The sequence below is a fragment of the Amphiura filiformis genome, unplaced genomic scaffold (assembly GCF_039555335.1).
Source record: "Amphiura filiformis unplaced genomic scaffold, Afil_fr2py scaffold_105, whole genome shotgun sequence".
NCBI lineage: Eukaryota > Metazoa > Echinodermata > Ophiuroidea > Amphilepidida > Amphiuridae > Amphiura > Amphiura filiformis.
The window spans coordinates 115,973-188,061 of NW_027305569.1; the positions used below are offsets into that span (position 1 = coordinate 115,973).

General features: G+C 36.7%; 2 protein-coding genes and 2 long non-coding RNA genes across 4 annotated transcripts; all 4 read right to left on the reverse strand.

Annotated features, from left to right (window-relative positions):
* Window positions 1-16,492: 16,492 nt before the first annotated feature.
* Window positions 16,493-23,426, reverse strand: LOC140144965 (adhesion G protein-coupled receptor L3-like). The gene is made up of 5 exons (XM_072166759.1): window positions 23,403-23,426; window positions 21,407-21,519; window positions 20,453-20,709; window positions 20,279-20,342; window positions 16,493-19,360 (listed from the first exon to the last, which is right to left on the reverse strand). Exons 1-5 carry the CDS (start codon window positions 23,424-23,426, stop codon window positions 18,697-18,699), a joined length of 1,122 nt encoding a protein of 373 aa, XP_072022860.1. The 3' UTR covers window positions 16,493-18,696.
* An 11,920-nt stretch (window positions 23,427-35,346) lies between these two features.
* LOC140144960 (uncharacterized) lies at window positions 35,347-39,286 on the reverse strand. Its single transcript, XR_011857965.1, has 4 exons — window positions 39,202-39,286; window positions 37,924-37,995; window positions 37,576-37,653; window positions 35,347-35,424 (listed from the first exon to the last, which is right to left on the reverse strand). It is a non-coding gene; the product is annotated as an uncharacterized lncRNA (long non-coding RNA).
* A 3,094-nt stretch (window positions 39,287-42,380) lies between these two features.
* On the reverse strand, window positions 42,381-46,322 carry LOC140144961 (uncharacterized). The gene is made up of 4 exons (XR_011857966.1): window positions 46,238-46,322; window positions 44,962-45,033; window positions 44,615-44,692; window positions 42,381-42,458 (listed from the first exon to the last, which is right to left on the reverse strand). It is a non-coding gene; the product is annotated as an uncharacterized lncRNA (long non-coding RNA).
* A 3,440-nt stretch (window positions 46,323-49,762) lies between these two features.
* Window positions 49,763-59,606, reverse strand: LOC140144967 (uncharacterized). The gene is made up of 2 exons (XM_072166760.1): window positions 59,473-59,606; window positions 49,763-51,057 (listed from the first exon to the last, which is right to left on the reverse strand). Exons 1-2 carry the CDS (start codon window positions 59,531-59,533, stop codon window positions 49,763-49,765), a joined length of 1,356 nt encoding a protein of 451 aa, XP_072022861.1. The 5' UTR covers window positions 59,534-59,606.
* Window positions 59,607-72,089: the final 12,483 nt, after the last annotated feature.

Below are 72,089 nucleotides of genomic sequence, written 5' to 3' on the forward strand. Positions count from 1 at the left end.
TACTTGTTTATCAATCCAATTTAACCGCACGCACAAGCATGGTACAAGACGCGCTCATGCACCTACTGGGAGTTTAATGTTCCCGCCAACACAAAGGCCGCATAGTTGTGTACCATGTAGGTAATTAATGGTAATGACAGGTGCACGGAGGATTTAAACCATAACGAGATCTGGGCGACCAATCACAAGCCAGATCCATTTAAAGATGCATTACATCATGGCCAATTTTAGTAGGCCAGAAATCCGACAATCTCATCCATACAGCCGTGTTAAGCATGCAAACTGCAATCCAAAGTCAGTAGTCCACTTGGGAAGCTAACAAACACAGGGAGTACGGTGACTGAAAAGATCAGTTGTGAAAATCTATCAATTGTGCACAAATTAAGGGATCTAAAATGAGCGTTTATTGGGTTTCGACAGTATTTTTGTGGGACATGAGAGCACCTCAGACCTATCGAATTGCATTCTGAATACGAAGCATGTCTTTCTGATATCAAATAATTTTCATTTTTTGAAAATCACAATATAATACAAATTTTATGACAAATTATAAAAATTTGATATTTTCACATTTTGATATATGTGAGTGTACGCGGCGAATCAGCCGTAAACTCGGCAAATTGTATTCTGAGTTAAAGTGTAAAATATATGTGAAGGTCGTATTCATAGGTGTATTAATTCGTTGCGACAAGTATCTTATCAGTCCCAGAACAACGCCAAATATGGATTAAAAGACCTTTGACCTTGGATGTACAACAGCATGTTATGATCTAATGGGAAACTGTGCACATCAACAAACACCATTTCTATCAAAAAGGCAACACCCGATATAATTTGAAACCACATAAATTACTAGAGTTGGTTCTTCTCTTGGATTTGGACCAAGCTTTAGAATATCGAATGTTGCGTTTTGAAATAAAACAAACCAGAAATTTATCACCCATTGTAAAAGATATGGCACATGTACCGAATACATGTACATACATTGGCTGACCTTGTGGATTTCCTGGCCCAGCCATGCTAACCACATAAGGAGATTATACGATTAACCTAGTGCAGTTATTGTCATAACAGGGTATTATTATGTAATACTCCTGATCCATATTTGGCATTCTCTTGGACTGCTTATCAAACGATGTTTAAATCGATCAATAATACTACTGCTGAAGAGGATAATAAGCTTCTACCTATTTCTATAGAGTAGTTCTTGTCTTTGTTTGCTTAGGCTAAATCCTGTTCAAGTGGTAGATAACAAAGCATTGTATTTTGTCTAGGTATGTATAATCAACAATGAACAATGAGAGAATATTTCTGAACCTCGTTGACTTGGGGATGATTTGAAATGACCGCCAATTATGACTGTTGGATATTTATTACCAGAAATGTAGAAAAAGAGACCCATGTAGAACCGATAAAAAATACAATTTTGTCGACGGAACAGAGTTCAACAAATCATAACCCCGCTTTTGGATATCGTTTGAAGTCAAATGATATAAATAAATAAATAAATAAATAAAGTAATTTATATAGCGCATTATGCCAGGCCTCAATGCGCTGAACAGAGAACTAAACTTACAAATACATTATGCAAAAACTACAAAAGTACATATTCAATTAGGCATAATACAACCAATACAAATTAATTATAGTAAACACATTTAAAAACATTATAAAGCAATATTACACTTGAAAGAGAAACAGAATAGCATATCATATAATGAACAAAAGCATGATAATTATAAACAACACACTAAAACCCAAATCACTACTCGAATCCCCAGGAAATTTGAAGCCCACAGAAATCACCCCGACAGACCATGGTCGACCACCGTCGACCAGCACATGACAAACAATCGTCCACCCGAGCCAGCCAAAAATTTGTCCCCGAGCAAAACACGCCAGAGACTCAAAATAGTGATCCAGGTCCCAATGTGAAGACATAATAATTCAAAAACAGCAATTTCACAATATACAAATTAAATAACATTATCAAATTTACATCGATACATATATATAAAATTGAAACATTTGATTTAAAAGCGTGGATTTGGCCCGCAGAATCAAAACGCGAAAATAACAAACCCGACCGGCGGGGACCCTGCTGGAGAGGAGAGGTTGCCAGCACTTCACTCTCAGCGGCTTCATCAGCAAGTCGCTCAGTCAAATGCAGCAGGGCCATAAACAAAGCAGAAATAACACACAGAAATGATAACCCTGGAGAGGAGAGGTTACCAGCACATCACTCTCAGCGAGATGGTCAGCATCTCGCTCCTGTGAGATGGAAAAACAGGCAGGGTTGAAAACAAATATTAATTAAATATTAAAAAGATGTGTCTTCAGACGACACTTGAAGGACGACACCGTAATAGAAGAGCGAACTTGAAGCGGTAGATTGTTCCAGAGTGAAGGAGCTGCATACACAAATGCACGCTCACCATAGAATTTGGTTGATGGTCGACTTGTGACAGTCAGAGATAACTTGTTTGATGAACGAAGATTGCGAACTGGTTTGTAGTAAGTGACGATATCGGAGATGTATTGAGGGGCGAGTTGATTGAGAGCCTTGTATGTCATGAGCAAGATCTTGTAAGCTGCACGTTTCTTGATGGGAAGCCAATGAAGCGATTGTAAGACTGGGGTAATGTGCTGAGATCGAGGAATGCGAGCGACTAACCGGGCTGCTGTGTTCTGGATCAGCTGAAGTTTTGTGATGTAGGAATCAGGAAGACCATAGACTAAGGCGTTGCAGGAGTCCAGCCGAGAGGTGACAAAAGCGTGAACTAATTTGGCAGCAGTTTCGTCGTCGATGAAATGACGTATTTGCCCTATTTTCCGTATGGCCGCCATAGCAGACCTGCAGATACTGTCAATATGATCCTTCATGCAGAGGTTGGAGTCGAATATGGCGCCAAGATTCCGTGCACAAGATGAAGGGGAGATGACGGAATCGCCTATGACTAAAAACGGTGAAGGCATGTTGACGGTAGTGAACCGAGAACAGATATAAAGAAGCTCGGTTTTGGCGTCGTTTAACACCAGCCTATTCTCAACGGCCCACCGCCTCACTTCAGCGATACATTTCTCAAGAACACGGATAGCATGTTCACGATCTTCTGGTTTAAATGTAATGTAAAGTTGAGTATCATCAGCGTATGCTACTGTTGAAATGCCATAGGAAGTAATGATATCTTGGAGAGGAGCACTGTAAAGGATAAACATTAAAGGACCGGCAACTGATCCTTGGGGAACTCCACAATCTAAGGTAACTTTCTTTGAGATGCAGCCATTCACTGCAACAGATTGGGTTCTACACTCAAGATAAGACTTTATCCACGTCAGTGCGGTGCCATTGATGCCATATCTTGTTGCAAAACGCTGAAGTAGAAGCTGATGATCAATAGTATCAAATGCGCAGGAGAAATCTAGCAACACCAAGAATGCTTCCTTACCCTTATCGAGTGCACACAGGATGTCATTTTGTACACGCACCAATGCAGTTTCCGTGCCATGATTTTGACGATAGGCCGATTGCATGGTGGCAATGAGATTGTGTTCACGGAGATAAACCTGTAATTGGCTGATGACGATGCGTTCGATCAGTTTACCGAGGAACTTCAAATTAGAGATCGGACGATAGTTGCTAAGATCATCACGATCCAATTTAGCCTTCTTAAGAAGAGGAGACACAACAGCGTGCTTAAGGGTAGCTGGAAAATAACCAGATGCCAGCGAATGATTGACAACTTTAGTCACCATCGGTAGAAGTTCAGGGATGCTTTCCTTGAAAATACAAGAAGGTAATGGATCAAGTAGACATGATGTAATGTGAGACTGCTTGATCACGTCTAACACTTCATCTTCAGAAACAGGTTGGAAAGTCTCAAATGAAGTGCAACAAGTAGCATCTGGTGTAGGAGCAGACGGAGTCGTATGCGAGCAATTCAGACGATGGCGAAGAGTGCTGATCTTAGTGTGGAAGTAATCAGCGAACTGATCAGCAAGTTCATTCGAGGAATCATGAGTTGGCAACACGGTATCAACCTTCGGCTTCACGAGCTTGTCAACAACCCGAAACAAATCACGTTGATCAGCATCAGCAAGTTCTTTGCGATGATAAGATGTTTTAGCATCATCGAGGAGTTGTTTATACGATGAACACTGATCAGCATAGAGTTCTTTATGAACAGATAGTCCAGATTTCTTGAACTGCCTCTCACGTTTGCGTCTCTCCTGCTTTGCTGCTCGAAGAGCGTCACTGTAATATACCATTTTAAAGCTTATGGTATATATTTTCTAAACACGAAATAAAACAAAATTGACCGGGGCCGACGTTACGGCTGATTCGCCGCGTCCAGTCACATATAACAGTCCTCGAAGTAAATTATATAAATCTAATGATATATTCTTAAAGTGTATGTAGCAGGGAGGAAAAGCCGACGGTCGATTGAAAATTTTGACCTTTCATATTGATGATATGGATTTTTTCCCAAAAGACCTAATTTTTTTTTGGTGTTTTGGGAAAAAAATCCATATCTTCAATACGAAAGGTCAAAATTTTCAATTGATCGTCGGCTTTTCATCCCACCTACATACACTTTAAGTATAAATCATCCGATTTATAAAGTTTACTTCAAGTACTGTTAAATATCAAAAATATCAATTTCTAATGATTTGCCATAAAATGTGTATTAAATTGCGAATTTCAAAAATCAAAATTATTTGATATCAGAATGACATTCTTCGTATTCAGAATGCAATTCGATATGTCTGATGTGCTCTAATGTCCCAAAATAAATACTGTCCAAACGTTCATACCCCAGCCCTTAATTAAATCAGAGTTTTAAGCTTAAATGCAATATCCAGAGTATACACAATGGGCAAGTGGACTACGGAGAATTAAGTCTATGTATTCATGTGAATTGTACATGTAGTGTGAAGAAAATATTTTATACACCCATGTACAGGGTATCCCAGAAAAAAATTACAGGGCGAATGCATTTGGACGTAAATCGAGAAATAGACATCGAAATCCAAAAATCTAAACATCAGCGTGCAGCCCATCTTATTCTGCATCTTATACGCTAATTTACTGGAATCGGTTGACTGATGCCACAATGGTTGATAATGCGCACTATTTAATAACTGTCAATGGGCTTCATATTTCGTTCGGTGAAATCCTTTTCGTTCTTTATAAACAATCTGTTTCTTGCAAAACATTTAATTAGGTTTTGTTCAAATTTGAAAGCCTGCACGATATTGAAAATGAAAGCTTGCATGTAAGATGATGCTCGGTACTTGTAAATATCGTTTTCGTTAAGGGGGTACTACACCCCTGGCCAATTTTGTGCCTATTTTTGCATTTTTCTCAAAAATTATAGCGCATTGGTGACAAGTAAGATATGTATATTATAGGGGCAAGGTCTACAACTACTGCACTGAAAATTCAGCAACTCAAGGCAAGCAGTTATTGATTTATTGATCAAATATTGGTTTCCCTCATTTTTTACTGTAACTCCACAACTGTTGTCTGTGCTGAAATAAAATTTCCAGTGCAGTAGTTGTAGTCTTTGCCCCTATAATAAACATATCTCACTTGTTACCAATGCGCTATAATTTTTGAGAAAAATGCAAAAATAGGCACAAAATTGGGCAGGGGTGTAGTACCCCCTTAATGTTGATATAAATGTTGTATAAAGAATAATTGCATACTGAATTCCAGCTGGCTTAAAAAAATTCTCGCACACGTTAATGTTTTCGGAATATTTCCAAGAAATTGTTATACAAAGTTTAAATCGTTTAAAACTTCAATATTAATGTTGCCCAGACATGGGGCAAAAGGGTGTGGGTCGGTAGGTTTACATTTTGTACTTGTGTCAAACTTTAAATGTATTTCAAACTTACTATTTATTTGGCAACAAAATCTAGATACAGATTCACTATATAATTTCAGTATAAAAATGCATGCTTGTTGCAAGGGTGATGGGCTGGAAGCCTGTAGTTGTCATGCTAGATTCTCTATATTGATGTTGATTGATGCTAAAATATTATTGGGGAGGCTAAATGGGAAACCTAAAAGCTGTGATTGCCAGGAATATTAACTTTCATAGTGTCATTTGGCATTTTTATAGGAAAAAGCATCCTTTTTTGTTCTTATATCATTGTTAAAAAAAAGTGTTTGATGTTTTTTGATTTTTTGAGTCGGTCGTGTCTGGGCAAACAAACACTTTTTGGGCCTGATGTTTTTTGTTGATACTGGCTGACGGGCTGTCTCTAACTTTGCCCAGTATCAACAAAAACCAACAAGGCCGCAGTAATGTAATTGTAACTGGCAAATTGTAATACTAATCCTGGCACTTGCCAGATGTGTTGGTGCAAGAAAATGTGGAGCTATGAGGTATTCCAATGCATGATGGTGGTAGATCCTGGTGGTAGTTGAAAAACGTACTTCATAGGCACAACTATTTCACACTTTTCTTGGTGTTAAATGGAATTACTTAACTATTAATGTGAAACAATATGAGGAATAGAGACTTAATTACTTTTAGAGTCAAAAGTAACTTTCACTATAATGTTCACTTAATGAGGGACCTTGATTATAGAGCATATGCTTCAGTATAGAACTACAAGACACCCTAAAATAAATCCCCTTTAAGAAGAACTAAGTTCCTTATAATTATTTGCAACATGGTATTGCCAAAAATTGCTTTCATTAATTTTTGAATGTCACCAGCAGGAAAAAGAGACACACGTAGAACCGAAAAAGGGTGCCATTTTGTTGAAGGAGCAGAGGTCAACAAACCATAACCCCGCTTCTGGGTATTGTTTGAAGTCAAATGATAACCATTTTAAAGCTTATGATATATATTTCCTAAACATGAAATAAAACAAAACTGACCGGGCCGACTTTACGGCTGATTCAGCACCTATTCCATTTATGGGGGCAATTTCTACTCTTTTAGGGCGATGTTTTCTGTAAAAAAAAGTCCCTCATTTTTGCCATTGTCATTCGAAAATCTAAGGATTTTCTGTGAAACCTCCCCACATGTGTACGGATTTGTTTTGAATTAAACAGACCCATTTGGGCGGCACGTCTCCGTATACCTCAACGCCCCTTCTGCCCATAATGTGTAAGTTGAGGTTATTATAAATATTTTGTGTACCATATATTTATTTACTTCATTTACCAGGTTTCTTTTTTCTTATTAATATCTTTTTATAGGGACTGCCTTAAAATGTGCATACTTGACGAACAGAAAATCAAAGTATTTATACATTTTCCCATTCATTGCTTTTTTTTATTGCATAGATAACATCACAAAAAACAAATGTAATTAGAGTCCGGGATGCAATATTTTTCCGTTAACATTTGCATCATATAAACTCTTCAAAATATGTTTGGAAACTTGCCAAAACGGCTTTATATCAGAAATATTTGAAATCTATTTCCATAGTGTTTCATATCAATACAAAGATTGTTCTTTCTTGTCAAAAATGACACCATGTGACCATAACTTACTCCATCGTTGAATAACTGTCTTTGAAACACATGGAGGTCTCAAACAAAATGCGCCAAATCTGCCATTGTCTGCGCCATTTGCATCAGTAAACATGAATACGGAATATCACACTGTTTCATTAGAAACAATTTCAAAGTGCTGTCAGTATGATGTACCGACCTTCTGCAGCCGTTGTTTTTCTTGGGCGGCTACTTCTGGGACATTCTTTGCCATCTCCGGTCTGACGAAACTTGGCTTTTAGCTTGGAGATCATACTGCGGGAAACTCCATAAGTTGCCGCACTTTGATATTGGGGTATGCCAGCCTTAAGCTGGCCAATAGCTCGAGCCTTATCCGGATCTGATAATCGAACCATGGTTGATACGAACTTTCTTTCAAATGACCACTATCAGGGGGGGGCACTAAATTCACGGTTTTTGTTTTAGCCACGCAAACCTATGGCAAATTTGGTTGGCTTTCTGTCAACAAATTGAGGCAAGTTATCGATCGGTTATGAATAATTCACACCAACTCTTATTCAGCCCATATGATTGAGGTCACCACACAAAGGTGTCGTAAGTTTAGCGAATCGTACTTGTTGAAGAGAGTAAAAGCGCCCTCTTTCGCGGTCACAATGAACGGAAATGGGGTCAACTACTATGATCCCATCAGGCAGCAGTGAATTGTTTTTCCAAGAAAGTCTTCTAATTTGATAAGGGAATGACTTTTTCTTATAATAATGTCGAAATTAGGATTTAATATCAACAATACGAAGGAAATAAGTGACATGCATGACATGTAAGCAAATACAAGTTTATTTGGGAATAAAAAAACCTTGTCACCTGACCTGACGTTGTATCGTGGCGCCATTTTGTGTGGTTGTTCGTACATGTGTTCTCGAGTGTAAATGATTATCAATCTACACTAATACAGACTTATTGGCGATAGCCTGTCAGCATGATTATTGTTTTTTAAAGTTTATATATAAAAGCACCATATACTACTTAAATTTCATTTCTATAGAGCCACAATGATCTAAAAATATGATCTTTATTCATCACGTCCATTGGTTCATTTTCTTACGTAGGAACAATAGAGGCCTTGCATGTGACGTATCATCCCGTAAATATGGCGGACTACTCAAATGCATTCAACAAAAGCATGATTGCAATCTACCGTGACAGTTCACTCACACACATAACCCTGCACTACCATGACTACGATCAAATAGGTTGATGACAACATTTGATTGAATGGACTGCACTCCGCCATAACTACGGTGAAGGACACCGGCTCAAATCCTTTGTTTGGAGCCAATCGATAATTTCATGCAGGGCCTCTATAGGAATTTCATGACATCGATGATGTGAAACCAGCCTATTCAACCATAGACCTCAGAAAGGGATTACGATGATAGGCTCACTCGACTAACCCGCCTACGTGTGTGCGCTCTCAGTAATCAATTGGCTCCAAACAAAGGATTTGAACCGATGTCCTTCGCCGTAATCATGGCGTAGTGCAATCCATTCAATCAAATGTTGTCATCAACCTATTTGATAGTAGTGCGTTTTTGTTATGTGTGTGAGACGAACTGCCGCGGTAGATTGCAATCATTTATTGAATGCATTTGAGAAGTCCGCCATATTTACGGTATGATACGTCATATGCACAACCTCTATTTTAACACCCTTGATTTTATACTATTTTAGACTGTGTACGAATCTCTAATGAACATTAATAAATAATAATAAATAAATTTCGGATTCCGTGTAACCTATGCAGTTTCAAAAATACTTCGATGGGGATGGTCAAAACATTTTTTGGTTATATACTAAAGGAGGGAGGAGGTCAACAAAGTTTGGCCAAATTAATACACAGTATAACGAAAATCATGTTAAAATCATGTTTTTTAGGCTTATGTAGGTGGACATGAAGAATTGCATATAATAGGCCTATTACACAACAAAGTTAAATCATGACAATTCCGTGATAGATCTTTTTATTACATGTAGGCCTAACTGACTGATGATGGTCACAAAATGTATGGCTTTAACGATACTGTATAATTTTATGCAGAAATAATTTAAAGTGTACGTTCGGCACGTTAGCTCACTTTCCCGCTCACTTTACACATGGCCTACCCTGTCTGGTGACATGGAATGCCGAAACCACTGTGTCCCTGAATCAAACGTCAATTATCAACACGTGTTCGTGAAATTGCGTGAAATTACGTTTTTCAACATTATAACATTCACAGCTCGTTTTACAGAGTTGAGTGTAATCATGGGCGTTGGGTATACTCGATTATTAAATTTTATTAATTAAAATATGTTTTCAATGCGGATAAACCATGTTTGCGACCGCCCTATCTGTATTAATTCAAAAATATTTGACAAGAATTCTCTCACGCAGTCAGGGTGTTCCGTCGTTTAGCTTTCACTTCAGCTATGTACTTTCTAGATGCTATAAAGTCATGTAAGCTTCAAAGATTATATGCAATAAATTGGGAAAAATACATTTATTTTATAAAGACATGATATACACTACAAAAAGTTGATTATTCAACTTATTTAACCCAACATAGATTATATTTGAAAGATACGAGACGTCATCATACTCCCGAGTCAAGCTCTGCCTCTCCGAAATATTAACGCCCCCAAGCAAGGTCACAAAGTCATTTTAATAACAATACGCTATTAACATAAGAATAGGGACACATGCAAATGATCAAGTGCCACATCCTGATTTATTAATCCATGCCACTATGCAGAAGTGACCAGCATGAGAGATTGACTTCATTTGATCCAATTGAATCCACACGTAGAACTGTTAGTGTTAATCCCGTCCTAGCACTTTTCATTCAACATGATGTACTGCAAACAACTTTTCATTCATTCTTTTATTCATGAATTAAACAACTCGTTTATTAATAATTGTAAATTTAAACTTATGATCTCAACACAAAATTAAGACGTACCACTGATCCCAAACTTGGGTTGCCAGTCTCCAGATGAGGTCAAAGTTGTGACCGAAAATTTGAGGTACGTCTTAATTTTGTGTTGAGATCATAAGTTTAAATTTACAATTATGAAGTCTACCAACACAGATGAACTTTCATGTTAACTCGTTTATTCATTCAAAGCAATAAGATGAGCGCAGACAATGGTCAATTTGGCACATTTTCTTTGAGACCTCTCTGTCTTTCAAAGAAAGTTACTCAGCCGTATAATAAGTTATCATCACAAATGAGGTGTCATTGTTGACGGGAAAGAACAATGGTTTCACTGATATGAAACAATATGGAGATAGATTTCAAAAATTTCTGATATACAGCCGTTTTTTAAAGTTTCCAAACTTTTTTGAGGAGTTTATATAATGTACATTTGTATTATGAGGCTAGATTCCTCATAATGCCATCATAATTCCCTCTTATATATATTAGATTTACAATTCTACAAAGGTTCGAGCGGGGTTCGAACCAACAACCTATGGATCCATAGTCCAGACGCTATACGCTGGCGAAGTTACGTAATAATCGGATTAACTACCATAGCAATAGGTACAAACAATTTTTGATTATATCGCGCTGCACTACTACGTTCATGCGGTACCTCTGCATTGAACCATAGATGTCAAAGAAATGCTAATCACTTGCACCTGTAAGATTAGTCTCTTTGAAAAGAGCGGTATTGTATTCAATCTATTATATGATTGACGACAGGTGATGAGTGCAACCTGCTTGTAGTGCAGCGCGGTATATTCAAAATTGTTTGTACCTATTGCTATGGTAGTTAATCCGATTAATTACGTAACTTCGCCAGCGTATACCACTGTGCTACGAGTCGTTATGCCAGAAAGGCGTCTGTTTATGAATATTGATTACTATTAGTATATGTGACTGGACGCGGCGAATCAGCCGTAAAGTCGGCCCGGCCAATTTTGTTTTATTTCGTGTTTAGAAAATATATACCATGAAGCTTTAAAATGGTATATCATTTGACTTCAAACGATATCCAAAAGCGGGGTTATCATTTGTTGAACTCTGTTCCTTCGACAAAATTGTATTTTTTATCGGTTCTACATGTGTCTCTTTTTCTACATTTCTGGTAATAAATATCCAACAGTCATAAGTGGCGGTCATTTCAAATCATCCCCAAGTCAACGAGATTCAGAAATATCCTCTCATTGATAATTGTTGATTATACATACCTAGACAAAATACAATGCTTTGTTATCTACCACTTGAACAGGATTTAGCCAAAGCAAACAAAGACAAGAACTATTCTATAGAAATAGGTAGAAGCTTATTATCCTCTTCAGCAGTAGTATTATTGATTGATTTAAACAACGTTTCATAAGATACTTGTCGCAACGAATTGATACACCTATGAATACGACCTTCACATGCATTTTACACTTTAACTCAGAATACAATTTGCCGAGTTTACGGCTGATTCGCCGCGTCCACTCACATATATTCCCAATAAATACGTATATAATTTCCGATCAATAATGAACCCTAACCCTAAGACCCTAACACTAACAATACCTCTAACAACAGGAAAGACATGTTTGTGTGTAAAACTTTTGGCAGCAAGAATTGCATTTAATTTTCCAATAAATATTTTACTAAAAATGTAGTATGTTAAACTACTTATGTCCAAAAGTGTTTATAATTATGGTATCACATATAGTGTAAAATAAAATAAGTTATTTAGTAATATGAACATCTTCAAACTAACATGTGATTGTGAAACTCAGTGCAATATAGTAGAGTTGTAAATTAGTTTGCCACAAAAAATAAATAAAAACATTCCTGTCATCACTCACAGCAGAAATTTTTATCTAAATCAACCATAAAGATGATTTATATACTGGCCCATAAGGCTAGTGAACATGTATTATTTTTGAAAATAATTATAGTTCTATGGGTTGATAGGGTAAACAATTTATTATCCAGAGCAGCAAGCTATGGCAAGTATATTGCACAATAGAACAGAAAAACCTGGTTTTCGTCGATAAACCTGGTTTTCGTCGATAAACTTGGTTTTTCGGCTGATAAACCAGGTTTATCAAAAACTATGACAATCGAATCGATAAACTTGGTTTTTCAATAAACCTGGTTTTTCAATCGAAAAACCAGGTTTTTCGAATTTGATTGTTATAGTTTTTGATAAACCAGGTTTATCGACCGAGAAACCTGATTTTTCGCCGATAAACTTGGTTTTTCAATTCGATTGTCATAGTTTTTTGATAAACCTGGTTTTCAATCGAAAAAAACAGGTTTTTCGAATTCGATTGTCACAGTTTTGAAAACCAGGTTTATCGACCGAGAAACCTGGTTTTTGTCGTAGTTTTTTTTTTTTTTTTGATAAACCTGGTTTTTCGAATTTGATTGCATGTCATAGTTTTTAATAAACCAGGTTTCTCGACCGAGAAACCCGGTTTTTCCAAAAACTATGACAATCGACAATCGATTGAAAAACCAGGTTTATCAGTGACAAACCAAGTTTATCTGTAAAAACCGGGTTTCTCGGCCGATAAACCTGGTTTTACTTCGATAAACCTGGTTTTTCGACGAAAAACTAGGTTTTTCTGTTCTATTGTGCAATATACTTGCCATAGCCAGCGCACCTTGCATATGTGCGCTGGCTGGGTAACGATTAAAATTTATTTATCCTGTTAACCAAGAGAACTAAGTACAGTATAATTATTTTCATCCCTGTGTCACTTTATGTATTTCTTATAAAAATATACGCAATTCTGAAGCCTTCCGATAGGAATGCGATGAATATAATGTGAACCTAATCAGTACGACGGCAACTTCGTGACCTCTTTTGTTCGACAGAAAATTTATACGGGTTGGTGAACACGAGTTACGTAACGCAATGTTGAAATTTTAGCCGGCAAATACGTTTTATCAAAATAGCTCAAGAAATGGAAGACACGGGTCGTATATTGCTCCATTTATGTACCCTAACCACAGATAAGATATTAAACATTGTGTAAAGCAACAAATAACTTGTAAAAGTTGAATTAAATGGACAATAAAGAAGCTTGAACATGTCCAAAGTAGCTCGGAAAATGAGAAAATTGCATGTCACGAACACAAAATGTTCATATCATCAAGCAAGAAAAAGCGCCGGAATCAAAATTGGGTGTCATGTTATAGAATAACTAAAGTGAGCTTGCCTGAAAATTTCATCAATTTTGGTTGGGGTATATTCCGAGTCGTATATTGAACATGTTGAAATGTTTATCTTTGTGCGTGACTACTGTCACGCGATATATTGTAAGGCCGATGTTTTTCCTGCAAAGAAACTTGCATTGTCAATTGTTCATTGTTGGTTATTTACCTTGAAAATAATACTCCCAACGTTTAAACAATTTTAAAGTCAGCATAAAGGTTTGTGTTACATTATTTGGACGGTGTTAATTCATTCCAGAAATAGAATATACGAGTGAGCCATGAGTGGGAATAACATTGCTATTATTACCGTATCTTTCAAGTCACATGGTATGGCTTGGTGGTAAATACCGGGGGTAAATTAAATATTTGTAAGTTCGATCTTGGTTCGAACCCCGCTATCACCTCTCTTTGATTTTTGATTTTATTTTAACTAATTTTTTTTAAATCCTAGTTTTCATATTTTTATTAAATTTGAAGTTTTGTAATTCCAAAAATCATAACAATATTTATAATATTAATAAATAACTGTCAGGAAGGTTTTCACATTAGGCCTACATTTGAAGCAGGAGTAGCGAGATAAAAATGAAAGAAAACACCTAATGGGGGATTAAATAAAACATCAAAGCTCTATCTGGAAAACGAACTTCTGCTGATTCCAATTAGGTGGAATCCGAGGTGTAAGTTGGACATTGTGTAAAAATGACAAATATGCCAAAATATTAGGTTTGAAATTCGTGCATCTCGTGATTTAATATGAATGCATAAAAGCTCATAAAATATGTTGTTAATAGGGGAGGGGTCTAGTCCAATTAAAAAGTCGTGAAAATCTGTGTTGATGTTCCTTTATTTGATAGGCCTATATATAATCTTGAACTAAAAATTACTTAAGTTTGACATGCTTTATTTGAAATTATTTCATGAAAGCTACTGAACTTAAATGCAATTTAAAAAAAAGATCAAATCGAATGTAGGATTAGGCCTAAATAGCTCTAAATATGAAATACTTAGCAACAAGAAATAAATCATGAAAAAGGTGGGCCTTCAAGCTGCATTCATTAGGCCTATATTATTAAAGACAAAAGGGAGAGAAAAAAAAGAAAGAAAAACGAACTGAAAAATTCTAAGAATAACATGATGGGAATCGAACTCTCAACCTTCCGCACTGCAGACCTTCGCTCTGTCCACTAAGCCATCGCATCTTGTTCTTGCAACGGGTACTATTTTGCTATCTTATTTCTCGTTCAACATGTTCAAGTATCTCACTCATCAACAGTCTTTTAAAACTGCGTGTACTTCAGTTAAATGAGATGATACTACCTTCTTTGACGACTACAATATTTTGTTACACAATAGAGTATTTTGCATTAATAAAATATATAACAATAGACGTTTTTAATTGCTATATTGATCAATATAACATGCATAATAGACAGCGCCGGCTGGGATCAATTTCGTGAAGCATCGTAACACTTGCAACGTGCGCTACGACACGAGAACTCAAAGAACACAACTTTTCAACCTACGACTAGGTTGTTCCACCGCTCATTTTCGCTGAAAATTTAATACAAGCTCTGGTTAATTAATGTTTATCATAACAGAAAAGCATTAGACCGGCGTTTCCTCCAAGCTGTAGATATAACCATTTTAGTGATCGTGACATGCATTTTCTCTCATTTTTTAGGCTACTTCGTGCACCAAAAGCATTCATTTTTTCCACAATAATTCAACTTTTACACGTTATTCTTTGCCTTATACTCATGTTTCATATCTTATCTATGGGCTCAATATGGAAAGGAAGGGAGGAACGACTCGTGTATTCCATTTTTTTTTTATGTTTTCTGAAAACCCGTATTTGCTACCTGATTTTCAACATTGCGTTACGTAACAGCAGAGGTCACGCCGGTAAAAATTACCGGAAGTGAGCTAAGTTGCTGTCGTACTGTAATACTTATTGAAAATATTCCGTTCTTTTTCTGCGTGCCTCTGTCACTCAGTTGGTTACAGCGCCGTGTTAGGATTACGAGGGTTTGAATCCGGTCAAATTAATACACTGGTTGTTTTTCAATGTTTATGTGCGCTGGCTGCTCTGGGTACGGATCAAAAAATGTTCATGTATTATTTTTATTACAATTTTATATATACACGGTAAATCATGCTAAATTTTACAAAATTACTCTTACATATGGCCGTGTTAAAATAGACGATAATTCACAGTAAATTGAATACATTATGTAAGAATTATACGACCAGAATATAACATGAAATATACTTACAAATATAAGATTATAAAAGTACATACCATAAAAACTGAATATTATAAAGATACAACAAATAATGTTTAAAATTGTATTATATATATATGAAAATAAACAGCCGTTAATGATAAATTGTAAAAAAGAGAATAATATGTTTACACTCTGTATACACAAGATCAACCACCATGATAAATTGCAATAAAGTAAAAATAGGAATAATATTTTCACATAATTCAATGATATGCTCTTACTCATGCACACTACTGTATACTCATATTCGTCTATTCACATGTATACACACACACCCCCACCCCCACCCACCCCGACACACATCCCTCGCACGTGCACTCCCCCACACACACACCACAAAGCACACATACACTTGACCAAAATTGTGAAAAAGTGAAAATTTAAACCTAAACAAATTATACCAAAACCTATCTGAACGAATATTTCAAATCACTATGATCATTAAAATACAAGACTATAATCAATACATATTTTAAACAAAGTGTATGACCAAAATTGTACAAAATTATACAAACGTGCAAACGCATTGCTATCTCGGAATGTTTCAGATGGTACTCTATCTTTTGCGAGAGTTAGACTGTATTCTGTATCATCAGGTCACGATCCTTTGATCTTAGACTTGGTCATAGTCTCGTAGACTCCTGATGTTTTGAACCTGCAATTCTTTTCTTTGTTGTAGGCAACATTCACATTGAGTCATCTGAATATTACCTTTCCTAAGAATTCTAGATAATTGGCTACAGGCCTATAATTAACCTTGCCAAAGTTAGCTTTCTTTTCTTTTCAGCAAAAGACTTATTCACAATGGTGGTAATGTAAGGAACAAAGTCATCAAAAGTCATCTTTGACCAGATATGTCGGGACAGCTAGGGTCCAACTCACAGGATTTACATGGTGACTTACACAATAATATCCCGGACCTCAACTTCACTGGCAGGTGGTAAACAGTGGTGTTTGAATTATTCTCACATGAAATAGAGCAGTGCATCTGCTAGGAACACTATTACGCATAACCATTATTTTGCAAAAGCATTATTTTGCAAAAAACATTATTTTGCAAAACCAATATTTTGCACAAGCATTATTTTGCAAAACCATTATTTTTTACTAATGAACTCAGAAAATTGCTCGGCAAGCGTAGAGTTTCATCAGACTAACAATGTGGATGCACAGGTTTTTTTTTTTTTGCAACAGATCATTATTTTTCCAATAAGCAACTGTTTTTGATAACCTGCTTTCTCATTAATTTGACCTGAGTAGTATACTCTATTTTTCCCTGTTCAGTTAACTTATTAAAAGCATTCTTTTGTTCACAGTACATTTGTAAATCAATTTCCAAGCTTTATGCGTCTCCACTTGCTCTCCAGCCGTCTCCCTATTTGGTTTCGCTGAGCCCAGCCAAGCTTCGCTGAATTCGGTAACGCATTCTAGCGAAGGGTTACCCGGCTTTTAACAAAACCCAAACCAATAAAAGCCTGAAGAAAACTGGCAGGCTTCACTGAATTTACACACACCGCTCCGATACCACCGTTGACCAAAAATTGATTGAATCTATTTACGATCGAGCTTGAATTGACAACCCCTTGACACCTAATTGACTTTCTATTGACCACTTGAGCATTAAGTGGGTCGTTATGTACTAACTGAACACAATGGAAATTGATTATGGTGGTGGCATCGATCTGTTTTTATAATCCTGATACTTTGCAGACTCTGTATACTGTTCGTTTGTTTTATCGAAGGCTCTAGCGATTCTGAACCTTCAGTGAAGGCAACAAAGCTCGACTGAGCTCAGCAAACAAATTTGGCTGTATGGACTAGTTTGTCTCAACCTCACAGTTCCCGTTTGCGATGGGGCATGTTTGCCTAGGAGGCCACTAGGAACAACATTATAATTTCCAACACAAGATTCATAATCCATAGTTGCAAAGTCAATCTTAAGTAAGGATGAACTTAAAAAGCATGCCATTTGGTCTAATACCATTTGGTCTAATTTCCGTTTAGTCTATATTCAATTGGTCTATTACCAGAAAGGCTAATTGCCACTTAGTCTAATAATCATATAGTCTAATGTCCATTTAGTCTAATATTGTTTGGTCTAATAACCGGTATGTCTACTAACCATATAGTCTAATAACCATTTGGTCTAATAATTCTTTAATAACCATTTGGTCTAATAACCGTTTGGTCTAATAACCGTTAGGTCTAATACTTGTATGGTCTAATAACCAGTTAGTCTAATACAATTTCGTCTATTTATTAATAAACTAAATGCATGTAAGACTAAATGGTGTGTAGACCAAATGGCTATTAGACCAAATGGCTATTAGACCTATTGGTTATAGACCAAACGAGTATTAGACTAAATGGTTGTTAGACTAAATGGTTTTAGACTTATTGGTTATTAGACTAAATGGTAAACGGACCAAATGGTTATCGGACCAAATGGTTAAAAGACCAAATGATTATTGGACGTAGTGGATATAGACCTAATGGGTTTAGACGAAATGGATATAGACGAAATGGATATTAGACCAAATGGTATTAGACCAAATAGCAAATCCCCCGTGTGGTCATAGACACAGTAGGCAATTGAGGTCTTTGAAAATAATTCTATGACAAACCAGGATGAAGAACCAGAATGAAGAACATTGGACACTAATTGTTCATTTTATTATCAAAACAGGTAACCACACCCGGGAAAGGGCACTTTTCTCCCAAACATTCATTCCTTTTGTTGTTGTTGAATTTTTGGCTCTATATTCATTTTATATTCCAATGTCAATTCTTTGTTTAGATTCCAGTATTGTGCGTCCAATTCAATACCCTTATTGTCCATACCCGATGTATCCTCAACCACAGACATATTGATGGTTTCCCCAGACGGCATAGTGCTATCATAAGTGGCATCTGAAGGACTGGTGCTATGAACTGCATCTGATTTACCTGCACTCGACTTGGAAACTGTTTGATTTCCAGCCCCACTGGCTGCCGTACTTCTTCCGCATCTGCTATTTAAACTGGAGGTAACAGCTTCTCTAACATCTTTTTGTTTCAGACAGAAAATGATGAATATAAACACCCCCTGAAAAGAGTTGAATAAACAGAACAACCACTGGAATACTTCCATCGCATCATTAATAGCCAAGAAACCGAAGACCCAAGTGAGTCCGAGTAAACAAGAAATAGCTATGGTATTGTGGAACCGTTTCGTCAATATATTCTTCTCACTCTTCTCACTTTCGCTTCTGACCCTTCCACCTACTCCTGGTCGAGGTCGAAAGATGCTTCTTAACACCAGAGCAAAGCATACCATATTGTGAATTAACACTAGTGCTATTGGAAAGAGAATACCTAGGTAGGTGACCAAGCCAACCTTGGGAAAACAGCTGCAATAGAATGATACAGGAAATTGTATTAAACTTTCTATCGGGCCTTCTATCATAGGCGTAGATCCCGGGGAGGATAGGGGGATAAATCCCCCAAATATTTTGCCAGGGGGGATGGTCCATGATACAATCACCCCCAGCCTAAATATGGGTTTCTGACCACATTAACCTCATATTTGCCCATTTTAGCCCCCAAAGCGCATATTCTTGCCCGCTTCGCGCGCATTTATGCCACCTTTCCATCATATTTAATCAGTTTACATTCAAAATAGCATTATTTTCGCGCATTTTAACCATGAACTTATTCTGTTGCCAAAAGGTGCTGGATTCACTATACTTCAAGACTTTTTTCCAACCTCATCTCCCCAATGTCAAAAAGAAATCTATGCCACTGCTTTCTATATGCATTTTTATGGTATCTTGTTTAATGGTACTTAACACACGTCAACATACCAGGAACACGAAACAGATAGTAAGTTTTGTTCAGGTTATATATATATTATAGCAACATACTAAACAAAACAAACCATCAGTTCTATTTTACCATCATTTTAGCTGGAAATTTGGCATTAACTCATTGAATCATAGACCATGGCAAATGCTTCCAGCATAGCACCCGTTACCAACTGTCAACATTTGATAACCAAAAGTTGCGAAGGTCACATTCTAAATGACCTGAGTCATTATACTAACAGGGACATGATTCCTTTGATAACTACACACTGTGGCACAATAACGTGCTTCAACTTCATTTGGATGAATACACATTAATTCCGGAGATTATGCTGTAAAAAGGTTATCTTATCATGCTTATGCTCAATTTATCTCTTTTGTTAATGAATATTTGAAATACTCGCTGTAACAGTCAAAGAGACATTTAGTGGCAACGATTTTAAGATTTAAGTTTGAAGAACTTACTAGTATTTATTCTGATAAGACTTGAAGCCAGCGAGTGAAATAGCCGTGATTACTGCAGGAATTCCTAATGAAAAAGAATCAGTATGCAGTTAAATTGTTAAACGCAATAGGCGATAATAAATTACTACTCTTTTACAAAGGTATTTGCAAGATGCGTTTCTCGAAATAACTTACCCCAGGCTGCCGCAGCTGACTTGATGACAAATCCATCTGATTCTGGATCATACCATCTGACAAGCTTGATGTACAAATATCTTGCTTCCACTGCCATCCACGCCATTGTAGTCAAGAGGAAATAATGTAACAATACAGCTACTACAGTACAGGCAGGATTGTCGATGTGGTCAATAGCCGTAACAAATATCAGGTAGAGAGCGATAAGGGACACACAAAGCTGAACCAATATGTTCCGAGGTCTCGTTCTTAATCTCCTGTGGATGCCATTTAAAACGAACAAACATACAAACAACCCCAACAAACAAACAAACAAACAAAATAGACAAAAGGACAAATATCAGGAAATTGTTTCGCATAATATAAAAATGCTAACTTATGCAATTAAACCGATTTCATATAGATCTAAAAATGTTTCGTATGTAGCTCATTTGTTTGCTTGTTTTTCACGTCAAACTTGAAATCTGTTTTTGATATTTACAAGTAGAATTATGTTTATTTATTGATATGATAATATTTGGTTAATACTACAGAATTTGATATGAATAAACGTATTATACATAATTTAATTTTATGTGTATACTTTTTTATTACATGCCTGTGACATTTTTGTGGAAGTGTGTGCGGGTGTGAGTGTGAGGTGAGCAGTCAGGTGTATTTTCTTTTTTCCCCAACAGGTTTGGTATAGTGTATCTTTTCATTTTGTGTATCTGTATATATTTAGGCCCTACTATTTGAGTGCTTCTGGGGCCACGACATTTTACAGGCTTCTGCTTCTAATTGTGTCTCCTCCATCGTTTTTATCATGTTTTGTTATTTGTATGTTTTCATTCTGATGGAAATAAATATGATTAATTGATTGATTGTTACACGTAAAAGAAGGAAAGTGACATACCATAAATTGAAAGTGCGAAAATATCAGAACACCTGACAGGATTAGAAGCTCCCACTTACCTGAACAATGTGAATATGATGACGGTTATAGTAAGTGCCGCTATTGACAAGCCACACCCAACCTTGCTGACGATGTCCAAGGCTCTACTGTTAATCGTATTATTCCCTTGGTACTGTGGAATTTACAACGATTTTATATTAAATTGAAACAATGCATAAAATATTTTGTGAAACACGCATATAGATGTACATATCAGATTTGCCACATCCACATCTTCCTCATATTTCGATATTCTTCTTAGCCTTATTGGACAGTGTGATCTGCTCACATAAAGCTATGCCATGAGAAATAATAGAAAAAGGAAGCCAAGAGTTTGTGTGTTATTACATGTTTTGAGGGAAACTACTATTCCAGAGTTCAGTGTATTGCACCATTGGGAAAATCCCTTAAATTGTAAAATGGATATGATGACATCATTTTTGGAAATCCTCCAGGAAGTGAATGACAGAATGGTCTATTAATAGATTGTGTGTATAAAAGGTGATAGCTTTAGTTTGCTCTTGGCAGAATATCATCAGAGTTTGTAAACTTTCTACGTGGTGCTTCAAAAAGAGGTACATTTGAACCAGTTTATAATATAGCCAATAATGTGCTATTTTACAGCAACGAAAGAGATTTTGAATACGCGAATGTGCTCCTCCTCATCAAAAGATTAAAGCTTTTCTGTCGACTTGCTGGAGTCTGGTTTTTAAAACAACACATCTGTCAATAAAGTGGAGCAGTGCAGAAAGAAGCCCGATTCCTGGAGAAAATCGTGATTGGTGAAAGAAACACCATTTTTGGAGAATTGCGCAATGAGTTAAATGTTTGGAGAATGGCGCAAGGAGTTAAATGTTTGGGGGAATGGCACAAGGAGTTAAGCGTTTGGAGAACTGCGCAAGGAGTTAAGTGTTTGGAGAAAGCAGCACCATTTCTGTGCGAGGATTTTATACGCATATAAATCCAATGGTCTCGCTGATTTTCGCAGGACAAGTGAATAAGGATATAATAGAGAGATTGCGGAGAGGCGTTCACGGGAAACGCCATACGGGTTACGGATTTCTGCATTTTGCGGTAGAACGTCATAATTATTCCCGTTCACATCCAAACTAGCCTCCTACACAGCCAGTTTGTGTCGGTCCTAACGCTCGTCGTTCCTAGTATGTTCGTGGTAGCCGCATAGGGTCTGAACCAAGACTACGTGTAAACGCAATTGCAATCATGATGGCGCTATACTGAGACAAATAATCTAAAGGTAATAGCAGGGGGATGACACTCTTATTCACATTTTCATTTTACAACGTAAACCTATATCGAATCCCGGTGGTTTGCGAATAATGAAATGTCCGCATCCCAGATCAATTAAACCCTGGTATGAATTATTTATTAGCTTTCGCCACGATCCGTTTTGCAATAACATAAAAGCACTTCAAATAACAGCCCGTTGAGTTCAATGAACTACGCCCTGAAACCGATAGTGCCCCGTAAAGAAGCTCTAGCTCCCATTGACCTCTATACAGGTCAGTGAGCTCTCCATACACAAATGAACAAGTACAAGAGGACAAGGCCAGCACCTATGACTTGCTTAGTGACATGTTATTTTGAAGTCTTCTAAAGCTTAATATCTTGAAGATTAGTATTCGTTTGTACATATGGACTGCGCATTTATGATGCAAAATATTAGTTCTTATATAAAATTACAAAATATTGGTATTATGACACACGGTATAGGTGATATAAAACGACTAATAAATCATGTCATCATGGCGTCATGTCAAAGGTTCATTATATCCCGTATGTTTGTCTAAATTAATTAATATTTTCAGAACAATTTCTACACCCATTTAATATGTACTGAGGTGGAACCCGACTTTTTTTAATTTTCATTTCTTTTTATGTAACAAATTCAGGTTTTTCCATTGCGCGCGCTGCCGGGCAATACAAATTTAATGCTAACATTGAATAAACGCGGAATTAAGAATATGCGTTTCTAGTATATACAGCGTCTGACTCTACCTGAGGACCTAGCCTGAGACCCATGGGCTTCAAGAATGGCTCTCCATACACAAATGAACAAATACAATGAAGGGTCGCCATTGCTCTCCATACACAAATGAACAAATACAATGGAGAGTCCGACTGCCATGCAAATGAGCCAAGTGTCCTCTCACGGTATGCTCTGTGGTAATAGGAAGCACCCATTGATTCACCTTGGGTGCATCGAACCAGAGAAGATTATCTTCTTTCATCGAACTACTTTCCTCGGTATTGATATGTAAATACGACTGGCTGTATCTATAATGCTCTAAGCATTCAGTCCAGATTAGCGATATTTGAGTTTTGCGGGCTATTGGAAAATGAGTATAGGCCTATATGTTCAAACGTGTATGCTATTTGTCTAAATAATCTAAACAGAGTTTGGTGTTGGATGCCTGGGAAGTCTTGGTGTATATTATTCGAATAACAAGAAACAAAATAGATAATCTAATATGCCTAGTTCGATTACTACCCAGTAAACACAAATATATTACAGAAAACGTTAAATGTCGGGTTAAAGGTTATGTGAGGGTCAAGGGCATTAAAAAAGTTTTAATAACATTCAAAAAAACCTTTGTTCTAAACTTGCTGATAAACGTTCTAACACAATAGACACTTAAATATGTTTACTTTAGCATTTCGAATTTTGGCTTAAAATGTTGTTGTATTATTTTTTCAGTATAACACGAGTTTTCATGATTTTTATATAAACATGCATCGATATGTTATCAAAACGTTTTAACTAAAACCAAAAACACATGCATTATCATGTTTTAAAAACATTTTAGTATCCATAAGCAAAACACTTTGACAGCTGTTTTTAATGCACAACGAAAAAGCAAGGCGAAAAATAGCGTTGCACGAACTTCTGTTCCCCGTCCCAAACAGACAATTATACCGCATTTATGCCGTAACACGACACAGTCTTGCCTAAAACGCCTCTTCGCAAGTTGATTTTTGGACGGCATTTTCCACACACAAATGAATAGGCAATCTGCCCGAATTCGCGTCGAAAAAAATCGAAATTTGTTCACTTCTTCTTGTCTATACGAGATCAAATTTTAACCCCCAAAATGGATTTTATTACATGTCGGACTCTACTTTCTATTAGGATACTTTGATTCGTTTCATAACATGATAAACATAACATTTTCCTGCATTTTATAATGCGTTTTTTTGTCATTTTGGAACGTCATTTTTTGCTACCAACCGCAACGTAATCGCCTTACGGTAATTCCACGATTGACCAATTCACAATAGATTTCACCCTCTAGAGGGCATAATAACCGATTTTCGACTAATGTAGCTTGCTGTTCGCGTTCCCGTGTCACGTTTCACGTAAATTTCGCAATCTCTCTAATACATCAGCCGGCCAGAACATTGCAAGAACTCTATGATCATTAAGACTGCTGGTTAAGTACTGATTAGTTAAAATTGTGATAGTGTGATTATAATGTATGTGCAATAATAATTGTTATGTACAAATCATATTTTACTTTCAATTAACTTAAGGGATCTAGAATGAGCGTTTATTGCGTTTCGACAGTATTTTTTGAGGGACATGAGAGCACCTCAGACCTATCGAATTGCATTCTGAATACGAAGCATGTCTTTCTGATATCAAATAATTTTCATTTTTGAAAATCACAATATAATACAAATTTTATGACAAATTATGAAAATTTAATATTTTTCAAATTTTTGATATATAACAGTCCTCGAAGTAAATTATATAAATCTAATGATATATTCTTAAAGTGTATGTAGCTGGGAGGAAAAGCCGACGGTCAATTGAACATTTTGATATTTTGATATTGAAGATATGGATTTATTTCCCAAAAAGACCTATTTTTTTTGGGTGTTTTGGGAAAAAAATCCATATCTCCAATACGAAAGGTCAAAATTTTCAATTGATCGTTTGCTTTTCATCCCACCTACATACACTTTAAGTATAAATCATCAGATTTGTAAAGTTTACTTCGAGTACTGTTAAATATCAAAAATATCAATTTTAATGATTTGCCATAAAATGTGTATTAAATTGCGAATTTCAAAAATCAAAATTATTTCATATCAGAAGGACATTCTTCGTATTCAGAATGCAATTCGATATGTCTGATGTGCTCTAATGTCCCAAAATAAATACTGTCCAAACGTTCATACCCCAGCCCTTAATCAAACAGTGTATTTGTTGTGCATTCGTGTGAATTTGGGTAAAAGGTGATTTTGGCCTTGAGTCAAAAGACTTGTAACAAAATGTATTCTAAACCTGCAGGGTATTTTGACATGGATGGGGGAGAGTCGTTACCGAATAGTTTAATTATTTATGAAATCCTAAAATGTAAATAAGTGTTTACAACGCGCAGTCGCTACTTTACACAGGTACTACCGGGTGTCATCAGTCCTCTGATTGATGCTCAATAGCAACGCAAGTACCTTTTTATTTCCAGTATTATAGTTTACAAGCACGGCAAAGTTAGTCAGATGATAGCAATTACACACTCTCCTTCCATATTCGTTAACTCCCATATAGGTACATCCTTCTGAAGACCAACCTCCTGCGCCTCCATACAAGTCAAAGTCCCAATACACGCATGATGGCTCAGGGAAATGAAACGAATCCTATTTATAAACAAGAAGGAAAAACATTGATGATACATACACCGATCTGATTCAGTTCAGGATGACAATTCGCAGATTGTGTACTTTTATGGTAGGCCTATGCTGATGAAAGCAAGATGGAAGTGAACAAACAAAAATCCCGCTCGATGATAGTTTACATTTCCCCTATATTTAGAACATTAGTAGTAAATAAAGCACATACCCCCGATAAAGCTGTTGGCCTCGCCGGTTCTTTTTTTATTTTCGATGACAACAGGGTCTGTCAGGTTATTTAAATCGATTTCCACGTTGGCTGTCAGTATAACACCCTCCACACTAAAACCAAGCTCTGATGTCTTCTTGGACGGAAACAGGAAGTCGTTTCGATATGCCACGAAAACAAAGCTTAAACCGCTATCTTTATCTGTAAGTAAAAGCAACCGGCATTTTGTAATTGATAATGCAGCAAGATATCCATGAACGATGTTTGCAGTCAAAAAAAACAACAGCAACAACAGCAACAACACAACAACAACAACAACAACAACAAGTGTGTTGTAAGGCTTGAGCTACTTGTTTTTCAACATATAAGATTATACGAGTGGTGGAGTTGTTTGTTATCTGCCTCGTTGGCGGGACTTTAGAGTCAACTGCTCTTAGAATATTGCTGACTGTCTCCACAACCGACTGCGTCACCTGAAAACAACACATTACAATGATCAGTGTATACAGCCTGCTTCAAAAAAAATTGTGCAAATGAAAAGCGCCCTCTATGGCGATTGAAAATACCGTTGTGACATGGTGCTTACATCAACGGCAATCTCAAATGCCGTTTGTTCTATCAATTTGCTTGTTTTAAATTACGAGATATGTTTATTTAACAACGAAAGGGTAAAATCACAATTGTGCCAATTTTACTAGGGAAGAGGGATGCACATGTAAATCATAAAGTAAATAAATTCTGCTTCCAACGCATTTTACAGATTTGTAATACAATCACCCGTGTTTGAATAATGGTCATTATTTAAGGGGGGTTAGTTACTTTTTTTGAGATGTTTACTTGAGAGACAAATGACAAGGTTCGTATTTATCAGCTTACCTCTTCAGAACCATCCCCTACATTAGTAATCTTCTCCAATACATTACCAACAATCATGATGTCATTATCAGTAAATATGCCACCCGGTCTGTCTGTTATCTCTGCTAGTACCTGGACTACTTCCGCGACATTTTCACTGGTTACATTAAGCTGTTAAGGCCATAACATTTCCGTAAGAAATGTTAGTTTTCACTGTCAGATATGTCCTCTTTTAATTTGGGCCCAAACAGACGAGGCAATACAAAGAAAATCGTTATTTAATACCAGCGCATATGTCGCCAATGCGAGCCATTCATTCGAACGTGAGTCGTGTCTGTTCTTTTGATATGTCACGACTGTCCGCACGCCATGTACGTACTGTGTTATGCTCATCGTGTACGCGTTGGACTAAATATTTCCATCGTTATAATACAACGACGGTATATTCAAAATCTCGGATTTTGACAAAACTACAGCACTTTTAAGTCTTGATTTTTGCAGGGTATGTTAGTTTACTAAAGTACATAACAATCGTGTAAAAAACTGAATTTTTAAAAATATTGAGGGCGTCCTCCTCAGCAAATGTTATAATACGGCTTTAAATGAAATATATTTGTCTCTTTCTTCAAAAAATATATATTTTGGGAATAACAGTGGTATATAAGATGTGTGTGTCGGGGATGTGTGTGGGCGTCGGGGTGCATGAGTACGGTGGGGGAGTATGTGTAAGTATTGAATGATGGTGGGGGGGTGCACGAAGATTTATGATTTTGGGTGTACATGGTGTATGGGGTGATATTTTTACGTACAGTTTCAATGTCTTCTAGATTGATACAGGTATTTTCATCTGCTGCCAGAGATGAATTGCTTCCAGCACACGCTATGGAATCAAAACAAGATTTTAAAGTAATTATTTTTCTGTTAATAATTTTTCATAGCATTCTCCTTATACCTAAACGTGGCCTTAAATTAAAATAGTCGAGTTTTCAATCATAGAAACAAAATCCCAACCCTTCTTTATACAAATATTGACTGCTATGAGGGACGTGGGTAAAATTATAGGTCAGCGGTGATCTCGGGACATAGTCATGGTTTTGAGATCATCGAGGGCATATAATTTTAACTATGCCGCGAATATAAAAGCAATGCGTTTGGGTAGGCCATGCTGCTTACATTCGGCCTGTTTGGTCAGAGAGTGACAACTAGGCCACAGACCGTAGACTAAGTCAATATCTATTAAGTCGAACTATAACACTGTGTTAACAATGAATTTAGGGGAAGCATTTTAATAATCCTCATATTTGCAGTATTATCAATATCATGGGCAGGTCTGCTACAAAGACCGTGTCGAGTTAGGCCTAAGCTAGGCCTAGTTTTAGCGAGTTTAAGCTTCCATCACGCCTAGGTAGTAAATCTCACGCAAAAAGCTGGAAAATGAGTAAAATCTCACGCATCGTCATGAATAATTTGTTGCTCAAAGTGGACACCATATTCAATACACTTCAGCATGTGCGTAACATAAAAGCCTATAAAAATTATGGCAATGCCCATGTTTATAATGGCGAGGATTCCAAATTCCGTTATGTCTACCATTTATATGAGCAAATTCAGCCACCATAAGCTACACCTGACCAAGACTTTGGAGAGATAGCCCAATTTCTCCTAAATCATATGAAGCAGGTAGAGAACTTACTTCACTCTATTCGAGCAAGTAGACAGGGAGAGTGGGAGCTTCATCTTGGTGCTCTTGAGGATATACAATAATACTATGTTCACATGCTAGACTCATAGCTACTCATGCCAGTTTATCTTGCCCAAATGCAGTTGCTTTATCAAGAAACCTGGAAAGCTCTAAAATATAGCGATTACATGGTGACTAAATCAGGCATTCCTTTCACAACTCTCTTTGTGGACCAAACATTGGAACAGCTTATCAGAGAAATAGAGGTATCGTGAGGAATTACTGGAATTACACAGAATGAAGATGCACTCAATAGATGTCTCTTAATTGACCCTGAGCTATATCATCAACACCATTCAAGACTTTCAAGATCTTTATTGCATCAAGAGTGACCAATCAGCAACCAAGGAACATCAGCTGAGTGGCTCAATGGCAGTTTGCATGTTTAACAATTCAGCCATGATCAAGGAGGGCATTGTCAAACAATGTGGCGGAAACCCATTCTTGATATGTAGGGCCATCAATGTAATGAATTTGGCATCTAATATGGAGGTTCCAGAAACTGCAAAGGAAGACATTCTTCTCAGAAATGATAAAGGTACAGAGAAGCTTGAAGAGTGCGTGTCAGAAAGAGTAGTCCCGTCTACAGCAGATAAATCAGTTTGGGATCCAATGAGCAGATTTAAGTGAAGACCTTCAATACATGCAAATAGAAGGTACCTTGCAAAGTTGGTAATAAGATCGACAGCTATTACCAAGATTTCTTGTATTTCAGCAGTCATGTCCTAGAATGATACAGTCTCCAAGCGAGACAGTTGGAATACGAGTTTTCACTCTTCTCTTCAGATGGTTTTCTTCTTATCCCAGCTGACAAGTGTACCTTTGTCCATGCCTATGAAGAGTGCAGTATGGAAGCACCGAGTGAATCTGAAGTAGATGAAACACCAGACAAGACATCAAGCAGAGTGGAGAGCCGACACAATGTGTGTATTCTCGATGCCATGACAACTGTCCAAGCTATCAAGAAAGGTCCATCGATGGTATACTCTTAGTGATTTTGCAAGCGCCATTGTTCATTAGCATCCGTAAGATCATATCTGATCTGATGAAGGATGTGTTATCTTTGACAGATATATTGTCAACTATTTAATAGCTCAGACACATGGCAAAGGGTCTCCTGGTATCGTTTGACATCAAAGACTCAAATATCAAACTAGTACCACTGAAAACCACGTTGTCTCCCAATGAAACAAAGTCTAAACTAACAGAATATTTGGAGAAAGTTGTAGTCTATGGAACTTCAACGTATTCTAACAAACCAGATATATTCGATTTCAATATCAGTGAGGACTCACACAAGGAGGCAGATACCTTGATCCACATGCATGTACTTGATGCATCCAAGACTGACGGATACATTCGAGATATAGATGTGTTTTACCCAGATAAGATATACTCATTTACGTAATGGACCTGCTTTCAACCAGTGACATTACAGGCGAGCTTCATTTAATCACAGCGAAGCATACCATTGACATACGTGTAAGGGTTGCAGCTGTTGGGAGCCAAAGAAGTAAAGGTTTATTATGTATCCATACCTTTAGTGGGGCTGATTGGGGAGCAAAATGTGCCGGTATGTATAAGAGTAGGTAGATTAAACATGATCTAAGCCTGGAATCAAGTTGTGACGTAGTTGATGTTTACCAGAACTTCGGCGATGATGGTTAGACCCGGACAGCATGTCAAATGTTCTCGAATACTTTGTGTGCACAGTGTATGCCAACAACAGCGAATGCAGCACAGTCAAGGAGCTGAGATGATAATTGCTCAAATCCAAACATTTTGTTGCCGCTGAAAAGTTGCCACGAACTCTTAGAGCACTGAAACCAGACATTCAGAGAGCCAATCTCATATCGCTAATAGAGGTTATCCGTGTTCTATAAGTTGCATCTCCTATCAACGACTGCTATACCTTGTTTAGGATTTTCAAAAGAAGTACCTGCATGTGCAACCATGACTGCTTCAAAATTGCCCGCCAAAGTTATGCAGGTAACTGGAGGTCGTGTATTGAATTGGTTTGAATGAGAAATACTACGGGAATCAGCGCCTTTTGTTAGAAGTCACACATGAGCAAAGTGGATAACCTCCATCAGCAAGGTTACAAAGAGCCGCAGCCACAAATACCATTGCGAACTAATGGATGCGAGAAAACATCAGATTAGAGAATTGCCCTTGAGAAATGTCATGAACCACCTGCAACTCAGGCAGTTTGTTGAACTTGTCAAGTGTAGACCAGGGTGTGATGAGACATAACAATTACTCAAATGTATCAAAAATTGTTTTCTGCATATAAAATGGAGGAGCGGTCATTTTGAAAGCGTCCATGGTGGCTGAAATGCAAGAATTTGGAATCCTCGCCATCATAAACATGGGCATCGCCATCATATTTTGACTTTTATGTTACCCACATGCTGAGATATATGCAAAAGTGTATTAAATTGATTATTGTTTTATTGGTGGTGCAACGTTTTTTCAGGCTTTTGCTTTTAGTTGCACCTCCTCCATTTTGTTTTTATATAAAGTTGTTGGTGTTATTATGTTTGTGATTTTTGATGGAAATAAATTGAATATGAATATATGAATATGAATGTACGTTTCCCGATTTGAACGGACGTAAATTAGAACAATGCATTATCCATACTTACCAATGACATTATTAGTTATCTGTTCAGTAACTGCAGTTATACCTTGTCTAAATAACTAATACTTAAAAAAAACACTGTTCTTAGCATTATCGTTATGTATTCGGCAGACAGCCGAATCCGTATTCGTCTTTTACATTCATGTTACGCATGAATTATTTTTGAATTAACGAATAAGGGACCAACGCTTTAGTTATAGAGGGCAGCATATTAATTTGTTAACAATGATCATCGTCGACCGTACTACGCTGCACTACACAATCCTCTATGCGGCCCTCTTTTCCTTACTTATCACGTTGATCATCGTCAAAAAATTGACATGCTGTTCTCTATTTTCTAAAGCTTTGATCCCGTGTTCGCTTATTCAAAATTTTTAATGTATAACACGCATTTACCAAAAGACGAATACGGATTCGGATGTATGCCGAATTCATAATGATATAATCACCTCGATACAATATTGTCCCAGAATTACGAGACAGGGAGCAAACATACATGCCACCTCCCTCCCGGTTGGTTCATCTCTGATGGGGTCCATGAGCAAAGACACTGGCGGAGCCCAGGGTCCAGAGCCTCCGGAAGCTCACGAATTTTAGGCTTTTTAGAGGCACCAGGAAAGCTACCCTAGCACTTTAAACTTAGAAATGGTGTAATAATGCATAGCTCTGATTATTTTGATGATGAAAAAATTAATTTCCAAAGGGGAGAATTGCAAAGCCGTCTTGCTGTTCTGCTGGAATTCTTGCGTGCGAAGGGCGCGAAGATCTGGCATTTTAATGCTAAATCGCCAAGATGTCATTTGAGGCTATCAATATTGATGTAAGTACGACTCATTTTGAATTACTTTGGAGGAAGCCATGCATGACGAATTAATTATACCATGAATTCGAAGAATAAAGCAGGTATTTGAGAGATTTGCAGGTTTAAACCTGGAACTGTTCACTCCTTATTACTCCAGTCAGATAATAAGCCTTTCCATATACCTCAGAATGTACGTTTCCCGATTTGAACAGATGGAAATTAGAACAGTGTATTATCCATATACTTACCAGTGTCATTAGTTGTCGGTGCAGTAACTGCAGTTATACCTGTGGTAGGTTCCGTTTCAGGTTGGGTTGGAAGAGACTCTATACAAAATAAAAACTTTTTTTTTTAAATTTTAAGTATATATGACCAACTATTAAACTAAATCGCATACTCTCACTCACTTCCGTCTCTCCCTTTCTCCCCCTCCCCTTCTAACACTCCTTACCCTTCTTTCCCCTTCTTTTATTACTTTGTCTAAAAAACTAATAGTTAAATAAACACTGTTGTTAGCATTATCGTTATGAATTCAACATAAAGCCGAATCTGGATTCTTTTTTGGTAAATCCATCTTACGCATCAATTATTTTTTAATTAGCGAACAAGGGGCCAACCGACGCTTTAGTTATAGATGGTAGTATATCAACTTTTAACAGTGATCATAGTCGACCGTACTACTCTGCACTGTAACATAACCCTGTATGTTACCCTCTTTTGCTTACTTATCACACTGATCATCGCCAAAAAATTGATATGATGTCGTCTATTATCTAAAGCTTTGATCTCTTGTTTGCTAATTCATAGACAAGTTATTAATGCGTAATACGCATTTACCAAAAGACGAATACGGATTCGGCTGTTTACCGAATTCATAATGATATAGTCCCCTCGATACAACTTTTTGTTAATTTTGAACCAGGGGAGCATACATGCCCGCCACCATGGCCACCTTCCTCCCGGTTGATACAGCTCTGGTGGGGTCCAGGTGCAAAGCTCCTGGCGAGGCCCAGGGTTAAGAGCCCCCGGAAACTCACGGAATTTAAGCTTTTTCGAGGCATCAGGAATGCTACCCTAGCACTCTTAACTTAGAAAGGTTATAATTATACATAGCTGTGATTAGTGAGGTCCGATGATGAAAATATGAATTTCAAAGGGGATAATTACAAAGCCGTCTTGCTGTTCAGCTCTCAGAATGGCTTTACTGGACTTCATGCGTGGGAAGGGCGCGGAAATATGGCATTTTAATGCTAAATCGGCCAAAATGGGATTTATTTTAGGTATAACACAGACCAAAAGAAAAATATTAGTCAATTTTATCCAAATACAGGGTTGCCAAGATGTCATTTGAGGCTATCAAAATTGATGTAAGTACGACTCATTTGGAATTACTTTGGAGCAAGCCATGCATGACGAATTAATTATACCATGAATTCGAAGAATAAAGCAGGTATTTGAGAGATTTGTAGGTTTAAACCTGAAACTGTTCACTCCTTATTACTCCAGTCAGATAATAAGCCTTTCCATATACAGTAGACTTCGGTTGTATATATAAATGCGCTTTTATAAATGCGCACGTGACCAGATGGCCAGCGCCATATTTGCATTACATCACTGTCAATCACTGAAATGGTGACCATTGAAGGAGTGGCTACGGTTGTAACCTTGTTTCGTGGCTAGCACTGGCAAGGAACATTGGCTGGAGGTTCGATGCTATCAATTTTCAAGGATAAATCATGGATATCAAAGGATCATGATTATTGCACAGCACTCCCCATGTTCAAACATAACTAATGTTCATTTATTTATTTTTATTTATTTATTTATTTATTTATTTATTTATTTATTTATTTATTTATTTATTTATTTAGTTAGTTAGTTAGTTAGCTAAAACCCAAAACCACCCCTCCCCCTTTTACACTCATAAATTAATTGTTTTTTTGCTAACTTTCCCCTTCCGTGTAAAGTAAAACTTTATAAGCCGGTTGAATCAAACTGAACAAAATTGACGTATACAATTACAATATAATACCATGACAATAATGTGTATGACGAGATCTAACTTACTAGCTGAATAAACCTCAACCATGCATCACATACGTGATTGTACGTCATATTGTCATATAACGTATGAGCGTGATGTATAGTATACGAGTATTCCCCAACATCTTCCAGCCGGGATGATTAGATCATGTACAGTCATCTACGTGTTAATACTTTAAAGTGTACGTCAAAGGGTGACAAAGGGCGAACAGATTACCGATTTAGCATGGGGGACACAAAAAGGTGCTTAAAAACACATTTTGAATTAGTTTTTTTTGTCCATTTGCGAGCGAATGAGTAAGTTAGAGTTGAGGAGGTCGGGCGGAGATATCTAACCTATTAGTTTGAGAGGGTCATTATACCGAGAAGGGCTAAAGTTATAGTTTCCTCAATTAGTTAAAATTAGGGTCAGAGTTATGTTCATTGGCGGCACTACGGGGGGATTACTTATCTTGACTCCCAAATAAATAAATCCATGACCCCTTCCTTCCGAAGAAAATGACAGCCCCCTAAGTTCCCTACTATGCCTACGTGCAAACATTATCAAATAACATCATCGGCAGCTACCCAGTTCTGACCTTAATGCCAGTAAGAATCACATTTCGTCATCAATATGGCCAATTGCCACGCCCATTTAGCACGGAAATAATGAAATATAACTTTTTAAATAAGCTATATCTAGCTTTTCCGTCATAAATTTTTTTCCGTGATGGAAAATCCAAATAAAGAGTTTATGTTTCGGGTCAAATTATTTTGCCCTTTGCAATCAATGCCACTATTTTGCAAAACCCATTTTCCTTGTAACCTGTCATTTTCGCCTATACTTTTGCGTGTGGAATTTGTGCACATCCGGGTACCTTACATCGTTGAACACGGTATGGCGACTTGTAGATGTCACGTGCGCATTTATAAAAGCGCATTTATATATATACCCGAAGTCCACTGATATACCTCAGAATGTACGTTTCCCGATTTGAACAGATGGAAATTAGAACAGTGTATTATCCATATCCTTACCAGTGTCATTATTAGTTACCGGTTCAGTAACTGCAGTTATACCTGTGGTTATTTCCGTTTGACTTTCAGTTAGAGACTCTACAGAATAAAAACATTAGTCGACTTAAAGTTAATTTGAAATAAAATTGCATAACAATAATAAACATATTAGATTATCATAATTACCTTTTGTTATTTTAAATGACGTGATTGGGGCTCGAGCAAACTGGCATATGAAAATATTGAGAGAGAAAAAATCAGGACTCAGCGGGGATTGAACCCCGGACGCTGGATTACCGGTCCAGTGCTTTACCACTGTCCTACCTGAGTTCACAGTTGGTACTCGGGCAATCTCAATCTTGTTATTTTCATTGAGAAGTAGAGCCATGAGTTCGAAGGACAAAGCATACTTGAGAGATTTACATATCATATCGTTATGAATTCGGCAGACGGCCGAATCCGGATTCGCTTTTGGTAAATTCATTTTGGCATGCATTACTTTTGAATTAGAGAACAAGGGATCAATGCTTTACCTATAGAGGGCGGCATATCGATTTTTTAACGGTTATCGTCTTTGACCGTACTGTGAGTCACCGTTAGCTAACCCTGTATGTCGCCCTCTTTTGAATACTTATCATCTGATCTCCGTTAAAAAATTGACATGCTGCCCTCTATCATGTATAGCATTGATCCCTTATTCTCAAATTCAAAAGTAATGAATGCGTAAAATGAATTTACCAAAAGCCGAATCCGGATTCGGCCGTCTGCCGAATTCGTAACGATATTAAACCTGAAACTGTTCAATCCATATTGCTCCAGTCATATAATAAACCTCTCCATATGCAATGTACTCGTAGCACAGAATGTACGATTTGATGTAATGGAAATTAAAACAGTGCATTATCCATATACTTACCAATGACATTATTAGTTATACCTGTGGTAGTTTCCGTTTCAGGCTGGGTTGGAAGATACTCTATACTTTTTTTTAAATTTCAAATAATAAATCGCATACTCTCACGCACATCAGTTTCTCTCTTTCTCCCCCCTTCTCTTTCCTTCATCTTCTTTCCCCCTTTCCCCTCTCTTCCCCGTTTTATCTCTCAACCTTTTTCTCTCTTTTTATTTATTGCCAGGGGATGTCTCACACTATAAATAGGGAAAAATTGTATGTTTGTATGTGTGTAGGTTTATGTATTTGAAACGCTCCGTCAGTTTCGATCCGAATGTGGCAACGGGCAGAAACTTCTTTATTTGGTTGAAAACGGTCAAGAATTGGCCTCAAAATCAATTTCCTATACTTTGAGATAGAACTGAGTTCATGGATTTTTTTGTAAAGTTAGAACCAATTGAATAGACGAAGTTCCAGTTTAAAAAGTGACAAACTGGAAAATACAAGGCGCAAAAAACCAACAAGCGCAACAAAGAAACAACACAGTTTCTTTAATGAAGTTGTATTTAAAGCAGTTTTTATTTCAGTTTTTACTTGTCTGTACTTTTCATAACTTCTTTTCATGACTAACTCTGATAGAATCGGAACTTTGGACCTCTTCCCCCGCCATGCCTTTCACTTTGCAACAATCATTGCCAACTGAACTATTTGAATTGTTCCCGGGAATGGTTGAGAGAGCTAGCGATGACAATTATTTATATATGAAATTAAAAAAAAAACCTAGCCCCAGATTTCACCTCAGAAAAGGAAAAGATTAAACTGTTTAACAAGGTTAATATTGAGGGATAATACCTACACGGTCTACGAAAAAGCTCATTCAACACGATCTTGCAAGAATGGGAAAGGATATGGCTTTTGGAGTTCCACACTGAGAAATGCCAACTTCTGCGCATTACCAAACGCCGCAAGCCAATGAAGTTATCATATTCCATTCATGACAAAGCTTAAAGATGGTTCTAACAATTAGCAACAAAATGCTAAAAAAACCTTTTTATATACAGGATTCTATGTCAAAATCGCAACTATAAATTAAGGAAATGCTACATTTATTTGAAGCATGTCTTGTTTGTATGTCTGTTTGGTTTTTGAGTGTTTAATTTAATTGTCAGGTGGTGCAACGTTTTCTCAGGCTTTTGCTTTTAGTTGCACCTCCTCCATCTTGTTTTTATATAAAGTTGTTGGCGTTATTATGTTTGTGATTTTTGATGGAAATAAATTGAATATGAATATATGAATATGAATGTACGTTTCCCGATTTGAACGGACGTAAACTAGAACAATGCATTATCCATACTTACCAATGACATAAGTAGTTATCTGTTCAGTAACTGCAGTTGTACCTGTGGCTATTTCCGTTTCAGTTTCAGTTAGAGACTCTACAGAATAAAAAAATCAGTCGACTTAAAGTTAATTTGAAATAAAAATGCATAACAGTAATAAACATATTTATCATATTTACCTTATATCATTTTCGTTGAAAATAGAGCCATGAGTTCGAAGGATAAAGCATACTTGAGAGATTTACATAATAGCCTGCAACTATTCAATCCATATTGCTCCAGTCATACAATAAACCTTTCTATGTATCACAGAATGTGCTATCTGATCTAACGGAATTTAGAACAGTGCATTATCCATATACTTACTCATGTCATCATTAGTTATCGGTGCTGTTATACCTGTGGTAGTTTCCGTTTCAGGTTGGGTTGGAAGAGACTCTACACAAAATAAAAACTTTTTATTTTATTTTCAGTATATATGACCAACTATTAAACTAAATCGCATACTCTTACTCACTCTCCCGTTCTCCCCTCCTCATTCTCTCTCCTTCCCGTTCTTTCCCCTTTTTGTGTATTACTTTGTGTAAATAACAAATACTTAAAAAAACCACTGTTCTTAGCATTATCGTTATGTATTCGACAGACAGCCGAATCCGTATTCGTCTTTTACATTCATGTTACGCATGAATTGTTTTTGAATTAACGAATAAGGGACCAACGCTTTAGTTATAGAGGGCAGCATATACATTTTTAACAGTGGTCATCGTCGACCGTACTACTCTGTACTGTTACATAATCCTGTATGTGGCCCTCTTTTGCTTAATTATCACGCTTATCCCCGCCAAAAAATTGATATGCTGTCCTCTATTATCTAAAGCTTTGATCTCTTGTTTGCTAATTCAAAATTCTTAATGCGTAATACGTATTTACCAAAAGACGAATAATAATGATATAATCACCTCGATACAATATTGTCCCAGAATTTCGAGACAGGGAGCAAACATACATGCCACCTCCCTCCAGCTTAGTTCATCTCTGATGGGGTCCATGAGCAAAGACCCTGGCGGAGCCCAGGGTCCAGAGCTTCCGGAAGCTCACGAATTTTAGGCTTTTTAGAGGCACCAGGAAAGCTAACCTAGCACTTTAAACTTAGAAATGGTGTAATAATGCATAGCTCTGATTATCGACCAAGTTTGATGATGAAAAATTAATTTCCAAAGGGGAGAATTGCAAAGCCGTCTTGCTGTTCTGCTGGAATTCTTGCGTGCGAAGGGCGCGAAGATCGGGCATTTTAATGCTAAATCGGCCAAAATGGGATTTATTTTAGGTATAACACAGACCAAAAGAAAAATATTAGTCAATTTGATCCAAATACAGGGTTGCCAAGATGTCATTTGAGGCTATCAAAATTGATGTAAGTACGACTCATTTTGAATTACTTTGGAGGAAGCCATGCATGACGAATTAATTATACCATGAATTCGAAGAATAAAGCAGGTATTTGAGAGATTTGCAGGTTTAAACCTGAAACTGTTCACTCCTTATTACTCCAGTCAGATAATAAGCATTTCCATATACCTCAGAATGTACGTTTCCCGATTTGAACAGATGGAAATTAGAACAGTGTATTATCCATATACTTACCAGTGTCATTATTAGTTGTCGGTGCAGTAACTGCAGTTATACCTGTGGTAGTTTCCGTTTCAGGTTGGGTTGGAAGAGACTCTACACAAAATAAAAACTTTTTATTTTATTTTCAGTATATATGACCAACTATTAAACTAAATCGCATACTCTTACTCACTCTCCCGTTCTCCCCTCCTCATTCTCTCTCCTTCCCGTTCTTTCCCCTTTTTGTGTATTACTTTGTGTAAATAACTAATACTTAACAAAACCACTGTTCTTAGCATTATCGTTATGTATTCGACAGACAGCCGAATCCGTATTCGTCTTTTACATTCATGTTACGCATGAATTATTTTTGAATTAACGAATAAGGGACCAACGCTTTAGTTATAGAGGGCAGCATATCAATTTTTAACAATGGTCATCGTCGACCGTACTACTCTGTACTGTTACATAACCCTGTATATGGCCCTCTTTTGTTTATTTATCGCTCTGATCATCACCAAAAAAATGATATACTGTCCTCTATTATCTAAAGCTTTGATTCATAGTTTGATAAATCAAAATTCTTAATGCGTAACACGAATTTACCAAAAGACAAATACGAATTCGGCTGTCTGCCGAATTCATAATGATCATAGTCAGGGTAATGCTGTTAAGTCCTAAGGTAGGGTCTGAAATCGCGATATTGTTTACACAATTAGCCCTATATTAATATTATGGACTTGAAACTTGCTTCGTATTGTATAGGCCTATTTAAGGTCACTGTGTTTTTCGGGGTTTACAATTCTCGGGGTATAGCGTTTTTCAGGGATCACCACGGTCAAAAGGCCATTTATCTCTTTTTATTTATTGAGTTCATGGTTAAATTTAAATTTAAAAAGTCACCATAATTGTAGTTATCATTGTTAACATTTGAGGCTACGATTCATTTGAATTACTTTGGAGCAAGCCATGAAGAATTAATCATAGCATGAGTTGTAAGCATAGAGCATACCTGAGAGATTTATTAAACCTGAAACTGCTCACACCGTGTTGCTCCAGACATAATAACCTTTTAATATACCACAGAATGTAGGTTTCAACTGACGGGAATTAAAACAATTCATTATCCATATACTTATCAATGTCTATGTCATTATTAGTTATCGATGCAGTTATACCTTTGGTAGTTGCTGTTTCAGGTTGGGTTGGAAGAGACTCTACAAAATAAATACACCAGTCGACTAAAGGTTAATTCGAAATAAGAATGCATAACATTAATAAACATTTGTAATTTAGGAGTAGTCTGGGCTTACTATTTCAATCCGATTCTGGATGCATCGTCAGACACACTGAGCTTCTGCTTCGCGGCACAATGGCTGATTCGCAGCACCTTCTAACACTGTTACTCGGATGTGTTACAACCGAATTATTTGTGCATTACACATGAAGTTTTTTTGTTCAACTTTTGCAGCCATTTGCTTTCATTTTTTTTGCATCATTGATTAGGCGTTGCACGACTTTAGATAATATGTTATTTTGCCTTCCCACGCCAAGTGATCAGGCCAGTCAAGTTACAAATCACCCACCACTAATGGCAACAAAATCCATTTTGCACGCGTCCATCTTCCAAAAGCTCACGAAAAAAACAATATCAAAAGTCCCCGAAAATCCAAGCAGTGGCTAATTTGCATAAATCCAAAATGGCCACATATGCAGAGATGAAATGTCAAATTTGGTCAAATCTTGTTAAAAAAACCCATACCAATGGACTAGGAAACAAAATTTGATTTTGATTTTAAAAATGGTCTCATGTTGTTCCACTTTCTAAAAAAATTAAAAAAAGAATAGTTTGCCGTATCTCATGTACCGCAAATAGATTCATCAGGATTGTCCATTGAAATTATGAAGATTTTAAACAATTCCAAATAAAGGTGATTTCCGTTTCGTGCTGTGTCACAGCACTTTCTCAATTGAATGACCAGCTTTGACCTTTGACATTGGCTGCTTCCTATTGGTAGCTGACGTAGATGACGCTGTCAATAACTGATCATAGGTATGCGGAATGAAGTAGTTGCCACAATCCCTGTTGAGTGTATTTGCCTGCCCCTCTTTCTTATCCAGATTGATTCCTTAATGTGTCTCCTTTTCCTGTTAGTTTCAATGTCTCTTATTTTGGCTTCTCCCCAGCCTATCACATGATCCGTGAGAGCGGATTTCCTAGGTGCACTTTCAACAGATGATTTTCTTTGGGCCCTGGTATATGTTGTTTCTGATACCAAATCAGATTCCGTTTTATGTTCTTTCATTCTTGTACCGAAAAGTCTAGAAGTCCCGCCGATATAGGATTTAGGGCAACTTAAACAGGGAATTTCATAAACGCAATCTGCTGTTGTTTTGGTATCACGTTTATCTTTGGAATGAACCAGGTGATTTCTGAGCGTTTTGTGTGGTTTGAAGTTCGCACACATAACCCCGGCTTTTGGTTTGCGATTGACCACTGACTTTTGGCTTACTGGGTTTCTGAACTGTTTTGAAGGCCCACTCCGGGTAGCCACAACGCGAAAGAGCTTCCTTTATTTTTAATTCCTCCAGCTCTCTGACTTTCTCCTCGTTGACCACTTTATATTTTCTCTCCATTAGAGTCCGGATAACACTAAGCTTGTGTTGCAAGGGATGGTGAGATTGGAAGTGCAGATATTGATCTGTGTCTTCTTTCTATAAATTTAATTGACCCGTCTGATTTCTTGACGATTAGCGTGTCCAGAAATGGACCTCGTTTTTCTCGGTCTGTAAGGTTTTCTCAGATATACTGTGTTTATACCAATATATGGCGCTATCACTGCAATAAAATGATTGATATGATCATTTTATGACCAGTTGTAGAATAATTCATATGATCATTTTAGTGAGGTGACTACTCCCTATTCCAGAAAAATACAACACTACTTTTTTGATTCAAATAATATTATCCTGTTTTGCCAAATGAAACATAGCTAAATCCGAATCCAAATTTAAATATTTGGTCAATTTTGGAAATAAAGGGCCAACAATAGGAATTTTCATGGCATTTTTCGTATGCTGTGACAATCAAGCCCAATCGGAGACTTGTACAAAGCTTATTTTAAAGTTATGCGTTTTTCAAGATTTTGAACGCTTACACTTGTGCCAAGTCTTAGAATTTTGTGACTTCAATTGTAAGAAAACATCCTTACCAGTGTCATTATTAGTTACCGGTTCAGTAACTGCAGTTATACCTGTGGTTATTTCCGTTTGACTTTCAGTTAGAGACTCTACAGAATAAAAACATTAGTCGACTTAAAGTTAATTTGAAATAAAATTGCATAACAATAATAAACATATTAGATTATCATAATTACCTTTTGTTATTTTAAATGACGTGATTGGGGCTCGAGCAAACTGGCATATGAAAATATTGAGAGAGAAAAAATCAGGACTCAGCGGGGATTGAACCCCGGACGCTGGATTACCGGTCCAGTGCTTTACCACTGTCCTACCTGAGTTCACAGTTGGTACTCGGGCAATCTCAATCTTGTTATTTTCATTGAGAAGTAGAGCCATGAGTTCGAAGGACAAAGCATACTTGAGAGATTTACATATCATATCGTTATGAATTCGGCAGACGGCCGAATCCGGATTCGGCTTTTGGTAAATTCATTTTTGGCATGCATTACTTTTGAATTAGAGAACAAGGGATCAATGCTTTACCTATAGAGGGCGGCATATCGATTTTTTAACGGTTATCGTCTTTGACCGTACTGTGAGTCACCGTTAGCTAACCCTGTATGTCGCCCTCTTTTGAATACTTATCATCTGATCTCCGTTAAAAAATTGACATGCTGCCCTCTATCATGTATAGCATTGATCCCTTATTCTCAAATTCAAAAGTAATGAATGCGTAAAATGAATTTACCAAAAGCCGAATCCGGATTCGGCCGTCTGCCGAATTCGTAACGATATTAAACCTGAAACTGTTCAATCCATATTGCTCCAGTCATATAATAAACCTCTCCATATGCAATGTACTCGTAGCACAGAATGTACGATTTGATGTAATGGAAATTAAAACAGTGCATTATCCATATACTTACCAATGACATTATTAGTTATACCTGTGGTAGTTTCCGTTTCAGGCTGGGTTGGAAGATACTCTATACATTTTTTTTTAAATTTCAAATAATAAATCGCATACTCTCACGCACATCAGTTTCTCTCTTTCTCCCCCCTTCTCTTTCCTTCATCTTCTTTCCCCCTTTCCCCTCTCTTCCCCGTTTTATCTCTCAACCTTTTTCTCTCTTTTTATTTATTGCCAGGGGATGTCTCACACTATAAATAGGGAAAAATTGTATGTTTGTATGTGTGTAGGTTTATGTATTTGAAACGCTCCGTCAGTTTCGATCCGAATGTGGCAACGGGCAGAAACTTCTTTATTTGGTTGAAAACGGTCAAGAATTGACCTCAAAATCAATTTCCTATACTTTGAGATAGAACTGAGTTCATGGATTTTTTTGTAAAGTTAGAACCAATTGAATAGACGAAGTTCCAGTTTAAAAAGTGACAAACTGGAAAATACAAGGCGCAAAAAACCAACAAGCGCAACAAAGAAACAACACATTTTCTTTAATGAAGTTGTATTTAAAGCAGTTTTATTTCAGTTTTACTTGTCTGTACTTTTCATAACTTCTTTTCATGACTAACTCTGATAGAATCGGAACTTTGGACCTCTTCCCCCGCCATGCCTTTCACTTTGCAACAATCATTGCCAACTGAACTATTTGAATTGTTCCCGGGAATGGTTGAGAGAGCTAGCGATGACAATTATTTATATATGAAATTTAAAAAAAAAAACCTAGCCCCAGATTTCACCTCAGAAAAGGAAAAGATTAAACTGTTTAACAAGGTTAATATTGAGGGGATAATACCTACACGGTCTACGAAAAAGCTCATTCAACACGATCTTGCAAGAATGGGAAAGGATATGGCTTTTGGTGTTCCACACTGAGAAATGCCAACTTCTGCGCATTACCAAACGCCGCAAGCCAATGAAGTTATCATATTCCATTCATGACAAAGCTTAAAGATGGTTCTAACAATTAGCAACAAAATGCTAAAAAAACCTTTTTATATACAGGATTCTATGTCAAAATCGCAACTATAAATTAAGGAAATGCTACATTTATTTGAAGCATGTCTTGTTTGTATGTCTGTTTGGTTTTTGTGTGTTTAATTTAATTGTCAGGTGGTGCAACGTTTTCTCAGGCTTTTGCTTTTAGTTGCACCTCCTCCATCTTGTTTTTATATAAAGTTGTTGGCGTTATTATGTTTGTGATTTTTGATGGAAATAAATTGAATATGAATATATGAATATGAATGTACGTTTCCCGATTTGAACGGACGTAAACTAGAACAATGCATTATCCATACTTACCAATGACATAAGTAGTTATCTGTTCAGTAACTGCAGTTGTACCTGTGGCTATTTCCGTTTCAGTTTCAGTTAGAGACTCTACAGAATAAAAAATCAGTCGACTTAAAGTTAATTTGAAATAAAAATGCATAACAGTAATAAACATATTTATCATATTTACCTTATATCATTTTCGTTGAAAATAGAGCCATGAGTTCGAAGGATAAAGCATACTTGAGAGATTTACATAATAGCCTGCAACTATTCAATCCATATTGCTCCAGTCATACAATAAACCTTTCTATGTATCACAGAATGTGCTATCTGATCTAACGGAATTTAGAACAGTGCATTATCCATATACTTACTCATGTCATCATTAGTTATCGGTGCTGTTATACCTGTGGTAGTTTCCGTTTCAGGTTGGGTTGGAAGAGACTCTACACAAAATAAAAACTTTTTATTTTATTTTCAGTATATATGACCAACTATTAAACTAAATCGCATACTCTTACTCACTCTCCCGTTCTCCCTCCTCATTCTCTCTCCTTCCCGTTCTTTCCCTTTTTGTGTATTACTTTGTGTAAATAACAAATACTTAAAAAAACCACTGTTCTTAGCATTATCGTTATGTATTCGACAGACAGCCGAATCCGTATTCGTCTTTTACATTCATGTTACGCATGAATTGTTTTTGAATTAACGAATAAGGGACCAACGCTTTAGTTATAGAGGGCAGCATATACATTTTTAACAGTGGTCATCGTCGACCGTACTACTCTGTACTGTTACATAATCCTGTATGTGGCCCTCTTTTGCTTAATTATCACGCTTATCCCCGCCAAAAAATTGATATGCTGTCCTCTATTATCTAAAGCTTTGATCTCTTGTTTGCTAATTCAAAATTCTTAATGCGTAATACGTATTTACCAAAAGACGAATAATAATGATATAATCACCTCGATACAATATTGTCCCAGAATTTCGAGACAGGGAGCAAACATACATGCCACCTCCCTCCAGCTTAGTTCATCTCTGATGGGGTCCATGAGCAAAGACCCTGGCGGCGCCCAGGGTCCAGAGCTTCCGGAAGCTCACGAATTTTAGGCTTTTAGAGGCACCAGGAAAGCTAACCTAGCACTTTAAACTTAGAAATGGTGTAATAATGCATAGCTCTGATTATCGACCAAGTTTGATGATGAAAAAATTAATTTCCAAAGGGGAGAATTGCAAAGCCGTCTTGCTGTTCTGCTGGAATTCTTGCGTGCGAAGGGCGCGAAGATCGGGCATTTTAATGCTAAATCGGCCAAAATGGGATTTATTTTAGGTATAACACAGACCAAAAGAAAAATATTAGTCAATTTGATCCAAATACAGGGTTGCCAAGATGTCATTTGAGGCTATCAAAATTGATGTAAGTACGACTCATTTTGAATTACTTTGGAGGAAGCCATGCATGACGAATTAATTATACCATGAATTCGAAGAATAAAGCAGGTATTTGAGAGATTTGCAGGTTTAAACCTGAAACTGTTCACTCCTTATTACTCCAGTCAGATAATAAGCATTTCCATATACCTCAGAATGTACGTTTCCCGATTTGAACAGATGGAAATTAGAACAGTGTATTATCCATATACTTACCAGTGTCATTATTAGTTGTCGGTGCAGTAACTGCAGTTATACCTGTGGTAGTTTCCGTTTCAGGTTGGGTTGGAAGAGACTCTACACAAAATAAAAACTTTTTATTTTATTTTCAGTATATATGACCAACTATTAAACTAAATCGCATACTCTTACTCACTCTCCCGTTCTCCCTCCTCATTCTCTCTCCTTCCCGTTCTTTCCCCTTTTTGTGTATTACTTTGTGTAAATAACTAATACTTAACAAAACCACTGTTCTTAGCATTATCGTTATGTATTCGACAGACAGCCGAATCCGTATTCGTCTTTTACATTCATGTTACGCATGAATTATTTTTGAATTAACGAATAAGGGACCAACGCTTTAGTTATAGAGGGCAGCATATCAATTTTTAACAATGGTCATCGTCGACCGTACTACTCTGTACTGTTACATAACCCTGTATATGGCCCTCTTTTGTTTATTTATCGCTCTGATCATCACCAAAAAAATGATATACTGTCCTCTATTATCTAAAGCTTTGATTCATAGTTTGATAAATCAAAATTCTTAATGCGTAACACGAATTTACCAAAAGACAAATACGAATTCGGCTGTCTGCCGAATTCATAATGATCATAGTCAGGGTAATGCTGTTAAGTCCTAAGGTAGGGTCTGAAATCGCGATATTGTTTACACAATTAGCCCTATATTAATATTATGGACTTGAAACTTGCTTCGTATTGTATAGGCCTATTTAAGGTCACTGTGTTTTTCGGGGTTTACAATTCTCGGGGTATAGCGTTTTTCAGGGATCACCACGGTCAAAAGGCCATTTATCTCTTTTTATTTATTGAGTTCATGGTTAAATTTAAATTTAAAAAGTCACCATAATTGTAGTTATCATTGTTAACATTTGAGGCTACGATTCATTTGAATTACTTTGGAGCAAGCCATGAAGAATTAATCATAGCATGAGTTGTAAGCATAGAGCATACCTGAGAGATTTATTAAACCTGAAACTGCTCACACCGTGTTGCTCCAGACATAATAACCTTTTAATATACCACAGAATGTAGGTTTCAACTGACGGGAATTAAAACAATTCATTATCCATATACTTATCAATGTCTATGTCATTATTAGTTATCGATGCAGTTATACCTTTGGTAGTTGCTGTTTCAGGTTGGGTTGGAAGAGACTCTACAAAATAAATACACCAGTCGACTAAAGGTTAATTCGAAATAAGAATGCATAACATTAATAAACATTTGTAATTTAGGAGTAGTCTGGGCTTACTATTTCAATCCGATTCTGGATGCATCGTCAGACACACTGAGCTTCTGCTTCGCGGCACAATGGCTGATTCGCAGCACCTTCTAACACTGTTACTCGGATGTGTTACAACCGAATTATTTGTGCATTACACATGAAGTTTTTTGTTCAACTTTTGCAGCCATTTGCTTTCATTTTTTTTTTTTTTTGATTAGGCGTTGCACGACTTTAGATAATATGTTATTTTGCCTTCCCACGCCAAGTGATCAGGCCAGTCAAGTTACAAATCACCCACCACTAATGGCAACAAAATCCATTTTGCACGCGTCCATCTTCCAAAAGCTCACGAAAAAAACAATATCAAAAGTCCCCGAAAATCCAAGCAGTGGCTAATTTGCATAAATCCAAAATGGCCACATATGCAGAGATGAAATGTCAAATTTGGTCAAATCTTGTTAAAAAAACCCATACCAATGGACTAGGAAACAAAATTTGATTTTGATTTTAAAAATGGTCTCATGTTGTTCCACTTTCTAAAACATTTAAAAAAAGAATAGTTTGCCGTATCTCATGTACCGCAAATAGATTCATCAGGATTGTCCATTGAAATTATGAAGATTTTAAACAATTCCAAATAAAGGTGATTTCCGTTTCGTGCTGTGTCACAGCACTTTCTCAATTGAATGACCAGCTTTGACCTTTGACATTGGCTGCTTCCTATTGGTAGCTGACGTAGATGACGCTGTCAATAACTGATCATAGGTATGCGGAATGAAGTAGTTGCCACAATCCCTGTTGAGTGTATTTGCCTGCCCTCTCTTTCTTATCCAGATTGATTCCTTAATGTGTCTCCTTTTCCTGTTAGTTTCAATGTCTCTTATTTTGGCTTCCCCCCAGCCTATCACATGCTCCGTGAGAGCAGATTTCCTAGGTGCACTTTCAACAGATGATTTTCTTTGGGCCCTGGTATATGTTGTTTCTGATACCAAATCAGATTCCGTTTTATGTTCTTTCATTCTTGTACCGAAAAGTCTAGAAGTCCCGCCGATATAGGATTTAGGGCAACTTAAACAGGGAATTTCATAAACGCAATCTGCTGTTGTTTTGGTATCACGTTTATCTTTGGAATGAACCAGGTGATTTCTGAGCGTTTTGTGTGGTTTGAAGTTCGCACACATAACCCCGGCTTTTGGTTTGCGATTGACCACTGACTTTTGGCTTACTGGGTTTCTGAACTGTTTTGAAGGCCCACTCCGGGTAGCCACAACGCGAAAGAGCTTCCTTTATTTTTAATTCCTCCAGCTCTCTGACTTTCTCCTCGTTGACCACTTTATATTTTCTCTCCATTAGAGTCCGGATAACACTAAGCTTGTGTTGCAAGGGATGGTGAGATTGGAAGTGCAGATATTGATCTGTGTCTTCTTTCTATAAATTTAATTGACCCGTCTGATTTCTTGACGATTAGCGTGTCCAGAAATGGACCTCGTTTTTCTCGGTCTGTAAGGTTTTCTCAGATATACTGTGTTTATACCAATATATGGCGCTATCACTGCAATAAAATGATTGATATGATCATTTTATGACCAGTTGTAGAATAATTCATATGATCATTTTAGTGAGGTGACTACTCCCTATTCCAGAAAAATACAACACTACTTTTTTTTGATTCAAATAATATTATCCTGTTTTGCCAAATGAAACATAGCTAAATCCGAATCCAAATTTAAATATTTGGTCAATTTTGGAAATAAAGGGCCAACAATAGGAATTTTCATGGCATTTTTCGTATGCTGTGACAATCAAGCCCAATCGGAGACTTGTACAAAGCTTATTTTAAAGTTATGCGTTTTTCAAGATTTTGAACGCTTACACTTGTGCCAAGTCTTAGAATTTTGTGACTTCAATTGTAAGAAAACATGCAACATTGCATGTTTTTGTCCATTTTCTCTCAAATTGCAAAAATATTAAATTTGACTTAGGATTAGGATTGAGATACATGTATGTTTCATTTGGTAAAACAGGATAATATTTTTTTTAATTCCAGAAAAGTAGTGCTGTATTTATCTGGAATAGGGAGTAGGTTGAACCACTAATAGCTGAAAATATAACAAAAAATTACGATTAAAAAAAAAACTAACTGAAATTGATTTGCTAGGTCCTGTTTGAAAGTGGTTTGGGGAGTTTGGATCAAATGCACCACCCTCATTCCTGCTGGAAAGACCTAAAACCCTATTAATTTTGTTAAGATATTCGTATTACTTATGTAAATGTTAAATTGTAACTTTCTGAGATATGATGAGGTGCTCACCTGCAAAACCAAGCGGATTGGCTGCATAGGCGTAGGAAAAAAAAAGCCCTGCTCTTTCACCACCACTTTCACCAACAGCATAAACGATCACAGATAATTTTGCCATGGGATAGGCATGAGATACGGTATAATATCCAGCAGACACATTACTACGTAAACAACACGTCGAGTTATCAGATGTATGGAGTACATCCGAGCTCATGAAAGGTGTTTCATTCAAGAGAACGCCATCAAAGTAATCACATTCTATTATAACATTGATGTAATATGTGTTCGTACTAGTGTTTGCATATTCAAATACAGGGAATGTTACATTAGCAGTGAACGATGTGATTGGTGTGACGATAAGCATAGATGGATCACCGCGGGGAGGAGTATTGGCAAAGGTGCCCTTCATGTACTGTACCACCATGACGGGTTGATCAGATGTAAATGACACAACAGTATCCCCTGTGACATCTTCTTCATATAAGGACTCAGTTGGAATATGTGTAGTGCTGCCGTCAGACATATACAATGTAGCTGAATAAATCGTGGTGAACACTCTGTACAGGTAACCAGAATTTAAACTTAGAAATGGAGTGAGAGTAAATTGGTACCCCCAACTATGTACAGGTGGTAGTTGTTCTATTAAGACATCCAAACAACACTTATCTTCCGGTGCTCGCGTTAACACACCTGATATTACAGCTATTGGCTTATTACTCTGCACAAAAGTTCCTGACAGATCTTCATCTACATCATCAAATCGGTAACTCTCGAATTGTGCTAGACTGATTTGGCGTGGTTGTTCCGTAGGTGTTGTGATGTTAATTGATGTGTTTGGGTAGACTGATGAGATACAGAAGAATGAAGGGAAGCGTGGGTCGTTAATAGGTTTGTATGATGCAATATAGTACTGTGTGCCTAATTGCGAAGTTGAGTATATTAAATATGCGTCGCCCCCTGCGTACTCATTGCCCAAAACAAACACTGAACTTTCGCCGGATGTTTGGACATGTACAGTTTTGTTCTTTGGATCTCCAGAATTAAGACGTATATCAATACCGACTTCATCTATTGACAATGTTATATCCACAGGATGGTCTCGACTGATGGTATTATTAACTTGATATTGAGCCCCTGGGATGGTCAGGGTAGTGTTTATTGGTACTAATGATGACGTACTTATGAGAACGTGCGATGGCTCCTCCGGAGTAACATAGAACTTTGAATACGGTATACTGAAGACAAAATTTGTGTCCTCACCACATGTACCTGTTAAAACAAACACAATGCAACATCGATATATCAAATTATTAAGAAAGACAAATATAGGCCTCGTTTTTAGTTATTTCATAGCATTTTGAGTGATCTGGGACTGATACCCACAAGATTGTTCAATATCAAATTATCCAATCCAAACTCAAGGAAAATACAAAATATCACCCCCCCCCCCCACACACACACACCCACCCACGTCACAAGCAACAGGGAAAGGGAATAGTGTCAGAAAAATGATAAAATAGATAGTTCGTTTAAATAATTGATAATTATAATAATAATAAGTAAATAAATGATAAATAGATAAATAGATAATTAAATAAATAAATAAATAAACCGTGTGCCAAAAATGCGATCACGATGACATAATACATTTTTGTCGAGGTAATAAAAGAATAAAATAATTAGATCAAATGCACAGTACACTCATGTATTGTGTGCGGGGCTGTGTGCGGCTGTACCCTCCAAATTAGCAAAAGTATAAAAAAATACATATTTTAAATGCATATTTAGAAGAAAAAAAATACACATTCTACGAAGATATTCCACTTTCCAGAAAATCGCCCCTGGGAAAATTTTATTACAAATCCGTACCTCTTTCCCCCTCAAAAAAAAAAAATCCTGTGTATGGGCTTGTTTACCCGTTATATTTCCCTGAATGAAATATTGAACATGATCTGTTCAGGAATATATATTATTCACTCATGGAGCTCAGCCCCTCAAGTTGTCCTAAAATATTGTTCAGATCTTTTAGGCGTGTAAACCTAAAACACTATGGATGGCGGATACCTTCAAAATACGCGTGAGATAATACCCCTACCTTACACGCATAAGATGCAATCTTAGACGTCTAAGATTTCTAAGATGCAATCTTAGACGTCAAAGAATTTCACGGTAAACTTAAATCACAAATAACTAATCGTCTTAAAGCGATTTAATACCCTGATTTTCATCAGTACCCATCTTCTTTTTTTTGTTGCAAATTTATAAAGTATATAAATATGTTCATCATCTCATGTCTACATACAAAGTGGTTTTAAACCATTTTAGAAAATCATTTTAGCCCTATATATTTTTTTTGTTTACTATATCCTGGTAACTGAGATGTGTGTTTCATAACAAACCATAATTTATTCTATTGAACATGTCCAAGTAGAATACATGAACAGAATACATTAAATCCTTTGTTATACTATCTATAGAAATATACTCACTGATTATAACACTGAATAAATTTAATAGGCCTAAATAATCTCTTCCACATAGACAATTTAATACCACACCATGTATGTATCTTCTATAATATGTTGTTAGGAAAAGAGATTAAAAAAGGCTTTAAGGTCATCAAAGGTCAGGTTATAGGTCAATTGGTTCAGGTCAAATTCAGGCATCAATTTTGAATACATGTGATAGTCTGTGATATCATACATGTCATAATGAGGCATCAATTTTGATATTTTGTCTGTTACTGGATATATAATGGAAATGTGTGAGGTGGATTATACTAAAATACCTTGGGATGTAAATGGTGAGTACAATTTAGATTGCCTAGTTGAGTTGGATTGGGCAAATAAATATAAAATAGTTACCAAAATCACAAAAATGAAGCTTACGGAAAACTACCTAATATGGTGGTATAGGTGACAAAAAATACAATCTTTTTCAACATTGCTGTAGTGTGGTTGTGGTAACCTGTTACCTATGGCTTAATTAAGTTTCAGTGACATAGTGTTGCAAGTTCAAAATACAAAATATAGCTCGACATTGAAAATAGAAGCATTTTAACCGGTTCATTTTTTGATAGTTGTGGAGCACCAAGTTCATGAAGTCATAAAAGAAATCAAGGACCACTTATTCCCATTTTACATATCAACATTATTTCCCTAATGTGTTAGCAACACATATCCAAAATTTTAACGAAATCCGTTGATAGTAAGCTTTCCAAAATGAAGTGAATTTAAATCATCAGTGATGTACCTCCTTTTGGCTTCTATCTTCAAAAGCATGTAAGCTACATTGATACCGATGCCACCAATAAAACGAGAAGATTTGCCCCTTCATTTTGCATACCACTTTGTCCAATTTTTTTTGCAATTTCTTCTCAAAATGCAAAAAAAATGCAAAAAAAAATCAATGGGTGTAGTACCCCTTAAGCGTATTCAATTACTAGCCAATTAAATCTTAGACGCCTAAGATTTTACACGTTACACGCCTAAGATTTTACACGCCTACTATTTCTTAGACGTCTAAGATTGACCATTCACCGTGACCTATAATAGTGGTGGACGGTATCGCGATTCTCCCAAATTGTACGACGAACGCTTTATAAACTTACTCTATTATTTGGAGGCACGCCGCCAAATAATATCCCATTGAAGTACATTTATGCAGTAAAAATACAAGAAAGTAAGTAATGTTGAAAAAGTTTTGACTAGATTTCTTGGTATGGTAAGTTTTAGGGTATAGACCATATGAGGCGAGGAGTTAAATTTCCAATTTACCAAAAATGCTTGCCCTCCTCCTCTTGGCCTGGCAAAAAATCGCTTGTCCCTCCAATCTTACCCTCCTCCAGAGCTCATATTCATTGTACAGCCCTTAAGAAACAAACGCATGAAGAGTGTCTCGTAGCAGACTGCACAAAGATTCTTTTGCCAATGCTGCTCGCGGATTATTTTCGGGGTCAACTTTCAGACCATTTCCTTACAATATTCTACACAATGAATTATGATTCTCTGAACACTGAGCAATATCTTTCGATATATTATTTAATCATAATATCTGATCTTTTGCTCACCGGTAGACAATCGACTTATTGTACGTGTATTGCAATGGGTAGTTTATTTAGTAGTGTTCCCCCTGCTAATGCCCAACATATCGTTATGAATTCGGCAGACGGCCGAATCCAGATTCGGCTTTTGGTAAATTCATTTTACGCATGCATTATTTTTGAATTAGAGAACAAGGGATCTATGCTTTACCTATAGAGGGCACCATATCGTCGTTGACCGCACTGCGATGCACCGTTAGCTAGCTCTGTATGTCGCCCTCTTTTGATTACTTCTTATGCTGTTATCATCTGATTTCCGTTAAAAAATTGAAATGCTGCCCTCAATTATGTATAGCATTGATCCCTTGTTCTCTAATTCAAATGTAATCCATGCGAATCCGAATTTTAGATTTTATAAATTGGACGTTTTTAATAGAAGTTATAGGATATTGCGTAAAAATGGTGAATTCAGGGTTTCACAAACAACCTATTTTGAAAATCTATATAATTACTAACTGTTCAGCACAAAGTTATTTAGAAAATGTTATGCAGGTACTTTTGTTCTTATTTTCCTAAATAGTCGATATCTATCGATTATTTATGATCTTACGAAGTCATTCTTGTATGGAATGAAGGATTTGTCATGCTTGAGTGACCTTATACTATTGTTTCTTTGTTGGCAGTTTTGAAGATAGTTATTGCGGTGTCTGAGTTTCATCATTTTAAATGCCGGCAAAGATGGATTTGTTATCAAAGTATAGAGAATGTTTGTCCTTAGTGTCGTAGCATTTATTGGTTACTCCTTTATGTAATTATACACGAAATTAGGGTTAGGGTTAGGGTTAGTTTAGGGTTAGGATTAGGGTTAGGGTTAGGGTTAGGGTTAAGATTAGGGGTAGGATTAGGATTAGGGTTAGGGTTAGAATTAGCTTACACGAAATAATAATTACATGAAGGATCGACCCTCCATTCAGACAAAGTTTGGAGTTCGAGGTAGCTGCATAGGTGATCTGATAGGTATACTTTCTACCAAGATGTATTTGAAAACACGTCTCTACATTTTCTCAAGCTGGACCACCTGGTTACTAGTAAGTCATGAATGCAAAAGTGTGGGGTATATTCCAAAACAGGGTAGATATATCACTTGTACACCAATAATAGCTCCTCGGGTGAAAGAAATGCGTCGTTCAGTTTGCGGAGCATGAAGAGTTGGCCTTAATATCACGACAATCAACAAATAATAATAACAAAAATTCTAAAGTAACTCAGCTCTTAAAAGTCTTAGATTACTGTAAAATCTTTGTCAAACTATCCGTCTTGTCACAAGGATTAAAACAGAATGTGTCAAATGTCAAAGGTCAATCACACCGGATCAAAGTTCAGTTTTCAAGGGGAGAAGTTACCTACTTATGCACCATTTTGGAATGTTCATTGGCATTTACATTATAATGGGCAAAATTCAACGGGAAGACACTTGACGCTGACTTGTTCTAAATGACTTCACCGGGACAATTGCGCGTTTGATGTTTGTATTAAACAGTCTGCATCTCCTTTTATGGTCATTCTGCCGAGTTTGATTTTCCAGCAGCCAATCACAAGCGTGTACGGCCGCGATATCGCTTGAACAAAGTTGAACAAAGCTCCGATCCTGACTCCACTTTGCAGCGCGATGCGATGCTGCGATGCTTTTGAAACATCGCAGCATCGCGCGATGAAATTAAAATGTACATTTTAATTTTCACGATGTTGCGATGTTTTAAAAGCATGTGGGGTCTGCATCTCCTTTTAAGGTCATTCTACCGACCTTGATTTTCCAGCAGCCAATCAGAAGCGTGTACAGCTGCGATATCGCAGCGCGATGCGAAAAAGTTGAACATTGTTCAACTTTTTCGCGGACAAAAATTTCCACCGCGCGATGAGAATTTTCACCGCTGAGCTCGTAAAAACCTGGCTCAGATCACAGTTTTTATAGCATCGCAGCATCGCATCGCGCTGAGATGTGGAGTCAGGATTGGGCTCACATCGCCGGCGAAATTTCCACCACGCGATGAGAATTTTCCCCACCAAGCTCGTGTGGCTCAGATTTTAACGCGGCCACGATGTGGAGTCTGAATCGGAAGTCCGATTCAGACTCCACGATATCGCGGCCGCGATTACAAGTTTTTACGACCTCGACGATGACAATTCTCATCGCGCGGTGATGAGAGTTGAACTGTGTTCATCTTTCTTCGCCAAGCGCTGCGATATTACGGCCGTACACGCTTGTGATTGGCTGCTGGAAAATTAAGGTCGCCAGAATGACCATAAAAGGTTTGCAGTACATTTTAATTTCATCGCGGGATGCTGCGATGGTTTAAAAGCATCGCAGTATCGTACCGCGCTGCGATCTGGAGATTATCGAATATAGTCCCTATATATGCCCTTCAAATTGCACAACAATCTCGTGATTTTCGTGTTTTCTGTCACAATGGTAAGTAGGTTAACTTGAGTACCTCCCAACGGTTTTGTTCTTGACAATACTTCGCTGGCATTTTATTGATATATAGGTTCTCTAAATAACAATATACGACCCTAATAAAAAATAATAATGGGATACAAGTTACAAATACTCTACATCTTACCCAATTTATTGAATGAAAATTTAATTACAGCTAAATAGCAAATACAAAATATGATAGATAATCAAATTTGGTAGAAAATAAACAAAGTCACGAGATGAAACAAAAGGAAATAAACTATTATGATGCTGTTTATATAATTTATCAGGGCCCATTAATCTAAGCTTTCATCTCGTTTTTATGTTTGGATCAAAATGGACAGACAAACACACACACCCCCACACACAACATTTCCCTACTTATAGTAAGAACAGCGGATGAGTTCATATGTAACCTATTTGTTATGATTATGATCAGAGGACTCACAGTGAGTGGAGTTAACATGGATCTGGGAAGTGAGAGTAAACCTACTCTCCCACTTTCCTACATACACGTAGTCATGCACCGTGTGGTACTAACCGTACCCATGGGTACGGGTACTAGACCATGAGTACGGGTACGGGTCCCATGTCATGAATACGGGTATACGGGTACGGGTCCCAGTCCATGAGTACGGGTACGGGTCCGAAGCCAAAATAAGGCATGAGTACGGGTACGGGTACAGAAAGTGGGACTCGGGTACGGGTACTACAAGTCTGCAATCAAGTAATGTGACTTATCATCATACGCTACTTCGATTAGGAAGGATACCCGTTTCCTTCACGCAAAGAAGTAACCTGGATTGGTAAATCATAAAACCGAACAAATTGATTTAATGAAACAACATTTCCTCGTTTTTTGTTCTTTACAAATGAGAACAATATTTCCTTATGTTTTGTTCTTTACAAATGAAAAAAATATTTCCCTGTGTTTTGTTCTTTACAAACGAGAACAATATTTCTTGTGGTTTGTTCTTTTAAAATGAGAACAATATTTCCTTATGTTTTGTTCTTTAAAAATGAACATTAATAATAAGAAAATAATAAGAAAAGTAGATCGATGGGGCAAACGACAAGCCTTGACATTTTCAATTAATATTTTCAATGTGTTTTGTTCTTTGAAAATTAAAGTAAACTTACATCTTTGGCACACACGCCGCATTTTCTATTATTCCAACTTTACGGTTACACGATGCTTTATTCCATTATTTCCTCAAACGTAACGAAAAACATTAAGTATTTTAGTGCTTCTGAATGGTGTAGCATATCAAACATAAAGTGCATTTTGGCTGAAAAGCACACAATTGGCACAGATGTAACCCTTGATAAACTTAACAAATTTGGTGTAATTTCTTTCTAGATGAGGGGAATATGTCATCAAAGTTTATACAGGGCTCAAATTCAAAATTTCTCAAATCTTGTTGAAAACCATTATTCCAGTATATACGCGGGTTTAATGTGCACCCACCCCACCCCACCCCATATGTACCATATAAACATCTCACAAAAAGTAACTAACCCCCTTAAATAATGGCCATTATTAAAAAAAGGGCTGTTGTATTACAAATCTGTCAAATGCGTTGGAAGCAGAATTTATTTCTGCGCATTTTGATCCCTCATTTGATACGATAACCCAGAAAAAAAATAAAACACCGGTAAATTTAATGTAGTGAGGTCCAGATTTGAAAGTTCCATTACACTGAATACAAAATCAATACAATTTACTGCATTTACTGCATGCATTTACTGCAAATCTTAGGCTACATTGATTTAAATGTACGTTGTGACGTCAATATTTAGTCAATTGCTACAAATGAGGTATCAAAATGTGCAAAAATAAATTCTGCTTCCAACGCATTTCACAGATTTGTAATACAATCACTCGTTTTTGAGAAATGGTTATTATTTAAGGGGGTAGTTACTTCTTTTTGTGATGTTTATGTACATACTTTTGTAAGTAATACCATGATGATATCTTTTGAAATAATTGTTGCTTTTTTAATAACATTTGCCCATTTATACAGTTACAATTACGAGGCAAACATATATAAATACCACACAGTACACAATGGTATAAGAAGCTAAAATAATTAAAAATCATTTTCAGCAATATCCAAAAAGAACCTCATGTGCTGCACAAATTCACGGAACTCTTAATTTGAAAGCTTAAATGAGGCATTTTTATTAAAAATATGATATGAAATAAATCAAGATATACATTTTCTCATTTAAGGCTTTGAGCATGCAAAAGTAGCTAAATTTAATTAAGATAATATTAAAATGTTCGATGATGACGATGGTAATAACAATGTAAACAATAAATCTTAGCTTTGTCAAATATTACCCAAAATCTGCAAAATTAATGTATTATTAAAATGCTTGATTTTTTTTTTTCTGATCGGCCAATCATGACAATGCTGTAAATCATCAAGAATATAACTTCTTCTTTTTTCAAGTTTGAGAACTATCACAAATGCCCATTTTTATGAGGAGATATGATAAAGAGGATCACGTATCAAAGGTCCGGGGTCGATCACTCTTTACATTGAAGCTGATCTCTTCGCAAAAACAGGTAATAATAATAATAATAATAGGTCTATGGGTAAATCCAAACACCGGGGTGCCATTAATTACAGCTGCCCACGCAGTAAATTATTTTCCTTGATTTGAGGGCAAAATATATATATTTAATTATCCACCAGTACAGCAAATTGTCCTTATTTACATCCCTGGTCAGATATCAGGCAACACATGTTTTTGCAGGGCATGTGTGTAGTCTCAAAGGTTTGCTTTTGTTGAACATATGTGCCTAATATATATGCAAAGTGTATAAATATTTAAATTAAGTCGGATCATTATGCATTATTAGGAAAAATATTTTGAAAAGTGACCCACTTTCTGGCAGCAATGGCTTTTGATGACAGATAGCTCCAATGTTGTTTTTGCCAGATTTAGATGAAGCAAGATATTGTTAAGTATTACCAAAGAGGATAAATTTCTGAATGCTCTGGCAAAATTATTTTTTGACTGCAAAGATATGGTAAAAAATATATTTTTTTCAATAAATTTAACGTATTTTTATCGTATTTTCGTTAACATCTAATCGATTTCATATTATAAAATAAAAGAATAGGCCTAGTAAATCTAAGAATAGTTATGTACTTACATGTAGCCAGAGCACTGACAATAATGACTAAAATGTGCAGAAATACTTGAATCTTCGTCATTGTTCTAACTGATCCTTTGTTCGTAGTGTTTGAAAATATTAAGCAAAAACTTTGATAGTGTTGAAATATTGAGAACAATAATTATTCGTATACACGTCCTTCTCCTGCGAGTGCATCAACGAAAAGGAAGTTCATATGCGCATTAAATCAACAACAATAATCAACATGATCAATGCTATGTAACATACAGACTGTACCAAAAAGTATGTAAATGCAATTTTGCTTTTCAGAAAAAAAAAAGCAAATAAAAAGGGTGATGACAACGCTTTTATGCAGTGGAATTTATCATGGCTAACAAAAACAAACCTCTCTAATTGCTTTTCTTGGTTTCTTTAGTTCGGGCTCAAACGCTATATACTCAAGAAAACGAATTATGACTCTTTTGACCGCGCATTATGATATTATCAAGATTGCGCCGTATAAAGTTGGCTTTCATGATTGTGCAAATATTGCAATATTGTTGCTTTTCAGACCAAAAATAAATAAATAAATAAATAAATAAATAAGCATAGGCAAAATTCCCAACATTATATTATAATTTTCTGTTATACACGCAAAGGACCTGTGCTTTTAATATCCGCGCCCCGGGTCCGCGCCTGATCAATAATGAGTCTTTCACCATGCTCACACCATAGTTAAACTACTGTATCCCTGTAGGATTATCTACTGACCAGGTGCTCAATAAAGTGGATGCTATAACAGTTCCCATTCAAGCGTACATATCAAGGTCATAACAGGGCAGTATACAAAGAATGGTCAAAGGTCGACGTTTCCAAAGAAGTATAAGCTTTCGTGTTGGAAACATAAAAACATACTCGCCAGTCGTGCGCTTTTGTATGAGATTTGATACGGCGCTGAAGTCTATAGCTGTTCCAAAATCAGTTCCAGACCCTGTTTCCAGACGAAAATCTGTATGTTGTTACAAGGAATTCAAAGTAATTTTATCATCAAGTGACCCACATAGAGGAATACGACATCTATCGTGAGCGAATCTGCATTCTGTTGCCTGCAAAAGCCGACGATCAGGTAACAATTCTAAACAGAGCGTGACTAGATATTCGCGTTAATTTCATGATAAGTTTAAAACGCATTGAAAACGCCAAATAGCAGTCACAAAATATATAATATTAGTAAATCACCAAAGCGTATGGTAATGTAGGTATGTGGAAAAGAACTGCAATAACAATAACAAACTATGTGCCCAAAGAGTTGTCTTTGGCATATCGCTTTTTTTAAATATCACCAAAAATATCAAATTTTGGAAAAACGCCTCAAAATTTCAAACAAACACGAACCTTCCAAATAAATACATATTTTGCACTCGGTGGCCCAGTCACCTGCCGCTGTGATTCGGGGTAACTCGTTGCTTCCCCTCTCCAGAAACCTGAACTGCAAGTTTGCCCATACCCTATGCCTTATGAAATTACCTTGACGATAGTACAAATCAATACAATTAATAAGTGACATGTTTGCCTAGTACTATTTCCGAATTTGCATAATATTTTTCTTAAAAACCTGTACAATGTACAGGTATAGATGAATCCAACGAGCCAAGTGATGGTCAGAATTTAGTCGGCCATGACTGGGTTACCGGCGCACCAAACTGGTATTATGACTGCCCAATTGGGTGGATTAAAGCCGCTTAAAAATCGATGTTATGTTGTATTGTGTTGTAAGCTTTCATCATTCTATTGTCTACATGTAACACTGGTGATGAAATGCAGTTTAAAATCCCCGCCAAGGACGCATCATTTCATATTTTAGGTGGGATATACCCGACGGGGACCCAGCTATGGCTGCCATTGAGGTATAGGAATGCGTGAAATTGGATTCGTCTATACATACTATAGAACAATTTTAGGTTAAAATCAAGGGCGGCAAAAAAGAAGGGGCGGCAAGAAGAAATATAAAAATAAGAAATGGCTGGACAGAAGGGGCGGCAAGAAGAATTGTTAATCTGAAAAGGGCGGAAAATTATGAAAAACCTGGCCTACTACAGGGTGAGTCAAAAAAAGTGCAATAGAGCAAAGAATCGATTTATGTAAGAACCACTTTGAACTGTCCAATTATTGAAAGTTTCTATAAATGTCACACTATATAGTCACCTGTTGTGAAAAAATGAAGTCAATCACATCTACCGTTTTTTATGAGTCGTTTTGCTACGATACCCAATTTCATTATTTGTCCACCAGGTACCATGTATTTTGAATGAGAGCACACAATGCACGATAAAGGCACCAGCTCTGAAACTGACTTTAACTTAAATAAGTTTGATTTTTGCGTTATTTTAATTTCTTTTTTCTGTATAAACAAACTTTCTAACAATACTTTAAGTTCTTCATACCTCACTTGACTCCAACTTTGGTTTTTTTAAATCCCAATATCTCCAACTTACTGGATATTTTATAATTCACTCTACTTCCATTTGCGCGCATTCCATTTCGACATTTGAAAAATCTGCCTACAAAAAAGTACAAATGTGTATGTTTTTGATAGAGAATAAACATCTTTAAAGTAAAGGTAAAATGAAATAATAACAAATAATGTTTCTTTTCCTTAAACAAGACTAAGGACAATAACAATTTGGGTGCTCCATTTTATTTCATGCCAATGGGATGAGGTTAAGAAAATGGCAGTTGTTCCAAATCGACCTTACACAGAGTCGGCTGACATTTAAATTTTAGATGTCTCTTGGACAAACATTAAAATTGGGTATCGCTATAAAATGTGTCATAAAAACAAAACGCTAAATGATAATTCCTTGGTTTTTCACACACAAGGTCACCAATGGATATATCATTTATAAAATGTTTTAAAACCTAAAAGGTTCAAATCGGTTCTTAAATAAAAATTGATTCTTTTCTCTATTGCACTTTTTTTTTACTCACCCTGTATAAATATGACCCAATACACACATATTGTACATAGAAAACACTGTGACAATACGTAATGTATTGTCACGGTGAAGACCGTGCTTGGAAGAGTATGCTGTATGCTAGCATACGTATGGTCACGGTGTATCCCGTTGTCAAAATACCAGGGAACGATGGATCTGCGGATTCCCAAGTGGATAAATTTCTCAATGAGGATGTTATGGTCTATCATATCGAACGCTTTGGAGAAGTCCGTCAGAACCACCGTTCCCACGTTGTTGACCCTGTCAGCACCTTGATGAAGAGTGTGGAGGAGGTTGATCAAGTAGTGGGAAGTCGAGATACCCTTGATGTTACCAAACTGTTGGGGTCAATTTTGTCTTCGATGTCTTCCAAAATCCACTGCACAAAAAATTCTTCACCTATTTTTGACAAAACATCGGTCAAGGAGACAGGTCTAAGTTTACCGACCTTGGACATGTGGTGGAGGCAGTCTAAAAGCAGATGACTCATGGTGTATACATGCTCACTCACACACAGAGAGGTAAATTACCAGGCTATAGAGGTTATCCACTTCACTCATGTGTGACTTCTAACAAAAGGCACCGATTCCCGTAGTATTCCTTATTCAAAACAAATCAATTCATGACCTCGGAGTTACCTGCATAGTGCATGACTCTTGGCGGGCTATTTTGAAACAGTCATGGTTGCACATGCAGGTATTTCTTTTGAAAGTTGTAAACAAGGTATAGCAGTCGTTGATAGGATATGCAGCTTATAGAACACGGATAACCTCTATTGTCAGTAGCCTTAGTCGGATGTCCCTCGGCTCATTATGCGTCTCAAAACTATAAAACAGTCCGGAACAAAATGGCCATGCGTGGCTGTGAATTCAACCTACCATGGCGATTTCTGCCATGATGATATCGGGGCGATGACACTGTGTGGCGGTGCCTAGTACGCTCTCATGGAAAAATTGAGTTAGCTTGAAATTATAGGACAAGGAACTCACTGCTAATTTGTCTCGTTGTAACCCGTACAAAACTCGGGGAGCTGATCTTGGTTGCGAAGGTTATTTGTGGAACGTCTAGGGTATGCGCTCTTGAAGCAGCAAAGTCCCTGTTTGTTGTTAATGTTTTAGGGAATGATGTGGGGCCGTAGTGGTCAGCGAAAACCTGTAAAGTGTGCTTAGGCTTGTGAGGCGTTAAGGGGTATTAGGGTGAGAGTCACCAGTTCCAATTTCTGATGCATTTCTCACCTTCGACTATTTTAGCCAGCTTCTGTATTTCACTACTTTGTATTGGTCTGTATCAGTCACATGGCTATTCTTAACTTAAATATAAATATCATACACTTGTGTTTGGTGAATTTGTTAGTTTGAAGAGAAAAACCCCCAATCGAGTTCCTTTTAAGATTGCGGGAGCATGAAAAAGACACGTACACTATTTTTTGTCGTGGTTTAATGAGTGTTAGTTACCATTGATCACTTGACATTGATTCATTATACTTCAAGCAATTTATATACTAAATCACAAAAACTAACATAACAATAAGATTTTAATAATAGTGTTGGTTAAAGGAAATTGTATCAATGAATTTTGCTTTGCAATATTAGTATGAACTTTGCCTAAATTACATGACTCAATATTAAAGGAAATACATTTTTAGAATGATCAATGCCATGGTACCAACATTTTCAAACGCCGTTTACTCAGAACAGCAATTTTGCGTATTCGGCACTCTACCTTGTTCATAACGATATGATATAAATTGTTTTATAAATTAAACGCATACATTAATGTATAGAAACACTTACATAAGTGTTTAGAACTAAAATACAATGCATTAAGGTGGTACTACGCCCCCTGATAAATTTTATGACTAATTTTGCATTTGTCTCAAAAAAATGACTACACACTGGTCAAAAAAGTTATATATGTTATAGGGGCAAGGAATCGAATCATTACTTCACTGAAACTTCAGTGATTCAAGACAAGTGGTTCATTATACTAGTATATGTTAAGAAATGAGGTACAATCTAGCGGTACCGCTTTTCTTATCATAACGTACCGCTTGTCTTGAGTCACTGCAATTCCAATGTAGTAACTGGATTCCTTGCCCCTATAATATACATAACTTTTGTTACCAGTGTGTTATTAGTTTTTATAAGTTAAGAAATGAGGTATATTCTAGCGGTACCTCTTTTCTTATCATAAATAACGTACCGCTTGTCTTGAGTCACTGCAATTCCAATGTAGTAACTGGATTCCTTGCCCCTATAATATACATAACTTTTGTTACCAGTGTGTTATTAGTTTTTATAAGTTAAGAAATGAGGTATATTCTAGCGGTACCTCTTTTCTTATCATAAATAACGTACCGCTTGTCTTGAGTCACTGAAATTCCAGTGTAGTAACTGGATTCCTTGCCCCTATAATATATATAACTTTTGTTACCAGTGTATTATTAATTTTTGAGAAAAATGCAAAAATAGTCACAAATTTATCAAAGGGTGTAGTACCACCTTAATATTGAGTAACAATTTATGTTGTAGGCCTCATATCGATTTTTTCTTCATGATGGGCACACAAAAACGATGCATCAAATTGCTGGTATGTTATTAAATACATGTACAATGTATACATATAAAGGTTATAACATTATGTGTTGATATGGATATAATTTCACAAATAAATAAGATGATTGGTTAATCTTGTTAATAATTAGAAGCAAGCAAACCATGAATTTATTTCAGTCATATACATTGCACAGATTTTTCTAGAATTTGCTTCTGAGTCACGATACTTTTCAAGTCTATTCAACATGCCCAGTCAACTTATTTAACTACATAGCTGATTTACGGTACCGTATTGTACTTAGGGTTTACGTGCCGTTCTTGAATACTGTAGTGTGACCAAAGAATATCGCTTACGTGCATGAATTCTTCTTTTGAAAATCCAAGAATAACTTCTGACTTCAGTTTGATCTTTTCGCCGACAGACGCTAACATAGAATTCGACAATAATGCATAATACGTCTTATTAACAATGAACTTAACACTTTGCAACAATTATTTACCATTTATTACCATGATCAAGATGTAAATCATTGGTTAAAGGAAACTTGTACTGTACGTAATTTAAATAAAATACACCATAATCATGTATCCGCAAATCGAATCAAAAAATTGACATAGGCATACGGAAGGCATCTAACACAAACGATCATGAGACGGGAAGCTTAATATCCATTTTACTTATAATGGTTATACTAAAGTTACTTCTAAGTTGATTTGAATTTTTAGGTCTTGATTTATTTTGATGTAATTCATTCAAAGCAATATGACATGCTTAGGTTCAGATTGGTAATAAAAATGTGAACATTTATCTTTTAACATCATATAGGTCGTTTTCATGTTTGTCTTTTTGCACTTTTTACTAAATTACGTTTGTTTGTTTGTTTGTTCAAAAATGCAAACACTGACGTTTGTATATACGCGTTGAAAGAATAATTAGGTCTATCTTGAACACAATTGGCCAGTTTCACCCCTTTTGTTAGAAAATGCCGGGGTATCTCCATAACGTCGACGTTTAAAACCAAGCTACTTTGCTGACCGGGCCTTAACTTAAATCCATCTCACCTCAGCACACAAATACGGCTATAACCGCACGGCATCAGTGCACAAACTTTAAATTCTGAAACTGCTTCACTTCCTGAGAAACGGCCGACCTTCGTTTAACAAATGGGTCCTGGGCTCATAATTTTCGACCTATTGCGTTTCGAGGCTGCTTTATTTGATGAGAAAGGGTCCCTAAGTCGTTAAGGTCAAGATAGGCAAAAGGCACGTCTACAGGGTAGGACCCATACGTGTGCAAACTATGGGCTCTGTGGCATACCGACATCGCCTTGTAAATAATTACATTGTACAGCAGAGAAACTAAAATCAATACCCGGGATCGATACACGTGTATGTGCTATGCACGATTTGATATTCAGATCAGACGATACATCTTTGGAAATGATTAATATCTCCCGTAATTTTTGCTTTCTAAAGAAGCCGATTTTAAGGCTTGCACTTGAATATATGTGTTGAAAGGAAATGATAGTCGTTAGCTAGCGTATTGTCAAACAACCGTGCGTTTTGAAATCAAAACCTGACAAAAATTCAGATTTTATATGTGCAGAACAGAAAAAATGACAGCTGATTCGTAAACAATCGGGGTAACGAAACATATCACGTTACACGCGCCATGTGGACCACTGGTGGGGTCAGTCTAATGCAGATGACGTACCAGGTTCACTGAGATCTACAGAGGTCAGTCACCGGGCTATTGTCAATAGCCTTAGTCGGATGTCCCTCGGCCCATTATGCGTCTCAAAACTATTAAACAGGTCGGAACAAAATGCGTGGCTATTGATGAACAAGTGGATTCGATCTCATGGCGATTTCTGCCATGAAGATATCGGGGCGATGACGCTGTGTGTGGCTTTTGTAGTTTTAGAGCTAGCCCTGGCAATCTGATGTGTTGGATGAGGAAAGAGGATCAGGAGAACTAGATGAAACAGCTGTGTTTTAGCAAACACGAATATCTATATCTTCATCACATAATCCTACCTTGACAATCCTACTCTAACCTAGATACCCTTAACCAATCCAGACACCTCTTAACCCACCATGACACCCCTCTACCCACGCTGCCAATGTCGATACACTTTAGACAAGATTTCACCGTGACCATTTTTATGCTTATTATTAGCGAATTTGCATACAACTCAAAACAAAAGATTCTATTGAAAAACAAAATAAAGACATAAACAATGTTGCTCGTGAAATTTGTCACATTTTCGTACTTCGACACACTATGGACAAGATTTGACCATTTTAACATTTGGGACCCATAATTGGATGACATGCGGGGCTTATACGCATACTTGTCATAGAAATAGAGTGCTCGTAGGGCTATCAGTGAACCAATTCAGGGAATCGAGGCTTGTTTGTTTCAAACTTCATATCAATGAAATTAAAGACAAACCAAGCAAACATTTAAGGCCAGAGTAAAGGGAGACACATTCGTCCACACCCGAATGTGAGATTTCTTGATATTTATCAACACTAAGATGTATTCTTTCACTTGGAACTGATAATATTTACTTGTATTTTTGCTTGATTTATTTCACTCTTTTCAACTCTAAAAAGTCACATGGCTCAAGACAGCTTAGTAAATTGGCGGGAAATAATGAGTCGGCAATGCGCGAATGCGAAATATTGTGATTACGCGCGCGATTTGCGTCGCGTAACGCGGCGCAACTCTGCGCGTATGTCCAACACAGTCAAGGCGCATTCAGTATGTTGTTAACGCCAGCAAATGTGATGTAAACAAAACAAAAATTTGCAGTGAAAAAGCTACTTAGATTTTTTAAATTATTTTGGATTTAGGCGCACTAAAAGCAGACATTATAGATTCATTGGTGCAAAAAGATGCATATTTAGACCATGCACCATGATACAGCTTTTACAAGCGTGAAAGTCTTGCCGTTTTAAAATATAAGGACGTTTTGTGCATAAGTTTGACATTTTTTTACTAAAACGTCGATTTCTCAGAATTCATTTTTAACAATACTAGCGGGACACCCGCTAGATGAGTACATGGGAGCGTTCACTCCATCGATATTAAATACAACTTCAGTGGTTCACTCACACAGGAGGAATTACTGAACTCATTGAAAAGGTAAATTTTATTTTTCTAGACCTGTCCCTTCTTGTATTTGCTTTTTAGCTTCTTTCTTTTCAGTTTCTTCTACACGGGCCTATTTTGTCCACCAACCGCCCCCCCCCTTTTTTTAAAAAAGATTTGCTGCTTAGCTTGTAATTTTCCGTTTCCATCTTATTTATCTTTTTATTTATTCAACCCGTTCCTATTTCTTTTAATCTGCCCTTCTTATATTTTTTTTATTTTGCTTAGCTTGTGATTTTCCGTTTTCATGTTATTTATTTATTTAACCCCGTTCCCATTATATTTATTCTTTCTTCCTTAATTATTTTTGCTTCCTTCCTTCCTCCGTACCCTTACGATATTTATAGTCTTCGTATGCCTAATCCCGTTACCATAAAACATAAACCCGTACGCAAATTGGCTATGCGCACCCGTGCGTGCGCGTCAAGTGGCGTGTACGCCGACTCGCTTACGACGGCGCGGTTTATGCTAGACATGTGGACGCGTTGATTGGCATAGGCCGTAAACAAACAACTGCTATATATTTGCCCGAAAAACTAATTTTTTTTACTGATTTTGAGGCCAATTCTTGACCGTTTTCAACCAAATAAATTCTAAACACGTCCCCGTATATTCCTCGATCTCCCGTATGAATTTGGCGACATTTGTATCCAAACTGACGGAGCTTTTCCGTTCACAAACCCACAACATTCCCCTATTTATAGTAAGATTGTACGATTTTTGTGACAAGATAACTCGGAAAAATATGCAAGCAAAAGGTAAACCTTTTGCACTATCGTTTAGAGCACATCAAAGTCTAGGGAAGCTTTTCTCATTTTTTCAAAATATTTGTTTTGAACAAAAATATACACCATTGTGTGCAATTTTTAGCTTAATAGAGTGACAAAATTGCTTTTTTCACATGTTTTTTGCAATATTTCGAAAAATAAGACGAATTAAAAACAAATAAAAAAACCTTCCCTAAGTTCATGTCTCTTCTCCATGAAAAACTAACTTTTTTTTTTACTCGAACGGATATTTTTTAAGTTGTCACAAAAAATTGGGGTAAAAGTGCATTTTTGTGATTTTTTCAAAAACTCGAGATTTTTGAACAAATCTGACGTCACCATGAGATTCATTGACTCATTTCCTTTCCAAAAATGTACAGTTTTATATACTTTGGACATACAATTAAAAAATAATGATGCTCGAAAAGGTCCGCGTTCTTAAATTATTCAAAGTATTGATTACGTTGATATCGAAAACGTTTTTGACATTACAATGTATAGAATGTTGAAAAGTGCAACCTTGGGAGGGTTGACAAAAGTTTCCTTTATTTAAACTTTTCAAATTAACAAAATGTATGTATGCTAAGAAATGTTTTAACAACTTTAGGGGGGGGGGGTACTGTTTTAATCTTTAGAAACCCAATGGAAGTGCTACGTGCATGTTCCAGCAGCAGCAGGTAAGAAAATCAATGCACGTTATTTTTTTAATGAAATTGCTTAAGCTTCCTTCCCAATTATCCACTACTGGGATGTATAATTATTGGGGCATCCCCACTGGACCTTTCTTTCATTTTATTAACTTGTTTACTGATAGCCAGCTATTCGTTTATTTCCATATATAAAAATATACAACAAAAAATATATCAATTACAATAAAGTACAAAAGAAATACAATATGATGGAAAAGTCAGGAAGGCCAATAAGGCCTGATAATTGCCTTTCCCTGACGAAAAAACAAACAAACAAAGATTATGAAAATCTACAAATATAAATAAAAATTACTAACAGACATGACAAATTACAGTGCTCGAGATTTGCCCAGGGCCGTGACACTCGTATTCAATCCCTGTACAAAAAGTGAAGTCACTTTACGGCAGTTTGATTGACATATCGGCAGTTTGAGTGACGGTTGCTAAGGAGTTTGGTACCAAACTCGGTACCAAAGTAGTTGATTGACAGTTTTGGTAGTTTGGTACCCTAAATTATGTTGATTGACAGTTTTGGGGAGTTTGGTACCCTAAATTTGTCCAAGATGGCGCCCATCGACTGCCAATTATTCGGACCCTTTCCAGCAAAAATACAGCTTATTTAGCCAGTTTCGTCATGGGGTCCTCGGTTATAATATTTTCCTATAGTATATTGAGCTAACTCCTCAGCTATTTGGTTTTTCACGATATGATAGTAATGGAAAGATTCGACCAAATGTTCGCCGTTTTTCGCCGTTTAATTTTTTTTGAAACGATGACGTAAACACTGCATCATCTCTTCCACAGGTAATACACTCCTACACGTACATGGTACTATGCCATCACATTATGCATTATCGCGCATAGGCCGAATGACTGACTTCATTTGCGCAAACGAGTGGCTTATCCTATAATATACGTCTAGCCCTCTTCTTTTGTTCCATTATCTATTGTATTTCTTTTGTTCAAAGTCTGGTCAACTGTCGATTATATCAAGTAATATGGACAGGTCAAGATAATCTGGACAGGTCAAGATAATCTGGACAGGTCAAGATAATCTTGGTCAGGTCAAGATAATCTTGGTCAGGTCAAGATAATCTTGGTCAGGTCAAGATAATCTTGGTCAGGTCAATAAATTTTGAACAAGAGAGGTACATGTTCATATTTAGAAACACTGGCCACATTATTTGACTTTTTGACATTTCAACAAACTTAAAATGCATCAAAGTTTAATATATTTTACACGATCAGCATAAATTATTATTGAATGACACCAAGAACACCTTTATTGAATAATGCAAATTAGTTTGTATTATGTCTTAAAGCCTATCTACCTTTGTCCCTCCTCTCCCAACTAACGCAGATTCCGACAAAGTAGGTAACAAAACAAGAGCCATGAGGTCTTACAAATGAAGTTCAACCAAGGATATTTTGCACCTAAAATGCAGTACATTACAGGCCACAAGACTAGATGTAGAAAAACTACAACAATCTGCGGCCTAACCCCAACCAAAAAAGGTCGAGGAAGGTACCCAGGAATATGCGTTGATTTGGTTCAGGACATTTGTTCTATAAGTATATTAAAGATAAATATAAATTCTATGGTGTTAAATGAGTTACCGCCATGTCTAGGTAAAACACACCCACTTTGACCTTTGAACTATTTACATATTCATTATTAATATTAGGAATATGTATAATCGAGTGGGACATGACCACAAGTGAATTGAATAGAATCTCCGGTTAAAATCAATGCTGTATTGATTTGATTAAATCACTTTCAATTGACATAAGATAAGACTCGTAGACTCAAACGCAGGACACACGGGAAGAATATTACACTGTCTCGGTGTGTTTTTATTTTTGGAAAACCCTAAACTTACACAAGATAATCATATCAGCTTTTCCAGTTTGTCTTTTGGAAAATGAATAAACCATAACAACAAGTTCGTTTATTTTGGCTCACCGTATATGTAAGATAAACGGTTCAAAACAGACCATTACCATAGATAATCGGTGTCTTGTTGAGGTATGGTTCGCATGTTAGTCGCTCGGAAGGCTCGCCCCCTTCGGGGTCTCGCCTTCCGAGCGACTAACATGCTCACCATACCTCAACAAGACACCGATTATCTATGGTAATGGTCTGTTTCTCACCCTTTATCTACTACGTATATTAGTACTCGAGAATCCTTGATTTGCCTAATTGTACTTAGAGATAAGATTGTGTTTGAGCTGTTTGTGGAAATGTTTTTTTATCTAGATAGTTCCAAAGAATGGGTCCGCTCGTTCGAATAGAATGGTCGAAAGAAAAAAACCTCGTTTGTTTTTTGTTAACTGGAGATCATTATTTTGTCTTGTCTGGTAATCATGGTTGTCAGAACGTTTTGTAAAATACTCATTAAATGAATTAGGTAGCTTTGGTCAGTTTATCTGAGTAAAGTTTACACGTATTCCCCCCAGAGTAGAATTCCATAATTGAGGTACGGCAAAATAAA

Excerpts from the sequence above, each read along its gene's own strand:
- LOC140144965 (XM_072166759.1), bottom strand. The coding sequence starts at position 23,426 with ATGGGTCTCAGGCTAGGTCCTCAG. Across the intron at positions 20,710-21,406 it reads ATCATATTCACATTGTTCAG|GAGATTAAGAACGAGACCTC; the intron begins GTAAGTGGGAGC and ends TGGCATCCACAG. Across the intron at positions 20,343-20,452 it reads GTCAGCTGCGGCAGCCTGGG|GAATTCCTGCAGTAATCACG; the intron begins GTAAGTTATTTC and ends CTTTTTCATTAG.
- LOC140144967 (XM_072166760.1), bottom strand. The coding sequence starts at position 59,533 with ATGACGAAGATTCAAGTATTTCTGCACATTTTAGTCATTATTGTCAGT. Across the intron at positions 51,058-59,472 it reads TGTCAGTGCTCTGGCTACAT|GTACATGTGGTGAGGACACA; the intron begins GTAAGTACATAA and ends TTGTTTTAACAG.